The sequence below is a fragment of the Gavia stellata genome, chromosome Z, assembly GCF_030936135.1.
Source record: "Gavia stellata isolate bGavSte3 chromosome Z, bGavSte3.hap2, whole genome shotgun sequence".
NCBI classification, from domain to species: Eukaryota; Metazoa; Chordata; class Aves; order Gaviiformes; family Gaviidae; genus Gavia; species Gavia stellata.
Genome location: NC_082637.1, coordinates 88,710,494 through 88,775,200, shown reverse-complemented (window position 1 = coordinate 88,775,200; position 64,707 = coordinate 88,710,494). Strand labels below are relative to the sequence as shown.

The window sequence follows — 64,707 nt, the reverse complement described above, 5'->3', positions numbered from 1 at the left end:
GGGAGCCCTGGAAGGGTTTTGCATTCCCTCCCCGGGAGCCTGCGGGACTGGGGTGCCTGAGGGAGGATCGAGAGCCTGGGTCTGCTGGTCCTCCACACCCACATTCAGGTGACGGAGCCCTCCTTCCCCACCTGCGGGACTCCCCATCTCCACAAAAGGGTGCAGCCCTGCGCCCTCTCCTCCTGCCGGATCCTTCTGGCAGGCTCTCCCAAGGCCTGGCACCGCTCCGCCCAGCTCCCCACAGCACGGGAAGGGAGGGCCTGTGGGGCTGCAGCAGGAGCCCGGGGGCCAGCGGGCTGGGGAAGAGGCCAGGAGCGGGCAGTGGCAGCGGGGAGGGGAAGGGCCCGAGAGCCCGCAGGCCCTCAATGCTGAAGCGGCTGGGCAGCAACCCAGGGGAGGGAGAGAGGGCGGGCTGCCTGCCAGAGCTGAGACCGCAAAATGCTCCCGTGCCCTGGGACGGAGCTGGCTCCTGAGAGAAAAGGCACAGGAGAGAGCAGCTCCCAGAGAGAGGGGCAAAGTCGCTGGCGCAGGGCTGAGCCTTGCTGAATCCCCCTGCCTTGTGCCCAGGCTTCCCTCGCAGGGAGCCCAGAGGTACCGGCTACACGGGGGCACCAGGAAAGGGCGAGGAGTGCCGAGAGGTCGCCTGCACTGCAGGCCCCTTACCTCCAGCATCAAAGAGGGCATCAGGAACTGGCTCAGGCTGACAATCCTCCCCACAGCCCTCCGGCGCACAGTAACGTCCAGGGATGCCGTGAAGGGCAGCAGGACCTGACAAGGGAAAAGCTGCTGGTCTGCCTTGGGGAAACGACAGCGGCTCCCGGTGCCGCGGACCTGCCAAGCGCCTGGCGGCATTTACACGATGTGCCGCCAAGGCTTCCCCTGGACAGGAGGAAGGCCTGCAACGTGGTCTGGCCACCTCGTGACCTCGGGGACCGTTGCTGACAGCTGGTGACCTGCTGCAGTCAGAGAGGTAGCCGGCTCCCACCTCCCCAGCCCCCTCTGCCCCTTTCCACGTGCTCCTCCAAAAATGGCCGCACATCCCCTCTCCAGGAGGACAGGAACCTCCGGGGGGGCTGCACCAGGGAGGCTGGGCTACGGCCCATGGGGAGGCCAGAAGAAGAGAGCTTGAGGGCTAGGCTCCCCTTGCAGCCTGGCCACGTCCCAGCAGATCTCTGCCCTGCTGCGATCTGGGGACCAGAGCGTGAACGGGGTGGGTGGAGAGGGCAGTGGCTCAGCGGCACCGGCTGCCAGAGCAGGGCGCCTGGGAAGGACACTCAGACTCCTTCCACTGCTTTGGTTCCGGGCTGGGGCGTGCACGCTCCAGAAGGCCGCGCCTCTTTAGGGTAAGGCAGGGAAGAGAGCCCGTGAGCCCTGCTCTTGGCAAATGCCTGACCTGCAAGATTTTCTCCGCTGTCAGGATGCTGGACCTCGGCGAAGCACCACATATCAGCACCGCCAGCACGCTGTCCAGAGTTTGTGGGATCTGTAAGGGGATGCAGCAGGTGGCAGGCTTACCCTGGCCCTTCTTCCTTGCAGGAAGCTGGCCTGAATGCTTTCCTCCTGAGGATCTCAGCTGCCCACTGGTACCCGCGCGAGGCCTCAGGGTCTCCCTGGTCTTCCTTCTTCTCCTATTGTCTTCCAGCAGCCAAAGCCAGCTAGGAAAACATGCGCAGAGACTGACTGGCAGGGTCTCTGTAGCTCACCCCGCGCTTACCAGAGCATCGAGTGAAGCATGTAGGCTGTCCTTCTGCTCTGCTGGAGCAAGAGAGACGACGCTGCGGATGCAGGGGTGGAGGTGCTGGTCCAGCAGGCACTCCCTCTCTTTGCTGCAAGAAGAGAAGGTGCCGGTCAGACGCCGGGGCTTCCACATCCAGGAAAGTCACCGCAGACGTCGCAGCTGGCAGTCCCCAGGGCGGTACCCTGGTACGAGGTGCGGAAGGGATGCATGGAGGAATTTCCTCCCTCCCCTGTGCCACTGAGCCAGGGACAGAGGGCGGTCCCGGCCAGTGGAGCCCGAACCCCTTTCCCTCTCCTGCCTCTCCCTTCAGAGGAAAAGCCAAGAGGCACCGGGGAGCCCCGGAGCACCCTCTGCCCTCCATCTGGCCCACCGATGGGCCAAGCGCGAGGGAAAGCAGAGGCCTGAAGACAGTGCCGCCGGGGTCCTGCCAGGATAGGAGATGCCTGGTGCCATCAGGCCCACAGTGTGGGGAAGCCCTGGCCCGGCCAGGTCCGGGGCAGGTACCTCATTGCTGCGATAGCAAGCATGGCTTGCTGCCACATCACGGCGTCCATGCTGCAAGGCAACTCCTCTTGCTGTAGCACCTGGAGAGGGAGAGCACAGCCGGGTTGGGGCACGGGAGCTGACAGCGCCCAACACCAGTCTGCAGGGCGGGCAGAGCCCCCCTGCCCCCAGGCCAGCACTGGCACCCAGAGCGGCCCCATGGCAGGCAGGGCTGTTCCCACGGAGGCCTGTCTCACCCTCCCCCTGTGCCCAGACGCCCAAGCACTGTCCCTACCGCTGGGCCGGTGCTCGGCCAGCTTTCCCCCCTCCCTCAGTCCCGCTGGGGGTCCCCTCACCTCCATTTTCTCCACCAGCTCACATGCTGATCTCAGACTGGGCAGGTACCTGCCCTGCAGCCAGGCTCCACAGAGCGTGCGGATGGAGGCCAGAAACCTCAGCTTCGAGGCCTCTTCCTGACAGCCAGGGAGAAGAGAGACAGAGAGGGACGGTGAGGGGCAGAGGCACGGCCAGCAGGAGCTGGGGCTCAAGGGGCTGCAGCGATGGTGCAGGGGGCCGGGAGGGGAGCACCTCTGCACAGCCAGCAGCCCTCCAGGAGCCCGCGCGCAGGCAGCAGACACGGCAGCACCCGGCTGGGAGCCCCAGGCAGAGCCTTGCTGACAAAGCCTGCACTTACCCTTTTGGTGCTGTTGAGAAAGGCCAAGAAGCAGTCGTGGGCTTCCTTCTCCTCGCCCTCCAGCTGGCAGCTGGAGGCAGTCGCAGCTGCACCTGATTAAGAACAAGAGCAGGGAGAGCTGTAGGCAGGAGCAGGAGGTAGAGGGAAGAGAGGGGCCGTCTCTCCAGCCCTGCGCCTGCTGCCCGGCACACAGCAAGCCCGGGCCAGGGTGCCAATGCCCCGTCTGCCCCAGGATGCCGCTGGCAGCAGGGCGGGAAAGGTTCCAGCCCTGTGGCACCGCTGCCTCCCGCCAGCCCCGCTGCCTCTCCTTGCCCCGCTCTGTGCCCCGAGGCAGGAGGTGCTCCCCTGGGGTCCTGTCGATACCCACTCATGGCGGGGATGCTGGGGCTCTCGTCCTCCTCTGCATGTATGACGGGGCTGGCAGAGCCCAAGTCCTCGCTCTGCAGCTCGCGTTGCCTGGGGCTTTCTGACCGCTGATGGTCCTCAGCGGCCACACCAGGCGTCCCACACTCTGCTGCCCCGCGTGCATGCCTCCTGCGGGGGAAATTCTTCGCCAGCCTGCGGGAGAGAGGAAAGGGGTGAGGGTGGGGAGAGGGCAGCCCATGGCAAGCGGCCCCACCCTGGCGCTGCCTGGCCGGAGCAGGGAGGTGGTGGGGCGCAGAAGCTGGGCAGGGGCAGGGGGATCTCCTTCCTGCAGGATGCTCTTTTCCAGCGGGCAGTGCCCACCCACCCGCCTGGGCCCCAGTGCTGGTGCTGGTGCTGGTGCCTGCTCTCCGGCTCCCAGGCCCTTCCCGAAGGGCCCGCCTGCTGGACCCAGGTCCCCTGGGGTCCCTATGCTGCTGGCCCAGCCCCAGCCCCAGCCCCGCATTCTTACCTGGTGGGGACGGTGGATCTTACCTGGTGGGGACGGTGGAGCCTTGCGGAAACACCCTGGCCCTGGCGATGTGGCGTGCCAGGGCTCGCAGGAAAAGACATCCTCTGCGCACAGAGGCCGCTGCACGAGCCACAAGGCTCATGTCCTTTTCTCATGAGAGTCCTGGACACTGTGGGGCTGCCGCGCCGGTGCTGGGCACCCCTAGCTGCCACCAGGGTAGGTCACAAAGGGCCCTATTGTTACCCGGCACTCGGGCCGGGAGGGGCAGGGCATCCTGCCCCCCACTCTGACCCGGGCTCTCCCGGGGCTGTTGACCCGCCCCTGGCTCTGGCTCTTCCAGAACATCTCGAAACACAAGGTCAAAGTAAGTGAAAATAAAGACTGGCAAGACTGGAAAGAAGACGCTTTGTCACGAATGCACCCGGTATTTAGCACATTAAAGAGAAAACTGTCTCCACTAACTAACAACAATGATTAACGCAAGGACAAATCCTAGGACAGTAGAAGAGAGGGCCCAAACAGTGTCCTAAGGCTGACCTGCCTCATTATCATGTGAAAACCACACCTCCTAGCTAGAAAACACCCCTAACCCCAATAAGCCCCCTACTCTCCGGGCATGCGTAGGGAATTGAAAGAGAAGGCCAAGGACAGTGGTATGCAAAGGTATGTGAAAGGAAAAACGACCGACCGACTCCGTCCAACAGCACAGCAATTTAGGAAGTTTGAGGGCATTGCAGTGACAGCATTTTGGATGGATTGACAAAGGCAAGTTGCAAGGCCCAGTGTTCTAGACATGGAAGCAAAGCTGGATAAACCCCACATTTTGGCCTCTCTCAAATTTTACTACGCTGCGCGGTACAAAGAGAGTGCGTTTTCACACGCGAATTTCAAGCTAAAGACAGGCCTGGTAAAGCACACAAGATACTGGGACTGCACAAAACTTTGCGACAGGAGGTGGATAATTAACAGAACAAACCGCTGCTTCAAAGAACGCACAGTAGAAGGGAGGAGTTGAAGTTACTGTTTCGTAGGGCACTAAAATACAGAGCAACAAAGGGAGACAGCGAAGGATTAGTCAGAGACGAACTACCAGCTACCTGACCTGGGGCCGGGAGCGCTATGTGCTATTCCAGGCTGTGACCGTTGAGGCTAGTCACACAGCTTCTGAGAACAACTAGGCGATGCTATCCAGCGGTATGCGAGAGAGAAACCAAGTGAGCCGATCTGAACCGCACCACCCTTAAATACCCAGGGGCTGGGGGGGGGTCGCAAAACGGTAACCCAAAACCGTGCTACGTACCTCTGAGCCAATATATGCTTTGCCCTGAATCAGCTCTGGTGCTGCATAAGCTGGGCTTCCGCAGCATGTGTTCAGATGGTAATCGAGGCCACCCTAGAATAACACAGGAAACCGATCACACGGAAGCATTGGCTGTAACGCAGCTTAAGTCTTCTAGCAACGACATCCTAGAGGCCTCAGAGTCTTCGTTTTCCTCTGCTGTACGTCTGCGTTCACCTCGTGTTTTGCTTTGGTGTAATACACGGCTTCACTGGGCAAAAATTGTCTAAGACCATCAGTATCCTACAAACGTTCAGATCCCCAGCTGCTCGCTCATCTATTATCCTAGCAGTCTTTTCCGCGGCTCCTCCTCTGACAAGGGCTCGCGACTGCGAAGACAGGTGGAACTTGGGAAGAGGTGATCCAAGAGCTACTGGGCCTGAGGTTAGCTGGTTATGGATACCAATATTTAATGCAATACCTTCACGAAGATCCACTAAAAATACTTCCCTATTAAAACCATGTTATTACTTTGCCTGGGCTTTGTACAAAGCAGATCAGGACAAGATGACGTTACACCACCAAGACAATGGTCTAATCGTCTCGATGGCCTGCCAGATGCTCTGACTTGAGTCAAGTAAAACGATCCGAGGACAAGTAACTGTCTTGGGATCAGTAAGACCTTCTTCCCATTCAACTGTTTCTTAACAGCACCCACCTCGCATGTTACGCTGACAAATCGAAAGGGCTCCTAGAACCCAATTTTAAACTCGGCAAACAACTTGGTACAAGCACACAGAACCAGGGGATTTGCAAATGTAACTGGAATAAACTATTTGATTCAATCCACAATCTCCACACACATACAAATCTTTTGGAAAAAGACATACACCATTGAAACTTCTTAGGGAAAAATGCACACCAACATGCGCTTTAAAATATTACAGGCCTTTATATATGACAGTAGGTGCTATACATACAGGACGACCTCTGCCTTAGATTACGATAAAAGATGAAGCCTAAGAGGAGAAAACGATCTAACAGTCCAGTCATAACATGCAGTCAACCGCTCTCTCTCACACAGTTAAGGCCCTACCAAGTAATTAGCGATTGGATGACAACTACGCAAACAGCTTGAATTTAGGGTCTTTGGGCGAGTCTCTGCATTGCACTCTGAAGCCAAACATGCATTTTGTAGGTGCGTGCAGTAGCTGACGTAGCTCTGCTCTGTGAAAGCAACCGAGACACCTACCTTTGGCTTTGCACAGAGTCCAAAGTCTATCAGCTTCAAATGATGTTCCTTGTCAATTAGCAGATTTTCCTGGTGAAAGAGGAAGGGGTAAGGAATGCTTCTATAACCTAAGTATCCAAGGAACCACGTTTTCTTTCACCTTCTTTCTTCTTGTCATTAGCAGCTAGAATTTACCTAAAGCTCTCCTCTGGAGATTTTGACCGGTTGCTAATGAATATCCCCCACATTCCAGATGGGGAATACTAGTTCCTATCTGCTAGAGAAGGGCCTGGGGGGCCGGTGGGCGGGGGGGGCGCAGTGCTGACAGACAGCAAGCTGAACGTGAGGCAGCAGTCTGCTCTGGCCGAAAAGGCGGCCAGCAATACCACGGCCTGTATTAAAAGGAGCACAGCTAGTAGACTGAGAGAAGTTACTCTAGTCCTCTGTTCAGCACAGCTAGAATAATGCGTCTAGTTTCTGCCCCCCGAGCACAGCAAAGACATCAAACTGAAGGAAGCTCAGGGGGCTGGAGCGCTTGCTCGATGAGGAGAGGCTGAGGGCAAGACGTTTGTTCGGCCTCTAGACGAGAAGGCTTCGGTGGAGACCTCGTGGCAGCCTTTCAATACCTACACAGAGGCCATGAAGACAGAGCTAGTCTCTTCACAGGAGTGCATGGTGGGATAACGACGGACAACAGGCATCAAGAGACGTTCAGACTGGAGAGAAGAAAAAGCCTTTCTCCTCATAAGGACAGCAAAGAGCTGAACAGGTTGCCCAGAGAGATTCTGCTGCCTCATCCTTGGGGGAGAGGTCGAAGAGGTGACTGGATAAAGCTCCAAGAGGCTGGGTCTGACACGGCTTTGAGCAGGAGGTTCAAGCAGAAGCCTCTAGAAGCCACTTCCCATCCAAGCTGTCACATGGTCCTATGGCTCCATCAGCTCCCCAGCTACAAGTCGACTCCTTCCAAAAGGCACATACAACGCTTCGTTTGCGGAGACGTGCTTTGGAGACAAAGATTTCATGAGCTGTCTAGGGAAACGCCTGTGCACTAAGAATTTGCTTGTCTCAAGAGATGTCAGCATCTCTAAAAATGCAAATTTCTAATCCCTTCAAGGAGAAGTGGACTCAAGTCTTCCATTCCCTAAGCCTACGCTTAGACTCCTCAATGACAGCAAAGCCACAGGACGGGTCCGGTAGCATGCATCTCCCCCTACACCCTCTGTCTAGCCACCACGTGTTTCAACTATCGGTGTCGCTTTTTCCTTTGGGCGTGAAAACAGAACGGTTTGCGCAACAGAGTGGCACCATAAAGACTCTCTCCAGGTATAAAGGGGATAACAAAAACGCCTAAGCAACATTCAAAGGCAGATCCATGTCTCTGCTCCGCTCCCAGCTGGAACGTGCTGTTCTGCTTCTCCTTCAGAGGAAGCTCCTTCCTCAGATATAGCCACGTCCGGCTCAGCCGAGGAACGTAGCAGCGGATCGAAATAATGCTCTTTCACAAGACGTCAGATAAAGAGCTCGAAGCACAAGAGAATGGAGAAGGCGTAATTTACTCTGGCTCCCAGTGGAGACGTGAAAGTGGCTGTTCATGATTATTTATGCAAATCTGACTACTGTTCAGGCTTACTGGTTTGAGATCCCTGTGGGCATATCCCTGACTGTGAACATAAGCAATTGCTGAAACATTCTGCCGAAAAAACCCACGAGCTTCCTCTTCTGAAAGGCGGTCCTTAGAAATTATGTAATCAAACAGCTCTCCTCCAGGACAGTACTGCAGGAAGACAGGAAAAAGAGAATACGTTTAGAATACGGTGATGAAATCTAAGCAACAACGAGAGCACTGGAGAGCAGCTGGAGGACACTCTTCCATTCCCTCTGCTTCATCACTGCAGCGCCCAAGTGCCCCCACGTACGCCCTAGGTCAGCACTGCGGCAGACCAAACAAGCCGAGACGTCTGACGCGTTGCAACAGATACATCACACTAACGTCACGTATCATTGAGATAGATAACTTTTTAAGAATTGTTTCGTTTGAACTCTGCTATCATCTACCACTACAGCTAGAACCAGGAACCCTCGCCGTGGCAGAAACACCATTTCTTACCTCTAAGACCATGAAGATTTTCTGGGACGTCTCTATCACGTGATACAACTGGCAAATATGCTGGTGCCTTAAGTTCTTCATGGCATCAATTTCTATTTTAACACGAGGCAAGTCATCCTAAGAGACCGCAACAGCAAGCTATGAAATTGCCAACTACTTCAGACAGCCTGTACATCACAGTAAGCATCACACTATTGTGCCACACAGAATTTCGCGGCATCTGTATGACAATTCAACTGCTCAAATTCAACCCACCAACAGCTCTACCGTTACTTCTCTACGATTCTGGCACATTGATCAGCAAAACCCAGAGGGACAGATGTAAAAGAGCTAGCATTCTCATCAGCATTCTCTTTGAATTACTGTCATAATCTTTAACTTCCTCGACTTGAAAGCCACAGAATGTTGCCCTCTCACAGAATCACAGAATCACACAGAATCACTACGGTTGGAAAAGACCTGTAAGATCATCAAGTCCAACCTGGGGGGGGGAAAAAAAAAACAAACAAAAAAAAAAAACAACCACAAAAAAACAAACAAACAAAAAAACCCCAAAAAAACCCCCACAAACAACCCACGCAAGCCAACCACCACACAACAACAACAAGGCACAACACACCAAAAACCAACCCACCCAACACCACACAGCACCATGTCCATCAAGCTACATCCCACAATGCCACATCCACACGCTCCTTGAATACCTCCAGGGAGGGTGACTCTACCACCTCCCTGGGCAGCCTATTCCAATGTTTCACTACTCTCTCGGTAAAGAACTTTTTCCTAATATCTAGCCTGAACCTCCCCTGGCGCAACTTGAGGCCATTTCCTCTAGTCCTGTCACTAGTCACTTGGGAGAAGAGACCAACACCCACCTCTCTGCAACCCCCCTTTCAGGTAGTTGTAGAGAGCGATAAGGTCTCCCCTCAGCCGCCTCTTCTCCAGGCTAAACAACCCCAGCTCCCTCAGCCGCTCCTCATAAGACTTGTGTTCCAGACCCCTCACCAGCTTTGTCACCCTTCTCTGGACACGCTCCAGCACCTCAATGTCTTTCTTGTAGTGAGGGGCCCAAAACTGAACACAGCATTCGAGGTGCGGCCTCACCAGCGCCGAGTACAGAGGCATGATCACCTCCCTGCTCCTGCTGGCCACACCATTTCTGATACAAGCCAGGATGCCGTTGGCCTTCTTGGCCACCTGGGCACACTGCTGGCTCATATTCAGCCGGTTGTCAACCAGCACTCCCAGGTCCTTTTCCACTGGGCAGCTTTCCAGCCACTCGTCCCCAAGCCTGTAGCGTTGCCTGGGGTTGTTGTGGCGAAAGTGTAGAACCCGGCACTTGGCCTTATTGAACTTCATCCGGTTGGTGTCAGCCCATCGATCCAGCCTGTCCAGATCCCTCTGCAGAGCCTTCCTACCCTCAAGCAGATCAACACTCCCTCCCAACTTGGTGTCGTCTGCAAACTTGCTGAGGGTGCACTCTATCCCCTCATCCAGATCATCAATAAAGACATTAAACAAGACCGGTCCCAAAACTGAGCCCTGGGGGACTCCGCTTGTGACCGGCTGCCAGCTGGATTTCACCCCATTCACTACAACTCTCTGGGCTCGGCCATCCAGCCAGTTTTTTACCCAGCGAAGAGTGTACCTGTCTAAACCACAGGCCGCCAGCTTCTCTAGGAGAATGCTGTGGGGAACAGTGTCAAAGGCTTTGCTGAAGTCCAGGTAGACATCAACAGCCTTCCCCTCATCCACTAGGCGGGTCACCTGGTCAGAGAAGGAGCTCAGGTTGGTCAAGCAGGACCTGCCTTTCATGAACCCGTGCTGGCTTGGCCTGATCCCTTGGTTGTCCTGCACGTGTCCCGTGAGCGCCCTCAAGATGAGCCTCTCCATAACCTTCCCCGGCACCGAGGTCAGGCTGACAGGCCTGTAGTTCCCCGGATCCTCCTTCCGACCCTTCTTGTAGATGGGCGTCACATTGGCAAGCCTCCAGTCATCCGGGACCTCCCCCGTTGACCAGGACTGTTGATAAATGATGGAGAGCGGCTTGGCAAGCTCCTCCGCCAGCTCCCTCAGCACCCTTGGGTGGATGCTATCAGGCCCCATAGACTTATGAGTGTCCAGGTGGCATAGCAGGTCGTTAACTGCTTCCTCCTGGATCATGGGGAGCCTATTTTGCTCTCCATCCCTGTCATCCAGCTCAGGGAGACGGATACCCTGAGGATACCTGGTGTGGCTGTTAAAGACTGAGGCGAAGAAGGCATTAAGTACCTCAGCCTTTTCCTCATCCTTCATGACAATGTTCCCCGCCGCATCCAGTAGAGGATGGAGATCCTCCTTGGCCCCCTTTTTGTTGTTAATGTATTTATAGAAGCTTTTTTTGTTGTCCCTCACGACCGTGGCCAGGTTGAGCTCTAGCTGGGCTTTCGCCTTCCTAATTCCCTCCCTGCATGACCTAACGAGGTCCTTGTATTCTTCTTCACTTGCCTGCCCCTTTTTCCAGAGGTGGTAAGTTCTCTTTTTTTCCCCGAGCCTCAGCATAAGCTCCTTGTTCAGCCAGGCCGGCCGTCTTCCCCGCCGGCTCTTCTTACGGCACAGGGGCACTGCCTGCTCCTGCGCCTTCAAGATTTCCTTCTTGAAGAAGGTCCAGCCTTCCTGGGCCCCTTTGCCCTTCAGGACCGTCTCCCAAGGGACCCTCCCGACCAGTGTCCTGAACAGGGCAAAGTCTGCCCTCCGGAAGTCCATGGTAGCGGTATTGCTCACCCGCCTCCTTACTTGGCTAAATATTGCAAAATCTATCATTTCATGGTCGCTAAGCCCCAGACGGCCTCCGACCTTCACTTCTCCCACCAGACCCTCTCTGTTCGTAAACAGCAGGTCAAGCAGGGCACCTTCCCTTGTAGGCTCGCTTACCAGCTGCGTCAGGAAGTTATCTTCCACACACTCGAGGAACCTCTGGGACTGTTTCCTCTTAGCTGTGTTGTACTTCCAGCAGACATCCGGTAAGTTGAAGTCCCCCACAAGAGCAAGGGCTTGCGACTGCGAGACTTCTGCCAGTCGCTTGTAGAATGCTTCATCAGCTTCTACGCCCTGGTCGGGTGGTCTATAACAGACCCCCAGCAGGATATCCGGCTTGTTGGCCTTCCCCCTCATCCTTGCCCATAAGCATTCAACCCCGTCGTGACAATCATCCAGCTCTATACAATCAAAGCACTCCTTGACGTACAGAGCCACCCCACCGCCTCTCCTTCCTTGTCTGTCCCTCCTGAAGAGCTTATAGCCCTCCATCGCAGCACTCCAGCCATGCGAGTCGTCCCACCATGTTTCTGTGATGGCGACCACGTCATAGCTGCCCCGCCGCACGATGGCTTCCAGCTCCTCCTGTTTGCCGCCCATGCTGCGTGCATTGGAGTAGATGCACTTGAGCTGGGCTATCGGTCTTGCCCCCGACAATGGCATGTCACCCCTAGGCTCACCTCTGGGTAGCCTGGCTTCATCCTCTTCCCCCTTCGAGTCTAGTTTAAAGCCCTCCTGATGAGGTTTGCCAACTTACGGGCAAGGATTCTTTTCCCCCTTGGGGACAGCTGAACACCGTCTGCACTCAGCAGGCCCGGTGCCACGGAGACCACCCCATGGTCAAAGAATCCAAAATTCCTCTGGTGGCACCAGTCTCTGAGCCACGCGTTGACCATGTTTGCTTTCTTATTCCTTTCAGTGTTCCTCCCCGCCACTGAAGGGATTGCAGAAAACACCACCTGCGCACCCGATCCGTCAATCAGTCTCCCCAGCGCCTTAAAGTCCTTCTTCATCCCTTTCACGCTTCTTTGCTCAATCTCCTCGCTGCCAACCTGCAAAACTACCAGCGGGTAGTAATCGGTGGGCCGTACCAGACTGGGGAGTTTCCTTGTGACCTCTCTCACCCGGGCCCCAGGGAGGCAGCAGACTTCCCTGTGGGTCGGGTCAGGCCGGCATATTGGGCCCTCCGTTCCCCTCAGGAGGGAATCACCTACAACAACCACCCTCCTTTTTGCCTTGGTAGAGGTGGTTGTGATGCGTGGGGCAGGCTGTCTCGCCCTAGGCAGCCCCGCAGATGGACTTTCGTCCACGTCCTCGTTAGCCTGGCCCTCAAGTTCCACAAGGTTTGTGGTCTACTACTGAAATTCTTTCAAGGCTACAGCACCAGTCAACAGCCAACAAGACAAGCAGGCAGCATTTCGACATGTCGCACCCCTGTGTTCCCGAGACCTCCACAAGAACAGCAGAAGATGCTACCAACTTTTAAGTATTGTGGGAAGGCAGGATGCGGGCCCCTGGGGTGGTCCTGTGCAGGGCAGGATGCGGGCCCCTGGGGTGGTCCTGTGCAGCTGATGGATCAGAGCTTGTTCTGAGAGAGACAAAGACGGGCCTGTGGAAAATTACAAACGAAGCAATAAATAAGGGCTACGTGGCAAGGACTGGGCGTCCTTGAGAAGTGAGGATGTAGATAACAAGAAGTTATGATCAAAGTAGAAGGGAGTTATACAGCTGCTCAAACTGCAAGTAGAAGAACATAAACAAAAGTAACTGTTAGGCTCAAACTGCAAGTAGACGTATGTTTTAGGCTCAGCCAATTAGGATCTAACAAGTAGGTGCGTATTAGGTCTAACTGTATAAATATGTGTTGCTTGAATAATAAAGGTGGACTATGCTTTATCACTCATATTGAGTCGGACGCATCTGTTCCTTCAGCCGCGAACCGTCGGTCAACTCCTGGCTTCGGGAAACTCCCGACATCTTCGGGAAACTCCCGACAAAGTATCATTTGGCTTACCCCTAGAGCAAGTTTGTCCATGATTTTTATTGCAACTTTTTCACCAGGGAGAAGATGTCGTGCAAGTTTTACCTTTGCGAACCCACCTAGAATTCAAAAGAGACGTTTAAAGCTCAGCGTGACGACATGCTTCCTTGCCTATCATCTCGCAGTTACACCGGAGTATGTAGCACGCACCGTGTGCAATGTCTTCTTTAGAGGAAGAAGCAATCACTGCTACCGACTTCCAATGACGTTGTCAGAGCTCTGCCCCCCAAAATACACGCTCAAAACCTGACCTATAGATTCTGCAGTAACAGCTAATCTCTACTCAGGTGAATGCTAAAGTGTTAGACAGATCGCACACACCTCTGCGCATTCCCAGATTAAGCCTACCTGTTCCAATTGTTTCATGTAACTGGTAGTACTTGAGAATCTCCTCATAGCCACCTAGAGCCATTCTGAGAGGCACAGGGATCTCGCAAGTCTTCTCAGCCCTTGCAATGAGCAAGCGTAGCCAGCGTTCATGCTTTGCCACTCCGAGCAGACTCCACAAACCGAAAGCGCATTTGCTGCGGCTCTGGGGAAGCGGGGGTGGGGAGGGGGGGACGGGGTGCGCGACCTGCTTTTGTTACCAAGTGCTGCACACCTCGCAGTACAGTCACCAGACGAGTAAGTCTGAAGGCTGGCACAAAACGCTAGCATCTTTCACGGTCTCCTCGCTAACGCTTAGCAGCGAGAGCGGGCGACTGCTTTGCAGCAGCAGCAGCAGTAACGCCCCCACGACAGTTTCCTCCACAGGGCACCAACTCTCCATCATTTATCAACTGCCCTAGTTAACAGGGGAGGTCCCAGACGACTGGAGGCTTGCCAACGTGAACGCCCATCTACAAGAAGGGCCAGAAGGAGGATCTGGGGAACTACAGGCCTGTCAGCCTGACCTCGGTGCCGGGGAATATTATGGAGAGGTTCATCTTCACAGAATCACAGAATCAGTACGGTTGGAAAAGACCTGTAAGATCATCGAGTCCAACCTGGGGGGGGGGGGGGGGGGGAAACAAACCACAACACAACCACAAAACCGACGCCACACAACAACAATAACAAGCCACAACCCACCCAACACCACACAGCACCATGTCCATCAAGCTACATCCCACAATGCCACATCCACACGCTCCTTGAATACCTCCAGGGAGGGTGACTCTACCACCTCCCTGGGCAGCCTATTCCAGTGTTTCACCACTCTCTCAGTGAAGAACTTTTTCCTAATGTCTAGCCTGAACCTCCCCTGTCGCAACTTGAGGCCATTTCCTCTAGTCCTGTCACTAGTCACTTGGGAGAAGAGACCAACACCCACCTCTCTGCAACCCCCTTTCAGGTAGTTGTAGAGAGCGATAAGGTCTCCCCTCAGCCTCCTCTTCTCCAGGCTAAACAACCCCAGCTCGCTCAGCCGCTCCTCATAAGACTTGTGTTCCAGACCCCTCACCAGCTTCGTCGCCCTTCTCTGGACACGCTCCAGCACCTCAATGTCCTTCTTGTAGTGAGGGGCCCAAAACTGAACACAGTATTCGAGGTGCGGCCTCACCAGAGCCGAGTACAGAGGCATGATCACCTCCCTGCTCCTGCTGGCCACACCATTTCTGATGCAAGCCAGGATGCCGTTGGCCTTCTTGGCCACCTGGGCACACTGCTGGCTCATATTCAGCCGGCTGTCGATCAACACCCCCAGGTCCTTTTCTGCAGGGGAACTTTCCAGCCACTCATCCCCAAGCCTGTAGCGTTGCCTGGGGTTGTTGTGGCCGAAGTGTAGAACCCGGCACTTGGCCTTATTGAACTTCATCCGGTTGGCCTCAGCCCATCGATCCAGTCTGTCCAGATCCCTCTGCAGAGCCTTCCTGCCCTCAAGCAGATCAACACTCCCTCCCAACTTGGTGTCATCTGCAAACTTGCTGAGGGAGCACTCTATCCCCTCATCCAGATCATCAATGAAGATATTAAACAAGACCGGTCCCAAAACCGAGCCCTGGGGGACTCCGCTTGTGACCGGCCGCCAGCTGGATTTCACCCCATTCACCACAACCCTCTGGGCTCGGCCATCCAGCCAGTTTTTTACCCAGCGAAGAGTGTACCTGTCTAAACCACAGGCCGCCAGCTTCTCTAGGAGAATACTGTGGGGAACAGTGTCAAAGGCTTTGCTGAAGTCCAGGTATACAACATCAACAGCCTTCCCCTCATCCACTAGGCGGGTCACCTGGTCATAGAAGGAGATCAGGTTGGTCAAGCAGGACCTGCCTTTCATGAACCCGTGCTGGCTTGGCCTGATCCCTTGGGTAACCTGCACGTGTCCCGTGAGCGCCCTCAAGATGAGCCTCTCCATAACCTTCCCCGGCACCGAGGTCAGGCTGACAGGCCTGTAGTTCCCCGGATCCTCCTTCCGACCCTTCTTGTAGATGGGCGTCACGTTGGCAAGCCTCCAGTCATCCGGGACCTCCCCCGTTGACCAGGACTGTTGATAAATGATGGAGAGCGGCTTGGCAAGCTCCTCCGCCAGCTCCCTCAGCACCCTTGGGTGGATGCCATCAGGCCCCATAGACTTATGAGTGTCCAGGTGCCATAGCAGGTCGTTAACTGCTTCCTCCTGGATCATGGGGAGCCTATTTTGCCCTCCATCCCTGTCATCCAGCTCAGGGGGACGGATACCCTGAGGATACCCGGTGTGGCTGTTAAAGACTGAGGCAAAGAAGGCATTAAGTACCTCAGCCTTTTCCTCATCCTTCGTGACAAGGTTCCCCGCCGCATCCAGTAGAGGATGGAGATCCTCCTTGGCCCTCTTTTTGCTGTTAATGTATTTATAGAAGCTTTTTTTGTTGTCCCTCACGACCGTGGCCAGGTTGAGCTCTAGCTGGGCTTTCGCCTTCCTAATTCCCTCCCTGCATGACCTAACAAGGTCCTTGTACTCTTCTTCACTTGCCTGCCCCTTTTTCCAGAGGTGGTAAGTTCTCTTTTTTTCCCCAAGCCTCAGCATAAGCTCCTTGTTGAGCCAGGCCGGCCGTCTTCCCCGCCGGCTCTTCTTACGGCACAGGGGCACTGCCTGCTCCTGCGCCTTCAAGATTTCCTTCTTGAAGAACATCCATCCTTCCTGGGCCCCTTTGCCCTTCAGGACCGTCTCCCAAGGGACCCTCCCGACCAGTGTCCTGAACAGGGCAAAGTCTGCCCTCCGGAAGTCCATGGTAACGGTGTTGCTCACCCGCCTCCTTACTTGGCTAAATATTGAAAACTCTATCATATCATGGTCGCTAAGCCCAAGACGGCCTCCGACCTTCACTTCACCCACCAGACCCTCTCTGTTCGTAAACAGCAGGTCAAGCAGGGCACCTTCCCTTGTAGGCTCGCTTACCAGCTGCGTCAGGAAGTTATCTTCGACACACTCGAGGAACCTCCGGGACTGTTTCCTCTTAGCTGTGTTGTACTTCCAGCAGACATCCGGTAAGTTGAAGTCCCCCACAAGAGCAAGGGCTTGCGACTGCGAGACTTCTGCCAGTCGCTTGAAGAACACTTCATCAGCTTCTACGCCCTGGTCGGGTGGTCTATAACAGACCCCCAGCAGGATATCCGGCTTGTTGGCCTTCCCCCTCATCCTTGCCCATAAGCATTCAACCCCGTCGTGACAATCATCCAGCTCTATACAATCAAAGCACTCCTTGACGTACAGAGCCACCCCACCGCCTCTCCTTCCTTGCCTGTCCCTCCTGAAGAGCTTATAGCCCTCCATCGCAGCACTCCAGCCATGCGAGTCGTCCCACCATGTTTCTGTGATGGCGACCACGTCATAGCTGCCCCGCCGCACGATGGCTTCCAGCTCCTCCTGTTTGCCGCCCATGCTGCGTGCATTGGAGTAGATGCACTTGAGCTGGGCTATCGGTCTTGCCCCCGGCAATGGCATGCCATCCCTAGGCTCACCTCTGGGTAGCCTGGCTTCATCCCCTTCCCCCTTCGAGTCTAGTTTAAAGCCCTCCTGATGAGGTTTGCCAACTTACGGGCAAGGATTCTCTGCTTGACCAACCTGAGCTCCTTCTCTGACCAGGTGACCCGCCTGGTGGATGAGGGAAAGGCTGTGGATGTTGTCTACCTGGACTTCAGCAAAGCCTTCGACACTGTCTCCCACAGCATTCTCCTGGAGAAGCTGGCGACTCGTGGCTTAGACAGGTGCACTCTTTGCTGGGTAAAAAACTGGCTGGACGGCCGAGCCCAGAGAGTTGTGGTGAATGGAGCGAAATGCAGTTGGCGGCCGGTCACAAGCGGAGTCCCCCAGGGCTCAGTTTTGGGGCCGGTCTTGTTTAGTATCTTTGTCGATGATCTGGATGAGGGGACTGAGTGCTCCCTCAGCAAGTTTGCAGATGACACCAAGTTGGGCGGGAGTGTTGATCTGCTCGAGGGTCGGAAGGGTCTGCAGAGGGATCTGGACAGGCTGGATCCATGGGCCCAGGCCAGTAGTATGAGGTTCAACAAGGCCGAGTGCCGGGTCCTGCACTTTGGCCACAACAACCCCATGCAATGCCACAGGCTTGGGGACGAGTGGCTGGAAAGCTCCCCTGTCGACAAGGCCCTGGGGGTGCTGGTCCACAGCCGGCTGAACATGAGCCAGCAGTGTGCCCAGGTGGCCAACAAGGCCAACGGCATCCTGGCCTGTATCAGAAATGGTGTGGCCAGCAGGAGTAGGGAGGGGATTGTGCCCCTGTACTCGGCGCTGGTGAGGCCGCTCCTCGAATGCTGTGTTCAGGTTTGGGCCCCTCGCTCCAAGAAGGACACTGAGGTGCTGGAGCGTGTCCAGAGAAGGGCGACGAAGCTGGTGAGGGGCCTGGAGCACAAGTCTGATGAGGAGCGGCTGAGGGAGCTGGGGGTGTTCAGTCTGGAGAAGAGGAGGCTGAGGGGAGACCTCATCGCTCTCTACAGTTACCTGAAAGGGGGTTGTGGTGAGGTGGGTGTTGGCCCCTTCTCCCAAGTGACGAGTGACAGGACAAGAGGAAACGGCCTCAAGTTGCGCCAGGGGAGGTTCAGGCTGGCCACTAGGCAAAACTTCTTTCCTGAGGGAGTGGTGAGACACTGGAGCAAGCTGCCCAGGGAAGTGGTGGAGTCACCCTCACTGGAGGTGTTTAAGGAACGTGTGGACGAGGCACTGTGGGCCATGGTTTAATGGGCAAGGTGGGGTTAGCTGATGGTTGGACTTGATGACCTTAGAGGTCTTTTCCAACCTTAGCGATTCTGTGACTGAGACCCAAGAGGACGCCGCAGCGGCCTCCTCCCGCCGCGGGCTGCGCCTAGGCGGCAGCCCAGGGAAGGGGCGGCTCTGAGCGCTGCTCCCACGCCGACCGCAGCGCAGCTCTGCTGCAGACCCGTCCGGCGCCCGCGGCCAGGGCCGCGCCGGGCCGGGCCCGCCTGGGCGAGAGGCACCAAGGACGCCCGCGCCCTCCCCAGGGCCCTGCCGCCAGGGGACCAGCGAGGGGCCGCCCAGCCTCTGACGCTAACCGGCGCCGGGGGCCGCAGGCGCCGGAGGGTAGCACTCACCGGCGCGGCAGCCGCCTCCAGGCGCGGCCGTGGCCGTTGCCGTTGCCGTTCAAATCCCCCCGCCGCGGCGCCCGCCTCGGCCAGAAGGGCCAATCACGGCGCAGCGCTTACCCGGAACAGGCGGGGGCGCGCCGTGCATGACGGGATGGAGCTCGAGCCGGAGCCCGAGAGGGGGCCGGGGTAGCGGGCACGGCCGGGGCGGGGGGGCCTCGGCCTCGGCCGGTCCCGGTCCCGGTCCCGGCGGAGGCGGGAAGCAGCCCCCGCCCCCATCAGGGAAGCCCGCCGGCCGCGACAGCCGACGAGCACTAGCGTGGGGCCCGCGCCGCCCGGCCCGCCGCCCCGCACAAGATGGCCGCCCGGCCCGCCGCCCCGCACAAGATGGCCGCCCGGCCCGCCGCCCCGCACAAGATGGCCGCCCGGCCCGCCGCCCCGCCGAGACTACGCATGCTCCGCGGTCCCAGCCTCCCGTGACACCTGGCCCTTCCCGCCGCCAGGCCCGGCAGCCCCGCGCCGCCCTCCCCAGCGCTGCCCCCGCCCCGCGGCCGCCCTGCTCCGGGCACCCCGCGGCCCCGGCCCCGGCCCCCGCTCCACCTGCGAGCAGCCCGGGGCAGGTGAGGAAAGCGAACAGAAACGTAGGGTTTGCTCCGTGAAGGCTGGGATTGACGGTCTGCCTTGGCCGCGGCCGGCCGTTCCCCTGCCAGGCCTTCCACCTTTCGGCGTAGCAGGCGTTTCGGCCTAAAGCCGCAAGCAAAAAAAGGAAAAAAAGAAACCATGGGTGCAGCGCCTTATTTCTGCCAACTCTCTCTCCTTCGGACTCCTCCCAGACACGGTGAATCTTGCCCGAGTAGAGACAGCCCTACAGTGCCGAGCGAAAGGCTCAGAAAAAAAGGGAGGAGGACATTTCGGCGAGAGAGAAGGGAGCCGTTCCTTTTGGGCAAGACAAACGCTGCTTTATTTCATGGCAGATGTCTCTTCTAGACGGGGTGTCTTCTATTCTGCATCAGCCAATTGACAGCTCCTTGCGTCCCGATGAATAGAGTCACCTGTTAGGGAAACCACTGATTGATTTCAGTCCTGTATTTTCAGTCATTCCCTACGTGACTGTCACAGATTAAAGACACTGAAAGGGAGAGGCGAGGGTAGCTCGCTACTGGTACTGACTGGAAGGCGGCAGGGTGCCTTGGTGCTGAGGGAGGGTTGACTCTGGTAGGCCGCGAAGCTCCACACAGCCGCTCGCTTGCTTGGGTTGCGGAAGAGGAGAGTAAAAGCAAGCGACCAACCTGGTGAGTCAAGAGGAAAAACGTTGCATAAGCAAAGGAGAAGCAGAAGAAGAGAGAAAGAAAACGAACCAAAGTAAGCAATGCGAAGGCCAGAGGCAAGCACCTACCACCCCCCATGGGTAGACCTACACCCAACCAGTTGGCAAGCGAAAGCTGGCGAACCTCCCGAAACCCCCTCCCCACCCTTTTCCTTGCCGAGCAGGGCGTCATGCGGCATGGACTCTCTCTGTGGGTAGCTGGGGTCACCTGCCTGCTTGTGTCCCCTCCCAAGCTCTTGTGCACCCCCCCACCTAGTCCCCGGGGTGGCAGAGCGAGACACAGAGGCAGCCTTGAGGCTGTGCAAACGCTGTTCGGCTGCAGCCAAAACGTCCGTGTGTTGTCAGCACTGTTTTGGCCACAAGTCTAAACCCCAGGGCCCTAGGAGCTGCTACAAAGAGCTCTACCCCAGCCAGGCCCCGTGCACTTGGGAAACCAGACAACGGGGCTAACGACTTCTGAACAGCTCGCTTCTGCCATACGCCGCAGAGACGTGGGTGAACGTTGTCTAGTTGAGTGGGCAGTAATGCTCCTGGGGTGGAGCGACAGGCTCACCGCCTGTCAAGTGCTCATCAGGTTAGAGCATTACTAGTCTCAGCAGAAATGCCGAAACAGAACAGCGAAAGGAATGCAACCACGTTGCCCTGAGCTTCCAGCACAGTCCTAAATCCTGATAGACCTGAGCTTCCCAGTAATTTCAAAATAATTGAAAAGATGAAGCCGCGACGGGCTGCGACATGGCCGACTTCATACCTGGACACGGCTGTCGGGCTTGGTCCTCCAGAGAACCCCAGGGCCTCTCACAGCCCTCTCGGGGGCACGTGCGCGGCCAAGCAGCGCCACCGGACAGCCCCAGGGGCTCTCCTGGGCCTCGCAGGGCACCACGGAAGGCGCTACAGGGCCGCTGCAATTGCCTGGGGAGCAGCACGGCTACCCGGGGCTCCATGCGGTGCCCAGCAGAGCCCCTCCAGCTGTCTGCGGAACAGCGAGGCTCCACAGGGAGTGGGCCCCCCTGGGGCCCTTGTTGGGGCCCGGGGCACAGCGGGCGGTGCCAGTGTGCAGAGCACCCCGGGGTCAGCTCTGCATACAGCTCTGGCAGCCCAGCCAGCCATCTCCCGGGGCAGGGGTCCTCCCTCTCCTCCTCCATGCCCTTCGGAGCCGGTAGCACAGCGCTCGTGGGTGGAATCCGGAGGGAGGCTCTTCCACTGTAGCGCCCAGGATCATCAGGGTTTGAGTCGCCAGGGTAGAGACGGGGAGGCTGCTGTCATTCGCTTTGCCTTGCAGGGCTGGGACGGAAAGGAACAGAGCTGAGGTCAGAGCCCGGACCTGCAGGGACCTCAGGAGCCCCTCTGGCCAGGGCCGCCCCCACCCCCTCAGCTCTTCCCACAGCCAGGAGGGAGGCAGGGGTGCCAGCATCAGCCGGAAGATGCTGGCCACCGATGCCCCACATGCCCCTGAAATCTCTCTCTGCTCTGCCCACACCGGCCCTCACCTGTGCAGGGAGCAGAGCCCTCCCTGGCCGGGGCAGGGATCGGAGCTCCCCAGCCAGGGTCTTCCCTCCTCCCTCCCCGCCAGCCCCTGCAGACGCCCCACACTGCTCTCGCTCACCCCTGCAGATGACCTGGAGCTTCTCCTGGCACTCATCCCTCAGCTGCCGCCCGGCGAGCCCTAGGCACACACAGCCTGTCACAGATCCCGCTGGCCTGCCCGCCCCAGCAGCCCACCTCCCGCCCCCCCCAGGCCCGTGGCCCACACACCCTCCTCCCCTTGGGCAAGGCTGAGCCCAGGGCGGTCCCCTGAGCATGAAGCCAAGAAGACTGCCCGTGGGCGCCCGGCCCCGCATCGGGCAGGCAGGGCTCCGCAGCTGCCCGGTGGATTCGGCAGCAGCAGCCGTGGCTGGGGCTAAGTTGCCGCAGGGCAGGCAGCGACCCCCGGCGGGGTTACGAGGGGGTTGTGGCTCACCAGTGAACCTGATGGCTGCCTGGCACAAGGGCTCCTGTGGGCTCTGCAGGTATGGCAGGCTCTGGTGCAGGTACTCCTCTGTTCTGCTGCTGTCCTCCACGAGCTGGAGAGAGCAGAAGGGGACAGGCTTGGCACAGACCCCCTATGCCCAGGACTGGCCTCCCCTGCCTTTCCCTGCCCGGACACCCGCGACGCACAGTCAGCGGCTGTCTGGTGCTGGGGTTTGGAGGGAGCAGAGGGTAGGGTGCTCGCCGGGGTGCTGCGGTGCCACCCTGCTGCCAAGGCCCAGCTGGCCCGAGGCTCCGTCGGCACCCCTGGGCTCCAGGGGGAAGGGGAGCCTGGGTGCGGTGCAGGCAGGCAGCGCTGGGCTGCTGCGGTGGACAGGGGCACAGCTGCTAGCCCCACGCGCTGGGCATTGGGGGAGAGGGGCCCCTCCAGGCTGGGTGTGGGGCTTCGGGGCCATCCTTACCAGGCACTCGCCAACCCTCCATGTCTGCTCTGTCTCCAGCAGCTGCCTGAGCTGCCTCCGCCTCAGGAACGTGGCAGCTCCAAGGAGGGCTTCCCGAGAGGCCTGCAGAGCAGCAGAGAGTGGGAGATGGCACCGCCACCCAGGGGACAGGACCTGGGGTTCCCTGGGCAGAGCAGGGGGGCAGCAAGGGTTGGGGATCCAAACCCTGGCCTCAGACACCTGCAGGCACTGCTGGGAAGCCCCTGGGGGCTCCAGTGCTTAGGCCTCTGTGGCCACGCACTGCTGCTGAGCTCTGCTGGATCAGGCAGGGCAGGTGTAGGAAATGTCCCTGCCCACCTTCTCAGCTGCTGCCAGCTCTGCGGCTGCAGGCAGGAAGGGGCTCTGAGGCCTCCTCAGGGACTCTGGAGGTTGGGCCCCCATTGAGGCACGTTTAAAGGGCTTAGAAATCCCCACCTGAGCCACGCTGTCATCCTGGTCATGCAGGTGGAAGAACAGGGGCATCAGGCTCCTCTGCACGTCCTTCCTCATCTGCTCTTTGTGGGCACCGACTGCAACCTCCATCGCATCTCTGCAGAGGAGGATGGAGCGCCTTCGCACATAGCTGGACTCCTAGGAGGAGAGAAGGAAGAGGGGAGGACCTCAGTCCCGGCTCCTCCAAGGCCACGGTGAGGAGATGAATGCTTGTGGCTCTCCCTCTGCAGCGAGGAGAAGAACTCACGGGCCAGGGGCACGCACAGAGAGGAACACACCACCCCGGGCCACGCACGCGTGTGTCCCCCACCCCCCAGGCACGCTAACCAAGCCTCCGCTCTCCCGCCGCCTTACGTTTTCAAAGAGTGGCAGGAGCGTCTCGGGCAGCTGCAGAGCGATGGGGACAGCCGTCTGCCTCTCTGCCAGGCAGAGCATGTTGCTGAGGACAGTCAGGGCCCCTGTCCTGATGTCAGTGTCATCGTCCTGCAGTCGCTGCGTGACCTCCGGCAGCAGGCCTCGCAGAGTCCCTGCCTACGTGAAACACACGATTTCATTCTGGGACCCAATATCGAGGACCGCACCGGCAAAACCACTCTGCGTGTAGAGGGTGCGGTGCCGGTCGGGCTGAGATCTCGGGGCCTGGCCTGAAGTGCTCAGGGGCCACTGAGGAGGGCAGCAGGAGCAGTGGGCACCGTTCCCGCCGCTCCCGATTCCTGGCAAAGCCCGAGCAAGCCGCTGCATGCACCACCGCCTGCTGCCCAGCCCCAGGCAGATGCCCTCACTGTGCCCGGCTGCCCCTGCTCACCTTCTCGGGTCTCCCAGACAGCATGACGAGGCTTGTGACTGCCATCCTGCGCAGCACCAAGGTCTCGCTCTGCAGATGGAACTGGAGGACGTACAGGACATGGCTGCTGACATGCTCAAAGTCGGTGCACTCCAGGAGCTGAAACACACCCGGCAGCAGAGTGAGAGCCCGGCACAGCCAGCAGAGCTCCCGGACGGCTCGGGGCAAGGCACCAGGGCCGCTCACGGCCCAGGCGGGAGGCAGCAGCGCCTGCAGAGAGCCCTCGCCGCCTCCCCTCTGCCTCATGCATGCAGCCCAGCTTCCCCCTCCCACCCTCAGAGAGGCAGCGCTTGCCACCAGGCCCACCTCAACAAAGACAGTCATGGCGCCGACGTCCTGGCAGGCCTGTCTCTGGAGAAGGCCTATGACCGCCTGTTCACACACGGAGGAGCAGCAGAGCGGAACTTCACGCCGCAGCACCCTGGCAGGGGGAAGGCAGCATTGGCGGCACCGAGCTGGGCAGGCGAACCTCTCTGGGACCGCACTGCCAGACCCAGCCATTACCCCGCAGGCCAGGCCACGCGGGGAAAGGCTGCGTTTGTGCCTTGGGTTGGCTGCTCGCGCCCCACCGCCCACGAGGAAGGGCATCGTGCCGGGGGTCCTTCCTCTCCCTTCTGCTCAAGGGGAGAAATGCCAGGGGAGACAAGGACAACTGAGGAGGCTCTCACCTAGTCAGCACGGCAATAGCAGTGTGGTAGGTCTCGGGGCACATGAGCATGTCCCAGGCATCCTGCCTCTCGATGTCTTCAACCAGGGAGGCACCGCCCAGGCAATGGAACAGAGCTTGCATGGCGCTCACCGAGCTCCTGTACGCAGAGCAAAGCGCGGTCACACGTGGAGCCCCGGCCCCGGCTCTGGGCCCGGGGCAGAGACCAGGGAGCAGGGACAGAGCACCTGATGGTGCAGACTGGAGGACGCTTGGCCTTCCTGTGAGAGCTGCAGCAGCCCTGCTCTGGGCCCTTCAAGCTGAAGGAGACCTGGAAGACCACTGCCATGAAGAGCTCATTGAAAAGTAACTGCACACAGTGTTGGCTGGAGGGCACCAGGAAGATCTCGTGCATGGCACTGGCTACCTGCAGAAAACACCCAGGGACAACTTTCACTGCGGAGGTGTCCCTGCGGCACTGCCCGAGGCCGGGGGCTCAGGCGCTGCACTGAGGCAGATGTCAGGGCAGAGCCTGGCCCAGCTGCCTGGCCTGGAGCCCACCCGTGGGAGCTCTCAGGGCTCAGCTCCCATTTGTAGCATGGCACGCGAGCCTTCGCAGCCCAGAAAGAACAGCCCAGCCGGCCCTGTGGGCCCTGCCAGCTGCCCTGGGCTCCCCCTCCCCGGCCCCGCAGCCTGCTCTGGCCAGGCAGCCCCCCTGCCCCAGGCTTCCCGGCTGCCCAGCAGGCAGGAGGAGGTGGGGAGGGAGGACCACCACTGAGGAGAGCGGGGCCAGGCTGCCCACCTGTGTGCCACGGGGCCGAGCAGCACACGCTGCCCTGCCTGGCTGTGGCCCTGAGGCCTCTGGCCCAGGTGCCCCTGGGAGGGTCCGGGTTTGGGGGCAGGTGGAGAGGGGAGGAGGGACTGGAGAGGGATGTGCAGCCCCAGGCGAGGCGGGGGGGAGCAGGCTTCATCCAGACACTCACAGCCAGGAAACGGCAGCAGCTGCACTCTCCCTCGAAGCTGTGGTCCACAGTGCATTTCTGCTGGATCAGCAGCAGCGCCTTCAGCACGCCCTGCGTGACACGGGGCTCGGAGGCCAACATGCTCCACATGGCCCTGGCAGTGCTGCAGAGCCAGAGCACACTGTCAGTGGGGCCACCTCGGCCACCCCCGCTTCTGCACGGGCAGGCCACAGAGGTCCTGAGCTGCCCCCGAGGCTGACGGGCCACCTACCTGTCACAGCGTGGGGAAACCTGCAGCAGGCCAGCGGTTGCCTTCTGAGGGCACAAGTGGGCCACTTGCAGAAGGGTCCTCCTCAGGATGTCCCGGAGCGGCTCCTGGCTGACGCACACCAGCTGCGTATAGATGGTCCGCACGACCATGTCCACCTGGCGGAGGCAGTGGGGTGGATCGGGGTGGAGCACAGCCATGGCCCCAGCTGCCACCAAGAACTGTTTCCCTCCCTCCGTTGCTCTTTGCTGGCCTCAAAGGCCGCCCATCGGGTGCTCCCAAGCCCTGGACTCGGGGCATGCGCGCAGGGCAATCCCGCTGCACACAACCTACCTCGGTCAGCTCCGAGCGTGAGTCTCTCAAGACCGTCTCCAGCACGTTGGCAACCGGCTGGGTGTCAGAGACCCTTGGGTCCGCCACACTCCTCAAGACCGTGAGGATGAAGTCGCTCCTCTCGGTCTGGAGGAGGGAGCTCCCAAATACCTGAGGGAGAGAGGGAGGGAAGAGGTGTCGCACTGAGTGCCCTGGTGGCGGGGCACAGCTGAGCAGCGAGGGCAGCTCTGGAGTGAGAAACCTGGGGCAGCCCTGGCCCCCTGCCCCAGGACAAGTGCCGGCAGCAGGGGCTGGTCTGGGGTGATTGCAGCCATGGTGGGTGTGGAGAGGGAGCTGCCCTGTGGGCTGAAGGAGGGGCGCAGGGAGGACAGGGTCACGGTGCGCTGGCTCTGCCGGCAACCAGAGCTCGCCGGTGGCCAGGACAGCCGGAGCCACCACGCTGATGCCGGGTTAAAGCCTTTGGCTGCTCCCTGCAGAGAGGTGGTGGAACCCCGCTGCCTGATCGATGGGAGGCCATGCCATCCCCCCGATGGCTCATGCACTGGTTCAGCCGAGTCTCCTGCCAGCCCCACGGCCAAGACCCCCAGCAAGGGAGAGGCTCGTTACCATTGCCTTGTCAGCGGGCTCCATAGGCCAGAAGGGGCGACCGCCTTCCCACGCCACTGGTAGCTCTGGAGCCTCACGTGCTGCCTGGCAGCCTGGGCAGGAGGGAAAACACACTGTGAGCAGCAGGACCAACGGAGAGCTGGAGACAGCAAGCAACAGCATCATGGAGAGCTCTGTGCCTGGCTCTCTGTTCTGTGGGGAGCTGGAGATATGCCAGGGTAGCCCCAGCTCGCCCCCCTGTCTCTTACCGCGTCGCAGCAGAATGAAACTGTGGAAGGTACGCAGCGCCTCTGCAGCCCCGCAGCTGATCTCCTGGTCCTTCTCGGCGCAGGACAGGGTGAGGTGCCCCATCAGCTGCCCCAGGAATCGCAGAGGCTTCTCTTCAAAGAGGAAGGGCTTGCCTTCACTGAAGGGCAAGGTCTGTGGGAGAGAGGAAGGAGCCGTAGCAGCGCCAAGCTGCGGCAGATGGGACAGAAGCCCTAAGCCCCCAGAGCGGGCCCCGGGCCGAGTGCCATGTGAGGCAGAGCTCTTGGAGGGCTCTGCCCTGCGCTGCACCCCGTGGAGACCCGGCGGGCGGCAGCCGCATCAGGGCGAGGAGCGTGCTGCCTCTCTGTGAAGGGAGCCCTGGAAGGGTTTTGCATTCCCTCCCCGGGAGCCTGCGGGACTGGGGTGCCTGAGGGAGGATCGAGAGCCTGGGTCTGCTGGTCCTCCACACCCACGTTCAGGTGACGGAGCCCTCCTTCCCCACCTGCGGGACTCCCCATCTCCACAAAAGGGTGCAGCCCTGCGCCCTCTCCTCCTGCCGGATCCTTCTGGCAGGCTCTCCCAAGGCCTGGCACCGCTCCGCCCAGCTCCCCACAGCACGGGAAGGGAGGGCCTGTGGGGCTGCAGCAGGAGCCCGGGGGCCAGCGGGCTGGGGAAGAGGCCAGGAGCGGGCAGTGGCAGCGGGGAGGGGAAGGGCCCGAGAGCCCGCAGGCCCTCAATGCTGAAGCGGCTGGGCAGCAACCCAGGGGAGGGAGAGAGGGCGGGCTGCCTGCCAGAGCTGAGACCGCAAAATGCTCCCGTGCCCTGGGACGGAGCTGGCTCCTGAGAGAAAAGGCACAGGAGAGAGCAGCTCCCAGAGACGGGGGCAAAGTCGCTGGCGCAGGGCTGAGCCTTGCTGAATCCCCCTGCCTTGTGCCCAGGCTTCCCTCGCAGGGAGCCCAGAGGTACCGGCTACACGGGGGCACCAGGAAAGGGCGAGGAGTGCCGAGAGGTCGCCTGCACTGCAGGCCCCTTACCTCCAGCATCAAAGAGGGCATGAAGAACTTGCTCAGGCTGACAATCCTCCCCACAGCCCTCCGGCGCACAGTAACGTCCAGGGATGCCGTGAAGGGCAGCAGGACCTGACAAGGGAAAAGCTGCTGGTCTGCCTTGGGGAAACGACAGCGGCTCCCGGTGCCGCGGACCTGCCAAGCGCCTGGCGGCGTTTACGCGACGTGCCGCCAAGGCTTCCCCTGGACAGGAGGAAGGCCTGCAATGTGGTCTGGCCACCTCATGACCTCGGGGACCGTTGCTGACAGCTGGTGACCAGCTGCAGTCAGAGAGGTAGCCGGCTCCCACCTCCCCAGCCCCCTCTGCCCCTTTCCACGTGCTCCTCCAAAAATGGCCGCACATCCCCTCTCCAGGAGGACAGGAACCTCCGGGGGGGCTGCACCAGGGAGGCTGGGCTACGGCCCATGGGGAGGCCAGAAGAAGAGAGCTTGAGGGCTAGGCTCCCCTTGCAGCCTGGCCACGTCCCAGCAGATCTCTGCCCTGCTGCGATCTGGGGACCAGAGCGTGAACGGGGTGGGTGGAGAGGGCAGTGGCTCAGCGGCACCGGCTGCCAGAGCAGGGCGCCTGGGAAGGACACTCAGACTCCTTCCACTGCTTTGGTTCCGGGCTGGGGCGTGCACGCTCCAGAAGGCCGCGCCTCTTTAGGGTAAGGCAGGGAAGAGAGCCCGTGAGCCCTGCTCTTGGCAAATGCCTGACCTGCAAGATTTTCTCCGCTGTCAGGATGCCGGACCTCGGCGAAGCACCACGCATCAGCACCTCCAGCACGCTGTCCAGAGTTTGCAGGATCTGTAAAGAGATGCAGCAGGTGGCAGGCTTGCCCTGGCCCTTCTTCCTTGCAGGAAGCTGGCTTGAATGCTTTCCTCCTGAGGATCTCAGCTGCCCACTGGTGCCCAAGCAAGACCTCAGGGTCTCCCTGGTCATCCTTCTTCTCCTGTCGTCTTCCAGCAGCCAAAGCCAGCTAGGAAAACATGCGCAGAGACCGACTGGCAGGGTCTCTGTAGCTCACGCCGCGCTTACCAGAGCATCGAGTGAAGCATGTAGGCTGTCCTTCTGCTGTGCCAGAGCAAGAGAGACGACGCTGCGGATGCAGGGGTGGAGGTGCTGGTCCAGCAGGCACTCCCTCTCTTTGCTGCAAGAAGAGAAGGTGCCGGTCGGATGCGTGGAGGCATCTCCTCCCTCCCCTGTGCCACTGAGCCAGGGACAGAGGGCGGTCCTGGCCAGTGGAGCCCGAACCCCTTTCCGTCTCCTCCTTCTCCCTTCAGAGGAAAAGCCAAGAGGCACTGGGGAGCCCCGGAGAATCCTCTGCCCTCCATCTGGCCCACCAATCGGCCAAGCGCGAGGGAAAGCAGAGGCCCGAAGACAGTGCTGCTGGGGTCCTGCCAGGATAGGAGATGCCTGGTGCCATCAGGCCCACGCCGTGCGGAGGCCGTGGCCTGGCCAGGTCTGGGGCAGGTACCTCATTGCTGCGATAGCAAGCATGGCTTGCTGCCACATCACGGCGTCCATGCTGCAAGGCAACTCCTCTTGCTGTAGCACCTGGAGAGGGAGAGCACAGCCGGGTTGGGGCACGGGAGCTGACAGCGCCCAACACCAGTCTGCAGGGCGGGCAGAGCCCCGCTGCCCTCAGGCCAGCACTGGCACCCAGAGCGGCCCCATGGCAGGCAGGGCTGTTCCCACGGAGGCCTGTCTCACCCTCCCCCTGTGCCCAGACGCCCAAGCACTGTCCCTACCGCTGGGCCGGTGCTCGGCCAGCTTTCCCCCCTCCCTCAGCCCTGCTGGGGGTCCCCTCACCTCCATTTTCTCCACCAGCTCACATGCTGATCTCAGACTGGGCAGGTACCTGCCCTGCAGCCAGGCTCCGCAGAGCGTGCGGATGGAGGCCAGAAACCTCAGCTTCGAGGCCTCTTCCTGACAGCCAGGGAGAAGAGAGACAGAGAGGGACGGTGAGGGGCAGAGGCACGGCCAGCAGGAGCTGGGGCTCAAGGGGCTGCAGCGATGGTGCAGGGGGCCGGGAGGGGAGCACCTCTGCACAGCCAGCAGCCCTCCAGGAGCCCGCGCGCAGGCAGCAGACACGGCAGCACCCGGCTGGGAGCCCCAGGCAGAGCCTTGCTGACAAAGCCTGCACTTACCCTTTTGGTGCTGTTGAGAAAGGCCAAGAAGCAGTCGTGGGCTTCCTTCTCCTCGCCCTCCAGCTGGCAGCTGGAGGCAGTCGCAGCTGCACCTGATTAAGAACAAGAGCAGGGAGAGCTGTAGGCAGGAGCAGGAGGTAGAGGGAAGAGAGGGGCCGTCTCTCCAGCCCTGCGCCTGCTGCCCGGCACACAGCAAGCCCGGGCCAGGGTGCCAATGCCCCGTCTGCCCCAGGATGCCGCTGGCAGCAGGGCGGGAAAGGTTCCAGCCCTGTGGCACTGCTGCCTCTCGCCAGCCCCGCTGCCTCTCCTTGCCCCGCTCTGTGCCCCGAGGCAGGAGGTGCTCCCCTGGGGTCCTGTCGATACCCACTCATGGCGGGGATGCTGGGGCTCTCGTCCTCCTCCGCGTGTATGACGGGGCTGGCAGAGCCCAAGTCCTCGCTCTGCAGCCCACGTTGCCTGGGGCTTTCTGACCGCTGATGGTCCTCAGCGGCCACACCAGGCGTCCCACACTCTGCTGCCCCGCGTGCATGCCTCCTGCGGGGGAAATTCTTCGCCAGCCTGCGGGAGAGAGGAAAGGGGTGAGGGTGGGGAGAGGGCAGCCCATGGCAAGCGGCCCCACCCTGGCGCTGCCTGGCCGGAGCAGGGAGGTGGTGGGGCGCAGAAGCTGGGCAGGGGCAGGGGGATCTCCTTCCTGCAGGATGCTCTTTTCCAGCGGGCAGTGCCCACCCACCCGCCTGGGCCCCAGTGCTGGTGCTGGTGCTGGTGCCTGCTCTCCGGCTCCCAGGCCCTTCCCGAAGGGCCCGCCTGCTGGACCCAGGTCCCCTGGGGTCCCTATGCTGCTGGCCCAGCCCCAGCCCCAGCCCCGCATTCTTACCTGGTGGGGACGGTGGATCTTACCTGGTGGGGACGGTGGAGCCTTGCGGAAACACCCTGGCCCTGGCGATGTGGCGTGCCAGGGCTCGCAGGAAAAGACATCCTCTGCGCACAGAGGCCGCTGCACGAGCCACAAGGCTCATGTCCTTTTCTCATGAGAGTCCTGGACACTGTGGGGCTGCCGCGCCGGTGCTGGGCACCCCTAGCTGCCACCAGGGTAGGTCACAAAGGGCCCTATTGTTACCCGGCACTCGGGCCGGGAGGGGCAGGGCGTCCTGCCCCCCACTCTGACCCGGGCTCTCCCGGGGCTGTTGACCCGCCCCTGGCTCTGGCTCTTCCAGAACATCTCGAAACACAAGGTCAAAGTAAGTGAAAAAAAAGACTGGCAAGACTGGAAAGAAGACGCTTTGTCACGAATGCACCCGGTATTTAGCACATTAAAGAGAAAAACTGTCTCCACTAACTAACAACAATGATTAACGCAAGGACAAATCCTAGGACAGTAGAAGAGAGGGCCCAAACAGTGTCCTAAGGCTGACCTGCCTCATTATCATGTGAAAACCACACCTCCTAGCTAGAAAACACCCCCAACCCCAATAAGTCCCCTACTCTCCGGGCATGCGTAGGGAATTGAAAGAGAAGGCCAAGGACAGTGGTATGCAAAGGTATGTGAAAGGAAAAACGACCGACCGACTCCGTCCAACAGCACAGCAATTTAGGAAGTTTGAGGGCATCGCAGTGACAGCATTTTGGATGGATTGACAAAGGCAAGTTGCAAGGCCCAGTGTTCTAGACATGGAAGCAAAGCTGGATAAACCCCACATTTTGGCCTCTCTCAAATTTTACTACGCTGCGCGGTACAAAGAGAGTGCGTTTTCACACGCGAATTTCAAGCTAAAGACAGGCCTGGTAAAGCACACAAGATACTGGGACTGCACAAAACTTTGCGACAAGAGGTGGATAATTAACAGAACAAACCGCTGCTTCAAAGAACGCACAGTAGAAGGGAGGAGTTGAAGTTACTGTTTCGTAGGGCACTAAAATACAGAGCAACAAAGGGAGACAGCGAAGGATTAGTCAGAGACGAACTACCAGCTACCTGACCTGGGGCCGGGAGCGCTATGTGCTATTCCAGGCTGTGACCGTTGAGGCTAGTCACACAGCTTCTGAGAACAACTAGGCGATGCTATCCAGCGGTATGCGAGAGAGAAACCAAGTGAGCCGATCTGAACCGCACCACCCTTAAATACCCAGGGGCTGGGGGGGGGTCGCAAAACGGTAACCCAAAACCGTGCTACGCACCTCTGAGCCAATATATGCTTTGCCCTGAATCAGCTCTGGTGCTGCATAAGCTGGGCTTCCGCAGCATGTGTTCAGATGGTAATCGAGGCCACCCTAGAATAACACAGGAAACCGATCACACGGAAGCATTGGCTGTAACGCAGCTTAAGTCTTCTAGCAACGACATTCTAGAGGCCTCAGAGTCTTCGTTTTCCTCTGCTGTGCGTCTGCGTTCACCTCGTGTTTTGCTTTGGTGTAATACACGGCTTCACTGGGCAAAAATTGTCTAAGACCATCAGTATCCTACAAACGTTCAGATCCCCAGCTGCTCGCTCATCTATTATCCTAGCAGTCTTTTCCGCGGCTCCTCCTCTGACAAGGGCTCGCGACTGCGAAGACAGGTGGAACTTGGGAAGAGGTGATCCAAGAGCTACTGGGCCTGAGGTTAGCTGGTTATGGATACCAATATTTAATGCAATACCTTCACGAAGATCCACTAAAAATACTTCCCTATTAAAACCATGTTATTACTTTGCCTGGGCTTTGTACAAAGCAGATCAGGACAAGATGACGTTACACCACCAAGACAATGGTCTAATCGTCTCGATGGCCTGCCAGATGCTCTGACTTGAGTCAAGTAAAACGATCCGAGGACAAGTAACTGTCTTGGGATCAGTAAGACCTTCTTCCCATTCAACTGTTTCTTAACAGCACCCACCTCGCATGTTACGCTGACAAATCGAAAGGGCTCCTAGAACCCAATTTTAAACTTGGCAAACAACTTGGTACAAGCACACAGAACCAGGGGATTTGCAAATGTAACTGGAATAAACTATTTGATTCAATCCACAATCTCCACACACATACAAATCTTTTGGAAAAAGACATACACCATTGAAACTTCTTAGGGAAAAATGCACACCAACATGCGCTTTAAAATATTACAGGCCTTTATATATGACAGTAGGTGCTATACATACAGGACGACCTCTGCCTTAGATTACGATAAAAGATGAAGCCTAAGAGGAGAAAACGATCTAACAGTCCAGTCATAACATGCAGTCAACCGCTCTCTCTCACACAGTTAAGGCCCTACCAAGTAATTAGCGATTGGATGACAACTACGCAAACAGCTTGAATTTAGGGTCTTTGGGCGAGTCTCTGCATTGCACTCTGAAGCCAAACATGCATTTTGTAGGTGCGTGCAGTAGCTGACGTAGCTCTGCTCTGTGAAAGCAACCGAGACACCTACCTTTGGCTTTGCACAGAGTCCAAAGTCTATCAGCTTCAAATGATGTTCCTTGTCAATCAGCAGATTTTCCTGGTGAAAGAGGAAGGGGTAAGGAATGCTTCTATAACCTAAGTATCCAAGGAACCACGTTTTCTTTCACCTTCTTTCTTCTTGTCATTAGCAGCTAGAATTTACCTAAAGCTCTCCTCTGGAGATTTTGACCGGTTGCTAATGAATATCCCCCACATTCCAGATGGGGAATACTAGTTCCTATCTGCTAGAGAAGGGCCTGGGGGGCCGGTGGGCGGGGGGGGCGCGGTGCTGACAGACAGCAAGCTGAACGTGAGGCAGCAGTCTGCTCTGGCAGAAAAGGCGGCCAGCAATACCACGGCCTGTATTAAAAGGAGCACAGCTAGTAGACTGAGAGAAGTTACTCTAGTCCTCTGTTCAGCACAGCTAGAATAATGCGTCTAGTTTCTGCCCCCCGAGCACAGCAAAGACATCAAACTGAAGGAAGCTCAGGGGGCTGGAGCGCTTGCTCGATGAGGAGAGGCTGAGGGCAAGACGTTTGTTCGGCCTCTAGACGAGAAGGCTTCGGTGGAGACCTCGTGGCAGCCTTTCAATACCTACACAGAGGCCATGAAGACAGAGCTAGTCTCTTCACAGGAGTGCATGGTGGGATAACGACGGACAACAGGCATCAAGAGACGTTCAGACTGGAGAGAAGAAAAAGCCTTTCTCCTCATAAGGACAGCAAAGAGCTGAACAGGTTGCCCAGAGAGATTCTGCTGCCTCATCCTTGGGGGAGAGGTCGAAGAGGTGACTGGATAAAGCTCCAAGAAGCTGGGTCTGACACGGCTTTGAGCAGGAGGTTCAAGCAGAAGCCTCTAAAAGCCACTTCCCATCCAAGCTGTCACATGATCCTATGGCTCCATCAGCTCCCCAGCTACAAGTCGACTCCTTCCAAAAGGCACATACAACGCTTCGTTTGCGGAGACGTGCTTTGGAGACAAAGATTTCATGAGCTGTCTAGGGAAACGCCTGTGCACTAAGAATTTGCTTGTCTCAAGAGATGTCAGCATCTCTAAAAATGCAAATTTCTAATCCCTTCAAGGAGAAGTGGACTCAAGTCTTCCATTCCCTAAGCCTACGCTTAGACTCCTCAATGACAGCAAAGCCACAGGACGGGTCCGGTAGCATGCATCTCCCCCTACACCCTCTGTCTAGCCACCACGTGTTTCAACTATCGGTGTCGCTTTTTCCTTTGGGCGTGAAAACAGAACGGTTTGCGCAACAGAGTGGCACCATAAAGACTCTCTCCAGGTATAAAGGGGATAACAAAAACGCCTAAGCAACATTCAAAGGCAGATCCATGTCTCTGCTCCGCTCCCAGCTGGAACGTGCTGTTCTGCTTCTCCTTCAGAGGAAGCTCCTTCCTCAGATATAGCCACGTCCGGCTCAGCCGAGGAACGTAGCAGCGGATCGAAATAATGCTCTTTCACAAGACGTCAGATAAAGAGCTCGAAGCACAAGAGAATGGAGAAGGCGTAATTTACTCTGGCTCCCAGTGGAGACGTGAAAGTGGCTGTTCATGATTATTTATGCAAATCTGACTACTGTTCAGGCTTACTGGTTTGAGATCCCTGTGGGCATATCCCTGACTGTGAACATAAGCAATTGCTGAAACATTCTGCCGAAAAAACCCACGAGCTTCCTCTTCTGAAAGGCGGTCCTTAGAAATTATGTAATCAAACAGCTCTCCTCCAGGACAGTACTGCAGGAAGACAGGAAAAAGAGAATACGTTTAGAATACGGTGATGAAATCTAAGCAACAACGAGAGCACTGGAGAGCAGCTGGAGGACACTCTTCCATTCCCTCTGCTTCATCACTGCAGCGCCCAAGTGCCCCCACGTACGCCCTAGGTCAGCACTGCGGCAGACCAAACAAGCCGAGACGTCTGACGCGTTGCAACAGATACATCACACTAACGTCACGTATCATTGAGATAGATAACTTTTTAAGAATTGTTTCGTTTGAACTCTGCTATCATCTACCACTACAGCTAGAACCAGGAACCCTCGCCGTGGCAGAAACACCATTTCTTACCTCTAAGACCATGAAGATTTTCTGGGACGTCTCTATCACGTGATACAACTGGCAAATATGCTGGTGCCTTAAGTTCTTCATGGCATCAATTTCTATTTTAACACGAGGCAAGTCATCCTAAGAGACCGCAACAGCAAGCTATGAAATTGCCAACTACTTCAGACAGCCTGTACATCACAGTAAGCATCACACTATTGTGCCACACAGAATTTCGCGGCATCTGTATGACAATTCAACTGCTCAAATTCAACCCACTAACAGCTCTACCGTTACTTCTCTACGATTCTGGCACATTGATCAGCAAAACCCAGAGGGACAGATGTAAAAGAGCTAGCATTCTCATCAGCATTCTCTTTGAATTACTGTCATAATCTTTAACTTCCTCGACTTGAAAGCCACAGAATGTTGCCCTCTCACAGAATCACAGAATCACACAGAATCACTACGGTTGGAAAAGACCTGTAAGATCATCAAGTCCAACCTGGGGGGGGGGGAAAAAAAAAAAAAAAAAAAAAAACAACCACAAAAAAACAAACAAACAAAAAAACCCAAAAAAAACCCCCACAAACAACCCACGCAAGCCAACCACCACACAACAACAACAAGGCACAACACACCAAAAACCAACCCACCCAACACCACACAGCACCATGTCCATCAAGCTACATCCCACAATGCCACATCCACACGCTCCTTGAATACCTCCAGGGAGGGTGACTCTACCACCTCCCTGGGCAGCCTATTCCAGTGTTTCACCACTCTCTCGGTAAAGAACTTTTTCCTAATATCTAGCCTGAACCTCCCCTGGCGCAACTTGAGGCCATTTCCTCTAGTCCTGTCACTAGTCACTTGGGAGAAGAGACCAACACCCACCTCTCTGCAACCCCCCTTTCAGGTAGTTGTAGAGAGCGATAAGGTCTCCCCTCAGCCGCCTCTTCTCCAGGCTAAACAACCCCAGCTCCCTGAGCCGCTCCTCATAAGACTTGTGTTCCAGACCCCTCACCAGCTTTGTCACCCTTCTCTGGACACGCTCCAGCACCTCAATGTCTTTCTTGTAGTGAGGGGCCCAAAACTGAACACAGCATTCGAGGTGCGGCCTCACCAGCGCCGAGTACAGAGGCATGATCACCTCCCTGCTCCTGCTGGCCACACCATTTCTGATACAAGCCAGGATGCCGTTGGCCTTCTTGGCCACCTGGGCACACTGCTGGCTCATATTCAGCCGGTTGTCAACCAGCACTCCCAGGTCCTTTTCCACTGGGCAGCTTTCCAGCCACTCGTCCCCAAGCCTGTAGCGTTGCCTGGGGTTGTTGTGGCCAAAGTGTAGAACCCGGCACTTGGCCTTATTGAACTTCATCCGGTTGGTGTCAGCCCATCGATCCAGCCTGTCCAGATCCCTCTGCAGAGCCTTCCTACCCTCAAGCAGATCAACACTCCCTCCCAACTTGGTGTCGTCTGCAAACTTGCTGAGGGTGCACTCTATCCCCTCATCCAGATCATCAATGAAGACATTAAACAAGACCGGTCCCAAAACTGAGCCCTGGGGGACTCCGCTTGTGACCGGCCGCCAGCTGGATTTCACCCCATTCACTACAACTCTCTGGGCTCGGCCATCCAGCCAGTTTTTTACCCAGCGAAGAGTGTACCTGTCTAAACCACGGGCCGCCAGCTTCTCTAGGAGAATGCTGTGGGGAACAGTGTCAAAGGCTTTGCTGAAGTCCAGGTAGACATCAACAGCCTTCCCCTCATCCACTAGGCGGGTCACCTGGTCAGAGAAGGAGCTCAGGTTGGTCAAGCAGGACCTGCCTTTCATGAACCCGTGCTGGCTTGGCCTGATCCCTTGGTTGTCCTGCACGTGTCCCGTGAGCACCCTCAAGATGAGCCTCTCCATAACCTTCCCCGGCACCGAGGTCAGGCTGACAGGCCTGTAGTTCCCCGGATCCTCCTTCCGACCCTTCTTGTAGATGGGCGTCACATTGGCAAGCCTCCAGTCATCCGGGACCTCCCCCGTTGACCAGGACTGTTGATAAATGATGGAGAGCGGCTTGGCAAGCTCCTCCGCCAGCTCCCTCAGCACCCTTGGGTGGATGCTATCAGGCCCCATAGACTTATGAGTGTCCAGGTGGCATAGCAGGTCGTTAACTGCTTCCTCCTGGATCATGGGGAGCCTATTTTGCTCTCCATCCCTGTCATCCAGCTCAGGGAGACGGATACCCTGAGGATACCTGGTGTGGCTGTTAAAGACTGAGGCAAAGAAGGCATTAAGTACCTCAGCCTTTTCCTCATCCTTCATGACAATGTTCCCCGCCGCATCCAGTAGAGGATGGAGATCCTCCTTGGCCCCCTTTTTGTTGTTAATGTATTTATAGAAGCTTTTTTTGTTGTCCCTCACGACCGTGGCCAGGTTGAGCTCTAGCTGGGCTTTCGCCTTCCTAATTCCCTCCCTGCATGACCTAACGAGGTCCTTGTATTCTTCTTCACTTGCCTGCCCCTTTTTCCAGAGGTGGTAAGTTCTCTTTTTTTCCCCGAGCCTCAGCATAAGCTCCTTGTTCAGCCAGGCCGGCCGTCTTCCCCGCCGGCTCTTCTTACGGCACAGGGGCACTGCCTGCTCCTGCGCCTTCAAGATTTCCTTCTTGAAGAAGGTCCAGCCTTCCTGGGCCCCTTTGCCCTTCAGGACCGTCTCCCAAGGGACCCTCCCGACCAGTGTCCTGAACAGGGCAAAGTCTGCCCTCCGGAAGTCCATGGTAGCGGTATTGCTCACCCGCCTCCTTACTTGGCTAAATATTGCAAAATCTATCATTTCATGGTCGCTAAGCCCCAGACGGCCTCCGACCTTCACTTCTCCCACCAGACCCTCTCTGTTCGTAAACAGCAGGTCAAGCAGGGCACTTTCCCTTGTAGGCTCGCTTACCAGCTGCGTCAGGAAGTTATCTTCCACACACTCGAGGAACCTCTGGGACTGTTTCCTCTTAGCTGTGTTGTACTTCCAGCAGACATCCGGTAAGTTGAAGTCCCCCACAAGAGCAAGGGCTTGCGACTGCGAGACTTCTGCCAGTCGCTTGTAGAACGCTTCATCAGCTTCTACGCCCTGGTCGGGTGGTCTATAACAGACCCCCAGCAGGATATCCGGCTTGTTGGCCTTCCCCCTCATCCTTGCCCATAAGCATTCAACCCCGTCGTGACAATCATCCAGCTCTATACAATCAAAGCACTCCTTGACGTACAGAGCCACCCCACCGCCTCTCCTTCCTTGTCTGTCCCTCCTGAAGAGCTTATAGCCCTCCATCGCAGCACTCCAGCCATGCGAGTCGTCCCACCATGTTTCTGTGATGGCGACCACGTCATAGCTGCCCCGCCGCACGATGGCTTCCAGCTCCTCCTGTTTGCCGCCCATGCTGCGTGCATTGGAGTAGATGCACTTGAGCTGGGCTATCGGTCTTGCCCCCGACAATGGCATGTCACCCCTAGGCTCACCTCTGGGTAGCCTGGCTTCATCCCCTTCCCCCTTCGAGTCTAGTTTAAAGCCCTCCTGATGAGGTTTGCCAACTTACGGGCAAGGATTCTTTTCCCCCTTGGGGACAGCTGAACACCGTCTGCACTCAGCAGGCCCGGTGCCACGGAGACCACCCCATGGTCAAAGAATCCAAAATTCCTCTGGTGGCACCAGTCTCTGAGCCACGCGTTGACCATGTTTGCTTTCTTATTCCTTTCAGTGTTCCTCCCCGCCACTGAAGGGATTGCAGAAAACACCACCTGCGCACCCGATCCGTCAATCAGTCTCCCCAGCACCTTAAAGTCCTTCTTCATCCCTTTCACGCTTCTTTGCTCAATCTCCTCGCTGCCAACCTGCAAAACTACCAGCGGGTAGTAATCGGTGGGCCGTACCAGACTGGGGAGTTTCCTTGTGACCTCTCTCACCCGGGCCCCAGGGAGGCAGCAGACTTCCCTGTGGGTTGGGTCAGGCCGGCATATTGGGCCCTCCGTTCCCCTCAGGAGGGAATCACCTACAACAACCACCCTCCTTTTTGCCTTGGTAGAGGTGGTTGTGATGCGTGGGGCAGGCTGTCTCGCCCTAGGCAGCCCCGCAGATGGACTTTCGTCCACGTCCTCGTTAGCCTGGCCCTCAAGTTCCACAAGGTTTGTGGTCTACTACTGAAATTCTTTCAAGGCTACAGCACCAGTCAACAGCCAACAAGACAAGCAGGCAGCATTTCGACATGTCGCACCCCTGTGTTCCCGAGACCTCCACAAGAACAGCAGAAGATGCTACCAACTTTTAAGTATTGTGGGAAGGCAGGATGCGGGCCCCTGGGGTGGTCCTGTGCAGGGCAGGATGCGGGCCCCTGGGGTGGTCCTGTGCAGCTGATGGATCAGAGCTTGTTCTGAGAGAGACAAAGACGGGCCTGTGGAAAATTACAAACGAAGCAATAAATAAGGGCTACGTGGCAAGGACTGGGCGTCCTTGAGAAGTGAGGATGTAGATAACAAGAAGTTATGATCAAAGTAGAAGGGAGTTATACAGCTGCTCAAACTGCAAGTAGAAGAACATAAACAAAAGTAACTGTTAGGCTCAAACTGCAAGTAGACGTATGTTTTAGGCTCAGCCAATTAGGATCTAACAAGTAGGTGCGTATTAGGTCTAACTGTATAAATATGTGTTGCTTGAATAATAAAGGTGGACTATGCTTTATCACTCATATTGAGTCGGACGCATCTGTTCCTTCAGCCGCGAACCGTCGGTCAACTCCTGGCTTCGGGAAACTCCCGACATCTTCGGGAAACTCCCGACAAAGTATCATTTGGCTTACCCCTAGAGCAAGTTTGTCCATGATTTTTATTGCAACTTTTTCACCAGGGAGAAGATGTCATGCAAGTTTTACCTTTGCGAACCCACCTAGAATTCAAAAGAGACGTTTAAAGCTCAGCGTGACGACATGCTTCCTTGCCTATCATCTCGCAGTTACACCGGAGTATGTAGCACGCACCGTGTGCAATGTCTTCTTTAGAGGAAGAAGCAATCACTGCTACCGACTTCCAATGACGTTGTCAGAGCTCTGCCCCCCAAAATACACGCTCAAAACCTGACCTATAGATTCTGCAGTAACAGCTAATCTCTACTCAGGTGAATGCTAAAGTGTTAGACAGATCGCACACACCTCTGCGCATTCCCAGATTAAGCCTACCTGTTCCAATTGTTTCATGTAACTGGTAGCACTTGAGCATAGCCGCCTAGAGCCATTCTGAGAGGCACAGGGATCTCGCAAGTCTTCTCAGCCCTTGCAATGAGCAAGCGTAGCCAGCGTTCATGCTTTGCCACTCCGAGCAGACTCCACAAACCGAAAGCGCATTTGCTGCGGCTCTGGGGAAGCGGGGGTGGGGAGGGGGGGACGGGGTGCGCGACCTGCTTTTGTTACCAAGTGCTGCACACCTCGCAGTACAGTCACCAGACGAGTAAGTCTGAAGGCTGGCACAAAACGCTAGCATCTTTCACGGTCTCCTCGCTAACGCTTAGCAGCGAGAGCGGGCGACTGCTTTGCAGCAGCAGCAGCAGTAACGCCCCCACGACAGTTTCCTCCACAGGGCACCAACTCTCCATCATTTATCAACTGCCCTAGTTAACAGGGGAGGTCCCAGACGACTGGAGGCTTGCCAACGTGAACGCCCATCTACAAGAAGGGCCAGAAGGAGGATCTGGGGAACTACAGGCCTGTCAGCCTGACCTCGGTGCCGGGGAATATTATGGAGAGGTTCATCTTAAGGGCGCTCACAGGGCACGTGCAGGACAACCAAGGGATCAGGCCCAGCCAGCACGGGTTCATGAAAGGCAGGTCCTGCTTGACCAACCTGAGCTCCTTCTCTGACCAGGTGACCCGCCTGGTGGATGAGGGAAAGGCTGTGGATGTTGTCTACCTGGACTTCAGCAAAGCCTTCGACACTGTCTCCCACAGCATTCTCCTGGAGAAGCTGGCGACTCGTGGCTTAGACAGGTGCACTCTTTGCTGGGTAAAAAACTGGCTGGACGGCCGAGCCCAGAGAGTTGTGGTGAATGGAGCGAAATGCAGTTGGCGGCCGGTCACAAGCGGAGTCCCCCAGGGCTCAGTTTTGGGGCCGGTCTTGTTTAGTATCTTTGTCGATGATCTGGATGAGGGGACTGAGTGCTCCCTCAGCAAGTTTGCAGATGACACCAAGTTGGGCGGGAGTGTTGATCTGCTCGAGGGTCGGAAGGGTCTGCAGAGGGATCTGGACAGGCTGGATCCATGGGCCCAGGCCAGTAGTATGAGGTTCAACAAGGCCGAGTGCCGGGTCCTGCACTTTGGCCACAACAACCCCATGCAATGCCACAGGCTTGGGGACGAGTGGCTGGAAAGCTCCCCTGTCGACAAGGCCCTGGGGGTGCTGGTCCACAGCCGGCTGAACATGAGCCAGCAGTGTGCCCAGGTGGCCAACAAGGCCAACGGCATCCTGGCCTGTATCAGAAATGGTGTGGCCAGCAGGAGTAGGGAGGGGATTGTGCCCCTGTACTCGGCGCTGGTGAGGCCGCTCCTCGAATGCTGTGTTCAGGTTTGGGCCCCTCGCTCCAAGAAGGACACTGAGGTGCTGGAGCGTGTCCAGAGAAGGGCGACGAAGCTGGTGAGGGGCCTGGAGCACAAGTCTGATGAGGAGCGGCTGAGGGAGCTGGGGGTGTTCAGTCTGGAGAAGAGGAGGCTGAGGGGAGACCTCATCGCTCTCTACAGTTACCTGAAAGGGGGTTGTGGTGAGGTGGGTGTTGGCCCCTTCTCCCAAGTGACGAGTGACAGGACAAGAGGAAACGGCCTCAAGTTGCGCCAGGGGAGGTTCAGGCTGGCCACTAGGCAAAACTTCTTTCCTGAGGGAGTGGTGAGACACTGGAGCAAGCTGCCCAGGGAAGTGGTGGAGTCACCCTCACTGGAGGTGTTTAAGGAACGTGTGGACGAGGCACTGTGGGCCATGGTTTAATGGGCAAGGTGGGGTTAGCTGATGGTTGGACTTGATGACCTTAGAGGTCTTTTCCAACCTTAGCGATTCTGTGACTGAGACCCAAGAGGACGCCGCAGCGGCCTCCTCCCGCCGCGGGCTGCGCCTAGGCGGCAGCCCAGGGAAGGGGCGGCTCTGAGCGCTGCTCCCACGCCGACCGCAGCGCAGCTCTGCTGCAGACCCGTCCGGCGCCCGCGGCCAGGGCCGCGCCGGGCCGGGCCCGCCTGGGCGAGAGGCACCAAGGACGCCCGCGCCCTCCCCAGGGCCCTGCCGCCAGGGGACCAGCGAGGGGCCGCCCAGCCTCTGACGCTAACCGGCGCCGGGGGCCGCAGGCGCCGCAGGGTAGCACTCACCGGCGCGGCAGCCGCCTCCAGGCGCGGCCGTGGCCGTGGCCGTTGCCGTGGCCGTTCAAATCCCCCCGCCGCGGCGCCCGCCTCGGCCAGAAGGGCCAATCACGGCGCAGCGCTTACCCGGAACAGGCGGGGGCGCGCCGTGCATGACGGGATGGAGCTCGAGCCGGAGCCCGAGAGGGGGCCGGGGGAGCGGGCACGGCCGGGGCGGGGGGGCCTCGGCCTCGGCCTCGGCCGGTCCCGGTCCCGGTCCCGCCGGAGGCGGGAAGCAGCCCCCGCCCCCATCAGGGAAGCCCGCCGGCCGCGACAGCCGACGAGCACTAGCGTGGGGCCCGCGCCGCCCGGCCCGCCGCCCCGCACAAGATGGCCGCCCGGCCCGCCGCCCCGCACAAGATGGCCGCCCGGCCCGCCGCCCCGCCGAGACTACGCATGCTCCGCGGTCCCAGCCTCCCGTGACACCTGGCCCTTCCCGCCGCCAGGCCCGGCAGCCCCGCGCCGCCCTCCCCAGCGCTGCCCCCGCCCCGCGGCCGCCCTGCTCCGGGCACCCCGCGGCCCCGGCCCCGGCCCCCGCTCCACCTGCGAGCAGCCCGGGGCAGGTGAGGAAAGCGAACAGAAACGTAGGGTTTGCTCCGTGAAGGCTGGGATTGACGGTCTGCCTTGGCCGCGGCCGGCCGTTCCCCTGCCAGGCCTTCCACCTTTCGGCGTAGCAGGCGTTTCGGCCTAAAGCCGCAAGCAAAAAAAGGAAAAAAAGAAACCATGGGTGCAGCGCCTTATTTCTGCCAACTCTCTCTCCTTCGGACTCCTCCCAGACACGGTGAATCTTGCCCGAGTAAAGAGACAGCCCTACAGTGCCGAGCGAAAGGCTCAGAAAAAAAGGGAGGAGGACATTTCGGCGAGAGAGAAGGGAGCCGTTCCTTTTGGGCAAGACAAACGCTGCTTTATTTCATGGCAGATGTCTCTTCTAGACGGGGTGTCTTCTATTCTGCATCAGCCAATTGACAGCTCCTTGCGTCCCGATGAATAGAGTCACCTGTTAGGGAAACCACTGATTGATTTCAGTCCTGTATTTTCAGTCATTCCCTACGTGACTGTCACAGATTAAAGACACTGAAAGGGAGAGGCGAGGGTAGCTCGCTACTGGTACTGACTGGAAGGCGGCAGGGTGCCTTGGTGCTGAGGGAGGGTTGACTCTGGTAGGCCACGAAGCTCCACACAGCTGCTCGCTTGCTTGGGTTGCGGAAGAGGAGAGTAAAAGCAAGCGACCAACCTGGTGAGTCAAGAGGAAAAACGTTGCATAAGCAAAGGAGAAGCAGAAGAAGAGAGAAAGAAAACGAACCAAAGTAAGCAATGCGAAGGCCAGAGGCAAGCACCTACCACCCCCCATGGGTAGACCTACACCCAACCTGTTGGCAAGCGAAAGCTGGCGAACCTCCCGAAACCCCCTCCCCACCCTTTTCCTTGCCGAGCAGGGCGTCATGCGGCATGGACTCTCTCTGTGGGTAGCTGGGGTCACCTGCCTGCTTGTGTCCCCTCCCAAGCTCTTGTGCACCCCCCCACCTAGTCCCCGGGGTGGCAGAGCGAGACACAGAGGCAGCCTTGAGGCTGTGCAAACGCTGTTCGGCTGCAGCCAAAACGTCCGTGTGTTGTCAGCACTGTTTTGGCCACAAGTCTAAACCCCAGGGCCCTAGGAGCTGCTACAAAGAGCTCTACCCCAGCCAGGCCCCGTGCACTTGGGAAACCAGGCAACGGGGCTAACGACTTCTGAACAGCTCGCTTCTGCCATACGCCGCAGAGACGTGGGTGAACGTTGTCTAGTTGAGTGGGCAGTAATGCTCCTGGGGTGGAGCGACAGGCTCACCGCCTTTCAAGTGCTCATCAGGTTAGAGCATTACTAGTCTCAGCAGAAATGCCAAAACAGAACAGCGAAAGGAATGCAACCACGTTGCCCTGAGCTTCCAGCACAGTCCTAAATCCTGATAGACCTGAGCTTCCCAGTAATTTCAAAATAATTGAAAAGATGAAGCCATGACGGGCTGCGACATGGCCGACTTCATACCTGGACACGGCTGCCGCGCTTGGTCCTCCAGGGAACCCCAGGGCCTCTCACAGCCCTCTCGGGGGCACGTGCGCGGCCAAGCAGCGCCACCGGACAGCCCCAGGGGCTCTCCTGGGCCTCGCAGGGCACCACGGAAGGCGCTACAGGGCCGCTGCAATTGCCTGGGGAGCAGCACGGCTACCCGGGGCTCCATGCGGTGCCCAGCAGAGCCCCTCCAGCTGTCTGCGGAACAGCGAGGCTCCACAGGGAGTGGGCCCCCCTGGGGCCCTTGTTGGGGCCCGGGGCACAGCGGGCGGTGCCAGTGTGCAGAGCACCCCGGGGTCAGCTCTGCATACAGCTCTGGCAGCCCAGCCAGCCGTCTCCCGGGGCAGGGGTCCTCCCTCTCCTCCTCCATGCCCTTCGGAGCCGGTAGCACAGCGCTCGTGGGTGGAATCTGGAGGGAGGCTCTTCCACTGTAGCGCCCAGGATCATCAGTGTTTGAGTCGCCAGGGTAGAGACGGGGAGGCTGCTGTCATTCGCTTTGCCTTGCAGGGCTGGGACGGAAAGGAACAGAGCTGAGGTCAGAGCCCGGACCTGCAGGGACCTCAGGAGCACCTCTGGCCAGGGCCGCCCCCACCCCCTCAGCTCTTCCCACAGCCAGGAGGGAGGCAGGGGTGCCGGCATCAGCCGGAAGATGCTGGCCACCGATGCCCCACATGCCCCTGAAATCTCTCTCTGCTCTGCCCACACCGGCCCTCACCTGTGCAGGGAGCAGAGCCCTCCCTGGCCGGGGCAGGGATCGGAGCTCCCCAGCCAGGGTCTTTCCTCCTCCCTCCCCGCCAGCCCCTGCAGACGCCCCACACTGCTCTCGCTCACCCCTGCAGATGACCTGGAGCTTCTCCTGGCACTCATCCCTCAGCTGCCGCCCGGCGAGCCCTAGGCACACACAGCCTGTCACAGATCCCGCTGGCCTGCCCGCCCCAGCAGCCCACCTCCCGCCCCCCCCAGGCCCGTGGCCCACACACCCTCCTCCCCTTGGGCAAGGCTGAGCCCAGGGCGGTCCCCTGAGCATGAAGCCAAGAAGACTGCCCGTGGGCGCCCGGCCCCGCATCGGGCAGGCAGGTCCCTGCCACGGGGCACGCAGGGACCCCCGGCGGGGTTGTGGCTCACCAATGAACCTGATGGCTGCCTGGCACAAGGGCTCCTGTGGGCTCTGCAGGTATGGCAGGCTCTGGTGCAGGTACTCCTCCGTTCTGCTGCTGTCCTCCACGAGCTGGAGAGAGCAGAAGGGGACAGGCTTGGCACAGACCCCCTATGCCCAGGACTGGCCTCCCCTGCCTTTCCCTGCCCGGACACCCGCGACGCACAGTCAGCGGCTGTCTGGTGCTGGGGTTTGGAGGGAGCAGAGGGCAGGGTGCTCGCCGGGGTGCTGCGGTGCCACCCTGCTGCCAAGGCCCAGCTGGCCCGGGGCTCCGTCGGCACCCCTGGGCTCCAGGGGGAAGGGGAGCCTGGGTGCGGTGCAGGCAGGCAGCGCTGGGCTGCTGCGGTGGACAGGGGCACAGCTGCTAGCCCCACGCGCTGGGCATTGGGGGAGAGGGGCCCCTCCAGGCTGGGTGTGGGGCTTCGGGGCCATCCTTACCAGGCACTCGCCAACCCTCCATGTCTGCTCTGTCTCCAGCAGCTGCCTGAGCTGCCTCTGCCTCAGGAACGTGGCAGCTCCAAGGAGGGCTTCCCGAGAGGCCTGCAGAGCAGCAGAGAGTGGGAGATGGCACCGCCACCCAGGGGACAGGACCTGGAGTTCCCTGGGCAGAGCAGGGGGGCAGCAAGGGTTGGGGATCCAAACCCTGGCCTCAGACACCTGCAGGCACTGCTGGGAAGCCCCTGGGGGCTCCAGTGCTTAGGCCTCTGTGGCCACGCACTGCTGCTGAGCTCTGCTGGATCAGGCAGGGCAGGTGTAGGAAATGTCCCTGCCCACCTTCTCAGCTGCTGCCAGCTCTGCGGCTGCAGGCAGGAAGGGGCTCTGAGGCCTCCTCAGGGACTCTGGAGGTTGGGCCCCCACTGAGGCACATTCAAAGGGCTTAGAAATCCCCACCTGAGCCACGCTGTCATCCTGGTCATGCAGGTGAAAGAACAGGGGCATCAGGCTCCTCTGCACGTCCTTCCTCATCTGCTCTTTGTGGGCACCGACTGCAACCTCCATCGCATCTCTGCAGAGGAGGATGGAGCGCCTTCGCACGTAGCTGGACTCCTAGGAGGAGAGAAGGAAGAGGGGAGGACCTCAGTCCTGGCTCCTCCAAGGCCACGGTGAGGAGATGAATGCTTGTGGCTCTCCCTCTGCAGCAAGGAGAAGAACTCACGGGCCAGGGGCACGCACAGAGAGGAACACACCACCCCGGGCCACACACGCGTGTGTCCCCCACCCCGCAGGCACGCTAACCAAGCCTCCGCTCTCCCGCCGCCTTACGTTTTCAAAGAGTGGCAGGAGCGTCTCGGGCAGCTGCAGAGCGATAGGGACAGCCGTCTGCCTCTCTGCCAGGCAGAGCATGTTGCTGAGGACAGTCAGGGCCCCTGTCCTGATGTCAGTGTCATCGTCCTGCAGTCGCTGCGTGACCTCCGGCAGCAGGCCTCGCAGAGTCCCTGCCTACGTGAAACACACGATTTCATTCTGGGACCCAATATCGAGGACCGCGCTGGCAAAACCACTCTGCGTGTAGAGGGTGCAGTGCCGGTCGGGCTGAGATCTCGGGGCCTGGCCTGAAGTGCTCAGGGGCCACTGAGGAGGGCAGCAGGAGCAGTAGGCACCGTTCCCGCCACTCCCGATTCCTGGCAAAGCCCGAGCAAGCCGCTGCATGCACCACCGCCTGCTGCCCAGCCCCAGGCAGATGCCCTCACTGTGCCCGGCTGCCCCTGCTCACCTTCTCAGGTCTCCCAGACAGCATGACGAGGCTTGTGACTGCCATCCTGCGCAGCACCAAGGTCTCGCTCTGCAGATGGAACTGGAGGACGTACAGGACATGGCTGCTGACATGCTCAAAGTCGGTGCACTCCAGGAGCTGAAACACACCCGGCAGCAGAGTGAGAGCCCGGCACAGCCAGCAGAGCTCCCGGACGGCTCGGGGCAAGGCACCAGGGCCGCTCACGGCCCAGGCGGGAGGCAGCAGCGCCTGCAGAGAGCCCTCGCCGCCTCCCCTCTGCCTCATGCATGCAGCCCAGCTTCCCCCTCCCACCCTCAGAGAGGCAGCGCTTGCCACCAGGCCCACCTCAACAAAGACAGTCATGGCGCCGACGTCCTGGCAGGCCTGTCTCTGGAGAAGGCCTATGACCGCCTGTTCACACACGGAAGAGCAGCAGAGCGGTGCTTCACGCCGCAGCACCCTGGCAGGGGGAAGGCAGCATTGGCGGCACCGAGCTGGGCAGGCGAACCTCTCTGGGACCGCACTGCCAGACCCAGCCATTACCCTGCAGGCCAGGCCATGCAGGGAAAGGCTGCGTTTGCGCCTTGGGTTGGCTGCTCGTGCCCCACTGCCCACGAGGAAGGGCAACGTGCCGGGGGTCCTTCCTCTCCCTTCTGCTCAAGGGGAGAAATGCCAGGGGAGACAAGGACAACTGAGGAGGCTCTCACCTAGTCAGCACGGCAATACCAGTGTGGTAGGTCTCGGGGCACATGAGCATGTCCCAGGCATCCTGCCTCTCGATGTCTTCAACCAGGGAGGCACCGCCCAGGCAATGGAACAGAGCTTGCATGGCGCTCACCGAGCTCCTGTACGCAGAGCAAAGCGCGGTCACACGTGGAGCCCCGGCCCCGGCTCTGGGCCCGGGGCAGAGACCAGGGAGCAGGGACAGAGCACCTGAGGGGGCAGACTGGAGGACGCTTGGCCTTCCTGTGAGAGCTGCAGCAGCCCTGCTCTGGGCCCTTCAAGCTGAAGGAGACCTGGAAGACCACTGCCATGAAGAGCTCGCTGAAAAGTAACAGCACGCAGTGTCGGCTGGAGGGCACCAGGAAGATCTCGTGCATGGCACTGGCTACCTGCAGAAAACACCCAGGGACAACTTTCACTGCGGAGGTGTCCCTGCGGCACTGCCCGAGGCTGGGGGCTCAGGCGCTGCGCTGAGGCAGATGTCAGGGCAGAGCTTGGCCCAGCTGCCTGGCCTGGAGCCCACCTGTGGGAGCTCTCAGGGCTCAGCTCCCATTTGTAGCATGGCACGCGAGCCTTCGCAGCCCAGAGAGAACAGCCCAGCTGGCCCTGTGGGCCCTGCCAGCTGCCCTGGGCTCCCCCTCCCCGGCCCCGCAGCCTGCTCTGGCCAGGCAGCCCCCCTGCCCCAGGCTTCCTGGCTGCTGAGCAGGCAGGAGGAGGTGGGGAGGGAGGACCACCACTGAGGAGAGCGGGGCCAGGCTGCCCGCCTTTGTGCCACGGGGCCGAGCAGCACACGCTGCCCTGCCTGGCTGTGGCCCTGAGGCCTCTGGCCCAGGTGCCCCTGGGAAGGTCCAGGTTTGGGGGCAGGTGAAGAGGGGAGGAGGGACTGGAGAGGGATGTGCAGCCCCAGGCGGGGTGGGGGGGAGCGGCAGGGCAGAGCAGGCCTCATGCAGACACTCACAGCCAGGAAACGGCAGCAGCTGCACTCTCCCTCGAAGCTGTGGTCCATGGTGCATTTCTGCTGGATCAGCAGCAGTGCCTTCAGCACGTCCTGCGCGACACAGGGCTCGGAGGCCAACATGCTCCACATGGCCCTGGCAGTGCTGCAGAGCCAGAGCACACTGTCAGTGGGGCCACCTCGGCCACCCCCGCTTCTGCACGGGCAGGCCACAGAGGTCCTGAGCTGCCCCCGAGGCTGACGGGCCACCTACCTGTCACAGCGTGGGGAAACCTGCAGCAGGCCAGCGGTTGCCTTCTGAGGGTACAAGTGGGCCACTTGCAGAAGGGTCCTCCTCAGGATGTCCCGGAGCGGCTCCTGGCTGACGCACACCAGCTGCGTATAGATGGTCCGCATGACCACATCCACCTGGCGGAGGCAGCGGGGTGGATCGGGGTGGAGCACAGCCATGGCCCCAGCCGCCACCAAGAACTGTTTCCCTCCCTCCGTTGCTCTTTGCTGGCCTCAAAGGCCGCCCATCGGGTGCTCCCAAGCCCTGGACTCAGGGCATGCGCACAGGGCAATCCCGCTGCACACAACCTACCTCGGTCAGCTCCGAGCGTGAGTCTCTCAAGACCGTCTCCAGCACGTTGGCAACCGGCTGGGTGTCAGAGACCCTTCGGTCCGCCACACTCCTCAAGACTGTGAGGATGAAGTCGCTCCTCTCAGTCTCGCAGAGGAAGGTCCCAAGTCCCTGAGGGAGAGAGGGAGGGAAGAGGTGTCGCACTGAGTGCCCTGGTGGCGGGGCACAGCTGAGCAGCGAGGGCAGCTCTGGAGTGAGAAACCTGGGGCAGCCCTGGCCCCCTGCCCCAGGACAAGTGCCGGCAGCAGGGGCTGGTCTGGGGTGATTGCAGCCATGGCGGGTGTGGAGAGGGAGCTGTCCTGTGGGCTGAAGGAGGGGCGCAGGGAGGACAGGGTCACGGTGCGCTGGCTCTGCCGGCAACCAGAGCTCGCCGGTGGCCAGGACAGCCGGAGCCGCCACGCTGACGCCGGGTTAAAGCCTTTGGCTGCTCCCTGCAGAGAGGTGGTGGGACCCCGCTGCCTGATCGACGGGAGGCCGTGCCATCCCCCCGATGGCTCATGCACTGGTTCAGCCGAGTCTCCTGCCAGCCCCACGGTCATGACCCCCAGCAAGGGAGAGGCTCGTTACCATTGCCTTGTCAGCGGGCTCCATGGGCTGGAAGAGGTGACGACTTTCCCATTCCACTTGTAGCTCTGGAGCCACATATGCTGCCTGGCAGGCTGGGCAGGAGGGAAAACACACCATGAGCGGCAGGACCAACGGAGAGCTGGAGACAGCAAGCAAGGGCATCACGGAGAGCTCTGTGCCTGGCTCTCCGTTCTGTGGGGAGCTGGAGACGTGCCAGGGTGGCAGTGGGCCCACTTCCAGGGGGAGGAGGGGAAACGGCCTCTTAGGCTGCAGAAGGGCAGGAGAGTTCCACCTGGCTTTCGGCTCAGGAGGAGGAGAGAAGCCCTGGGATGCTGCTGCTACAGGCTTTCCAGCCCAAGGGTTCTTGGGACAGGCCCCAAGTCGCCGTTCCAAGGTGGGCTGCGTGGGCCCTGGGGTTGGCGCAGCACAGCTGCTCCCCTGCTCCAGCCTCGCAGGAGTTTGCTGCTCCTTCGTTTAGCAGAGGACTGGAGCCGAGGCGGTGCGACGCCTCGCCTAGGCCCTCATGGCTACCAGGCCCCAGCCCGCCCCCCTGTCTCTTACCGCGTCGCAGCAGAATGAAACTGTGGAAGGTACGCAGCGCCTCTGCAGCCCCGCAGCTGATCTCCTGGTCCTCCTCGGCACAGGCCAAGGTGAGGTGCCCCATCAGCTGCCCCAGGAATCGCAGAGGCTTCTCTTCAAAGAGGAAGGGCTTGCCTTCACTGAAGGGCAAGGTCTGTGGGAGAGAGGAAGGAGCCGTAGCAGCGCCAAGCTGCAGCAGATGGGACAGAAGCCCTAAGCCCCCAGAGCGGGCCCCGGGCCGAGTGCCATGTGAGGCAGAGCTTTTGGAGGGCTCTGCCCTGCGCTGCACCCCGTGGAGACCCGGCGGGCGGCAGCCGCATCAGGGCGAGGAGCGTGCTGCCTCTCTGTGAAGGGAGCCCTGGAAGGGTTTTGCATTCCCTCCCCGGGAGCCTGCGGGACTGGGGTGCCTGAGGGAGGATCGAGAGCCTGGGTCTGCTGGTCCTCCACACCCACGTTCAGGTGACGGAGCCCTCCTTCCCCACCTGCGGGACTCCCCATCTCCACAAAAGGGTGCAGCCCTGCGCCCTCTCCTCCTGCCGGATCCTTCTGGCAGGCTCTCCCAAGGCCTGGCACCGCTCCGCCCAGCTCCCCACAGCACGGGAAGGGAGGGCCTGTGGGGCTGCAGCAGGAGCCCGGGGGCCAGCGGGCTGGGGAAGAGGCCAGGAGCGGGCAGTGGCAGCGGGGAGGGGAAGGGCCCGAGAGCCCGCAGGCCCTCAATGCTGAAGCGGCTGGGCAGCAACCCAGGGGAGGGAGAGAGGGCGGGCTGCCTGCCAGAGCTGAGACCGCAAAATGCTCCCGTGCCCTGGGACGGAGCTGGCTCCTGAGAGAAAAGGCACAGGAGAGAGCAGCTCCCAGAGACGGGGGCAAAGTCGCTGGCGCAGGGCTGAGCCTTGCTGAATCCCCCTGCCTTGTGCCCAGGCTTCCCTCGCAGGGAGCCCAGAGGTACCGGCTACACGGGGGCACCAGGAAAGGGCGAGGAGTGCCGAGAGGTCGCCTGCACTGCAGGCCCCTTACCTCCAGCATCAAAGAGGGCATCAGGAACTGGCTCAGGCTGACAATCCTCCCCACAGCCCTCCGGCGCACAGTAACGTCCAGGGATGCCGTGAAGGGCAGCAGGACCTGACAAGGGAAAAGCTGCTGGTCTGCCTTGGGGAAACGACAGCGGCTCCCGGTGCCGCGGCCCTGCCAAGCGCCTGGCGGCGTTTACGCGACGTGCCGCCAAGGCTTCCCCTGGACAGGAGGAAGGCCTGCAACGTGGTCTGGCCACCTCGTGACCTCGGGGACCGTTGCTGACAGCTAGTGACCTGCTGCAGTCAGAGAGGTAGCCGGCTCCCACCTCCCCAGCCCCCTCTGCCCCTTTCCACGTGCTCCTCCAAAAATGGCCGCACATCCCCTCTCCAGGAGGACAGGAACCTCCGGGGGGGCTGCACCAGGGAGGCTGGGCTACGGCCCATGGGGAGGCCAGAAGAAGAGAGCTTGAGGGCTAGGCTCCCCTTGCAGCCTGGCCACGTCCCAGCAGATCTCTGCCCTGCTGCGATCTGGGGACCAGAGCGTGAACGGGGTGGGTGGAGAGGGCAGTGGCTCAGCGGCACCGGCTGCCAGAGCAGGGCGCCTGGGAAGGACACTCAGACTCCTTCCACTGCTTTGGTTCCGGGCTGGGGCGTGCACGCTCCAGAAGGCCGCGCCTCTTTAGGGTAAGGCAGGGAAGAGAGCCCGTGAGCCCTGCTCTTGGCAAATGCCTGACCTGCAAGATTTTCTCCGCTGTCAGGATGCTGGACCTCGGCGAACCACCACACATCAGCACCGCCAGCACGCTGTCCAGAGTTTGTGGGATCTGTAAGGGGATGCAGCAGGTGGCAGGCTTGCCCTGGCCCTTCTTCCTTGCAGGAAGCTGGCTTGAATGCTTTCCTCTTGAGGATCTCAGCTGCCCACTGGTGCCCGGGTGAGGCCTCAGGGTCTCCCTGGTCTTCCTTCTTCTCCTATTGTCTTCCAGCAGCCAAAGCCAGCTAGGAAAACGTGCACAGGGACTGACTGGCAGGGTCTCTGTAGCTCACCCCGCGCTTACCAGAGCATCGAGTGAAGCATGTAGGCTGTCCTTCTGCTCTGCTGGAGCAAGAGAGACGACGCTGCGGATGCAGGGGTGGAGGTGCTGGTCCAGCAGGCACTCCCTCTCTTTGCTGCAAGAAGAGAAGGTGCCGGTCAGACGCCGGGGCTTCCACATCCAGGAAAGTCACCGCAGACGTCGCAGCTGACAGTCCCCAGGGCGGTACCCTGGTACAAGGTGCGGAAGGGATGCGTGGAGGAATTTCCTCCCTCCCCTGTGCCACTGAGCCAGGGACAGAGGGCGGTCCCGGCCAGTGGAGCCCGAACCCCTTTCTGTCTCCTCCTTCTCCCTTCAGAGGAAAAGCCAAGAGGCACTGGGGAGCCCCGGAGCACCCTCTGCCCTCCATCTGGCTCACCGATGGGCCAAGCGCGAGGGAGAGAGGAGGGAGAGCAGAGGTCCGAAGACAGTGCCGCCGGGGTCCTGCCAGGATAGGAGATGCCTGGTGCCATCAGGCCCACAGTGTGGGGAAGCCCTGGCCCGGCCAGGTCCGGGGCAGGTACCTCATTGCTGCAATAGCAAGCATGGCTTGCTGCCACATCACGGTGTCCATGCTGCAAGGCAACTCCTCTTGCTGTAGCACCTGGAGAGGGAGAGCACAGCCGGGTTGGGGCACGGGAGCTGACAGCGCCCAACACCAGTCTGCAGGGCGGGCAGAGCCCCCCTGCCCCCAGGCCAGCACTGCCACCCAGAGCGGCCCCATGGCAGGCAGGGCTGTTCCCACGGAGGCCTGTCTCACCCTCCCCCTGTGCCCAGACGCCCAAGCACTGTCCCTACCGCTGGGCCGGTGCTCGGCCAGCTTTCCCCCCTCCCTCAGCCCCACTGGGGGTCCCCTCACCTCCATTTTCTCCACCAGCTCACATGCTGATCTCAGACTGGGCAGGTACCTGCCCTGCAGCCAGGCTCCGCAGAGCGTGCGGATGGAGGCCAGAAACCTCAGCTTCGAGGCCTCTTCCTGACAGCCAGGGAGAAGAGAGACAGAGAGGGACGGTGAGGGGCAGAGGCACGGCCAGCAGGAGCTGGGGCTCAAGGGGCTGCAGCGATGGTGCAGGGGGCCGGGAGGGGAGCACCTCTGCACAGCCAGCAGCCCTCCAGGAGCCCGCGCGCAGGCAGCAGACACGGCAGCACCCGGCTGGGAGCCCCAGGCAGAGCCTTGCTGACAAAGCCTGCACTTACCCTTTTGGTGCTGTTGAGAAAGGCCAAGAAGCAGTCGTGGGCTTCCTTCTCCTCGCCCTCCAGCTGGCAGCTGGAGGCAGTCGCAGCTGCACCTGATTAAGAACAGGAGCAGGGAGAGCTGTAGGCAGGAGCAGGAGGTAGAGGGAAGAGAGGGGCCGTCTCTCCAGCCCTGCGCCTGCTGCCCGGCACACAGCAAGCCCGGGCCAGGGTGCCAATGTCCCGTCTGCCCCAGGATGCCGCTGGCAGCAGGGCGGGAAAGGTTCCAGCCCTGTGGCACCGCTGCCTCCCGCCAGCCCCGCTGCCTCTCCTTGCCCCGCTCTGTGCCCCGAGGCAGGAGGTGCTCCCCTGGGGTCCTGTCGATACCCACTCATGGCGGGGATGCTGGGGCTCTCGTCCTCCTCCGCGTGTATGACGGGGCTGGCAGAGCCCAAGTCCTCGCTCTGCAGCCCGCGTTGCCTGGGGCTTTCTGACCGCTGATGGTCCTCAGCGGCCACACCAGGCGTCCCACACTCTGCTGCCCCGCGTGCATGCCTCCTGCGGGGGAAATTCTTCGCCAACCTGCGGGAGAGAGGAAAGGGGTGAGGGTGGGGAGAGGGCAGCCCACGGCAAGCGGCCCCACCCTGGCGCTGCCTGGCCGGAGCAGGGAGGTGGTGGGGCGCAGAAGCTGGGCAGGGGCAGGGGGATCTCCTTCCTGCAGGATGCTCTTTTCCAGCAGGCAGTGCCCACCCACCCGCCTGGGCCCCAGTGCTGGTGCTGGTGCTGGTGCCTGCTCTCCGGCTCCCAGGCCCTTCCCGAAGGGCCCGCCTGCTGGACCCAGGTCCCCTGGGGTCCCTATGCTGCTGGCCCAGCCCCAGCCCCGCATTCTTACCTGGTGGGGACGGTGGAGCCTTGCGGAAACACCCTGGCCCTGGCGATGTGGCGTGCCAGGGCTCGCAGGAAAAGACATCCTCTGCGCACAGAGGCCGCTGCACGAGCCACAAGGCTCATGTCCTTTTCTCATGAGAGTCCTGGACACTGTGGGGCTGCCGCGCCGGTGCTGGGCACCCCTAGCTGCCACCAGGGTAGGTCACAAAGGGCCCTATTGTTACCCGGCACTCGGGCCGGGAGGGGCAGGGCGTCCTGCCCCCCACTCTGACCCGGGCTCTCCCGGGGCTGTTGACCCGCCCCTGGCTCTGGCTCTTCCAGAACATCTCGAAACACAAGGTCAAAGTAAGTGAAAAAAAAGACTGGCAAGACTGGAAAGAAGACGCTTTGTCACGAATGCACCCGGTATTTAGCACATTAAAGAGAAAAACTGTCTCCACTAACTAACAACAATGATTAACGCAAGGACAAATCCTAGGACAGTAGAAGAGAGGGCCCAAACAGTGTCCTAAGGCTGACCTGCCTCATTATCATGTGAAAACCACACCTCCTAGCTAGAAAACACCCCCAACCCCAATAAGTCCCCTACTCTCCGGGCATGCGTAGGGAATTGAAAGAGAAGGCCAAGGACAGTGGTATGCAAAGGTATGTGAAAGGAAAAACGACCGACCGACTCCGTCCAACAGCACAGCAATTTAGGAAGTTTGAGGGCATCGCAGTGACAGCATTTTGGATGGATTGACAAAGGCAAGTTGCAAGGCCCAGTGTTCTAGACATGGAAGCAAAGCTGGATAAACCCCACATTTTGGCCTCTCTCAAATTTTACTACGCTGCGCGGTACAAAGAGAGTGCGTTTTCACACGCGAATTTCAAGCTAAAGACAGGCCTGGTAAAGCACACAAGATACTGGGACTGCACAAAACTTTGCGACAAGAGGTGGATAATTAACAGAACAAACCGCTGCTTCAAAGAACGCACAGTAGAAGGGAGGAGTTGAAGTTACTGTTTCGTAGGGCACTAAAATACAGAGCAACAAAGGGAGACAGCGAAGGATTAGTCAGAGACGAACTACCAGCTACCTGACCTGGGGCCGGGAGCGCTATGTGCTATTCCAGGCTGTGACCGTTGAGGCTAGTCACACAGCTTCTGAGAACAACTAGGCGATGCTATCCAGCGGTATGCGAGAGAGAAACCAAGTGAGCCGATCTGAACCGCACCACCCTTAAATACCCAGGGGCTGGGGGGGGGTCGCAAAACGGTAACCCAAAACCGTGCTACGCACCTCTGAGCCAATATATGCTTTGCCCTGAATCAGCTCTGGTGCTGCATAAGCTGGGCTTCCGCAGCATGTGTTCAGATGGTAATCGAGGCCACCCTAGAATAACACAGGAAACCGATCACACGGAAGCATTGGCTGTAACGCAGCTTAAGTCTTCTAGCAACGACATTCTAGAGGCCTCAGAGTCTTCGTTTTCCTCTGCTGTGCGTCTGCGTTCACCTCGTGTTTTGCTTTGGTGTAATACACGGCTTCACTGGGCAAAAATTGTCTAAGACCATCAGTATCCTACAAACGTTCAGATCCCCAGCTGCTCGCTCATCTATTATCCTAGCAGTCTTTTCCACGGCTCCTCCTCTGACAAGGGCTCGCGACTGCGAAGACAGATGGAAACTGGGAAGAGGTGATCCAAGAGCTACTGGGCCTGAGGCTAGCTGGTTATGGATACCAATATTTAATGCAATACCTTCACGAAGATCCACTAAAAATACTTCCCTATTAAAACCATGTTATTACTTTGCCTGGGCTTTGTGCAAAGCAGATCAGGACCAGATGACGTTACACCACCAAGACAATGGTCTAATCGTCTCGATGGCCTGCCAGATGCTCTGACTTGAGTCAAGTAAAACGATCCGAGGACAAGTAACTGTCTTGGGATCAGTAAGACCTTCTTCCCATTCAAATGTTTCTTAACAGCACCCACCTCACATGTTACGCTGACAAATCGAAAGGGCTCCTAGAACCCAATTTTAAACTCAGCAAACAACTCGGTACAAGCACACGGAACCAGGGGATTTGTAAATGTAACTGGAATAAACTATTTGATTCGATCCACAATCTCCACACACATACCAATCTTTTGGAAAAAGACATACACCATTGAAACTTCTTAGGGAAAAATGCACACCAACATGCGCTTTAAAATATTACAGGCCTTTATATGTGACAGTAGGTGCTATACATACAGGACGACCTCTGCCTTAGATTACGATAAAAGATGAAGCCTAAGAGGAGAAAACGATCTAACAGTCCAGTCATAACATGCAGTCAACCGCTCTCTCTCACACAGTTAAGGCCCTACCAAGTAATTAGCGATTGGATGACAACTACGCAAACAGCTTGAATTTAGGGTCTTTGGGCGAGTCTCTGCATTGCACTCTGAAGCCAAACATGCATTTTGTAGATGTGTGCAGTAGCTGACGTAGCTCTGCTCTGTGAAAGCAACCGAGACACCTACCTTTGGCTTTGCACAGAGTCCAAAGTCTATCAGCTTCAAATGATGTTCCTTGTCAATCAGCAGATTTTCCTGGCGAAAGAGAAAGAGGTAAGGAATGCTTCTATAACCTAAGTATCCAAGGAACCACGTTTTCTTTAACCTTCTTTCTTCTCGTCATTAGCAGCTAGAATTTACCTAAAGCTCTCCTCTGGAGATTTTGACCGGTTGCTAATGAATATCCCCCACATTCCAGATGGGGAATACTAGTTCCTATCTGCTAGAGAAGGGCCTGGGGGGCCGGTGGGCGGGGGGGGCGCGGTGCTGACAGACAGCAAGCTGAACGTGAGGCAGCAGTCTGCTCTGGCAGAAAAGGCGGCCAGCAATACCACGGCCTGTATTAAAAGGAGCACAGCTAGTAGACTGGGAGAAGTTACTCTAGTCCTCTGTTCAGCACAGCTAGAATAATGCGTCTAGTTTCTGCCCCCCGAGCACAGCAAAGACATCAAACTGAAGGAAGCTCAGGGGGCTGGAGCGCTTGCTCGATGAGGAGAGGCTGAGGGCAAGACGTTTGTTCGGCCTCTAGACGAGAAGGCTTCGGTGGAGACCTCGTGGCAGCCTTTCAATACCTACACAGAGGCCATGAAGACAGAGCTAGTCTCTTCACAGGAGTGCATGGTGGGATAACGACGGACAACAGGCATCAAGAGACGTTCAGACTGGAGAGAAGAAAAAGCCTTTCTCCTCATAAGGACAGCAAAGAGCTGAACAGGTTGCCCAGAGAGATTCTGCTGCCTCATCCTTGGGGGAGAGGTCGAAGAGGTGACTGGATAAAGCTCCAAGAAGCTGGGTCTGACACGGCTTTGAGCAGGAGGTTCAAGCAGAAGCCTCTAGAAGCCACTTCCCATCCAAGCTGTCACATGGTCCTATGGCTCCATCAGCTCCCCAGCTACAAGTCGACTCCTTCCAAAAGGCACATACAACGCTTCGTTTGTGGAGACGTGCTTTGGAGACAAAGATTTCATGAGCTGTCTAGGGAAACGCCTGTGCACTAAGAATTTGCTTGTCTCAAGAGATGTCAGCATCTCTAAAAATGCAAATTTCTAATCCCTTCAAGGAGAAGTGGACTCAAGTCTTCCATTCCCTAAGCCTACGCTTAGACTCCTCAATGACAGCAAAGCCACAGGACAGGTCCGGTAGCTATCATCTACCACTACAGCTAGAACCAGGAACCCTCGCCGTGGCAGAAACACCATTTCTTACCTCTAAGACCGTGAAGATTTTCTGGGACGTCTCTATCACGTGATACAACTGGCAAATATGCTGGTGCCTTAAGTTCTTCATGGCATCAATTTCTATTTTAACACGAGGCAAGTCATCCTAAGAGACCGCAACAGCAAGCTATGAAATTGCCAACTACTTCAGACAGCCTGTACATCACAGTAAGCATCACACTATTGTGCCACACAGAATTTCGCGGCATCTGTATGACAATTCAACTGCTCAAATTCAACCCACCAACAGCTCTACCGTTACTTCTCTACGATTCTGGCACATTGATCAGCAAAACCCAGAGGGACAGATGTAAAAGAGCTAGCATTCTCATCAGCATTCTCTTTGAATTACTGTCATAATCTTTAACTTCCTCGACTTGAAAGCCACAGAATGTTGCCCTCTCAAGGTTTGTGGTCTACTGCTGAAATTCTTTCAAGGCTACAGCACCAGTCAACAGCCAACAAGACAAGCAGGCAGCATTTCGACATGTCACACCCCTGTGTTCCCGAGACCTCCACAAGAACAGCAGAAGATGCCACCAACTTTTAAGTATCATTTGGCTTACCCCTAGAGCAAGTTTGTCCATGATTTTTATTGCAACTTTTTCACCAGGGAGAAGATGTCGTGCAAGTTTTACCTTTGCGAACCCACCTAGAATTCAAAAAAGAGACGTTTAAAGCTCAGCGTGACGACATGCTTCCTTGCCTATCATCTCGCAGTTACACCGGAGTATGTAGCACGCACCGTGTGCAATGTCTTCTTTAGAGGAAGAAGCAATCACTGCTACCGACTTCCAATGACGTTGTCAGAGCTCTGCCCCCCAAAATACACGCTCAAAACCTGACCTATAGATTCTGCAGTAACAGCTAACCTCTACTCAGGTGAATGCTAAAGTGTTAGACAGATCGCACACACCTCTGCGCATTCCCAGATTAAGCCTACCTGTTCCAATTGTTTCATGTAACTGGTAGTACTTGAGAATCTCCTCATAGCCACCTAGAGCCATTCTGAGAGGCACAGGGATCTCGCAAGTCTTCTCAGCCCCTGCAATGAGCAAGCATAGCCAGCGTTCATGCTTTGCCACTCCGAGCAGACTCCTAGAAACGGAAAGCGCATTTGCTGCGGCTCCGGGGAAGCGGGGGTGGGGAGGGGGGGACGGGGTGCGCGACCTGCTTTTGTTACCAAGTGCTGCACACCTCGCAGTACAGTCACCAGACGAGTAAGTCTGAAGGCTGGCACAAAACGCTAGCATCTTTCACGGTCTCCTCGCTAACGCTTAGCAGCGAGAGCGGGTGACTGCTTTGCAGCAGCAGCAGTAACGCCCCCACGACAGTTTCCTCCACAGGGCACCAACTCTCCATCATTTATCAACTGCCCTAGTTAACAGGGGAGGTCCCGGACGACTGGAGGCTTGCCAACGTGACGCCCATCTACAAGAAGGGCCGGAAGGAGGATCTGGGGAACTACAGGCCTGTCAGCCTGACCTCGGTGCCGGGGAAGATTATGGAGAGGTTCATCTTGAGGGCGCTCACAGGGCACGTGCAGGACAACCAAGGGATCAGGCCCAGCCAGCACGGGTTCATGAAAGGCAGGTCCTGCTTGACCAACCTGATCTCCTTCTCTGACCAGGTGACCCGCCTGGTGGATAAGGGAAAGGCTGTGGATGTTGTCTACCTGGACTTCAGCAAAGCCTTCGACACTGTCTCCCACAGCATTCTCCTGGAGAAGCTGGCGACTCGTGGCTTAGACAGGTGCACTCTTTGCTGGGTAAAAAACTGGCTGGACGGCCGAGCCCAGAGAGTTGTGGTGAATGGAGCGAAATGCAGTTGGCGGCCGGTCACAAGCGGAGTCCCCCAGGGCTCAGTTTTGGGGCCGGTCTTGTTTAGTATCTTTGTCGATGATCTGGATGAGGGGACTGAGTGCTCCCTCAGAAGTTTGCAGAGGACACCAAGTTGGGCGGGAGTGTTGATCTGCTGGAGGGCAGGAAGGCTCTGCAGAGGGATCTGGACAGGCTGGATCCATGGGCCCAGGCCAGTAGTATGAGGTTCAACAAGGCCGAGTGCCGGGTCCTGCACTTTGGCCACAACAACCCCATGCAATGCCACAGGCTTGGGGAGGAGTGGCTGGAAAGCTGCCCTGTCGACAAGGCCCTGGGGGTGCTGGTCGACAGCCGGCTGAATATGAGCCAGCAGTGTGCCCAGGTGGCCAAGAAGGCCAACGGCATCCTGGCCTGTATCAGAAAGAGTGTGGCCAGCAGGAGCAGGGAGGGGATCGTGCCCCTGTACTCGGCGCTGGTGAGGCCGCACCTCGAATGCTGTGTTCAGTTTTGGGCCCCTCACTCCAAGAAGGACACTGAGGTGCCGGAGCATGTCCAGAGAAGGGCGACGGAGCTGGTGAGGGGCCTGGAGCACAAGTCTGATGAGGAGCGGCTGAGGGAGCTGGGGGTGTTCAGTCTGGAGAAGAGGAGGCTGAGGGGAGACCTCATCGCCCGCTGCAACTACCTGAAAGGGGGTTGTGGTGAGGTGGGTGTTGGTCTCTTCTCCCAAGTGACTAGTGACAGGACGAGAGGAAATGGCTGCAACTTGTGCCAGGGGAGGTTTAGGCTGGATATTAGGAAACAGTTCTTCACTGCAAGGGTTGTCAAAGACTGGAACAAGCTGCCCAGGGAGGTGGTTGTGTCTCCATCCCTGGAGGTATTCAAAAGATGTGTGGATGAGGCACTTAGGGACATGGTTTAGTGGTGAACTTAGCAGGGTTAGGTTTATGGTTGGTCTAAAGGTCTTTTCCAACCTAAACGATTCTATTTTATTCTATAGTTCTTCCTTCTCAATTAAAAAATGAAACAAGGTGGTAAGGTATTTTAGGAGGTCATGTTTTCCTGTTTCCGTTATTTTTGTTACAGTTTTGCTCATTTTTTCCTAACAATATGTATATTAAAAAGCTTGTTTGTGAGATAATCATCACAGAATAGATAGATCAGGTGCTCTTGAATACCAGTGAAGCCTGACTGGGGTGAACAAGAAGGTTGTGGCAGACACCCCTCCATCTCCTTCCCTGTCTCCAGGCCCCTCGTTATGGCAGCAGATCACTCTCTCCTCTTGCGAGGGGCCGGTGTCACTGCTGGCTGGGGTTGGGCCACCGTGGTCTCTCTCTGCCGCTCCTTGTTCCTCGCTGTTCTCTTCCACAGATCCTCCCTCCATGCCCATTCCTACTGCTCCAGCACGGGCCCAGTGTGGGCCATGTCCCTCAGAGTGTTCCCAGCACTGACACAGAGCCTCTGAAGACAGCACTGAATCTTGTAGCTGCAAGCGTGCCTAGCTAGAACTCCTCTTCAAACAAGTAGCTATGTTACAAAAGGAGCTCAACAGGCAGTGCAGTATCTGGGAACGTGAGCGGGAGGTCGATATGTGGCATTGCACGCTGTCCCAGGCTGAGCAACAGCCCTGCCTTAAGGCTGTGCAAGGGGAAGTTTAGCCTGAATTCAACCTTGAGCTGTCTGACTCAAGCTCCTGGGGTGGGAAACGAAGAGTGTGTGAGTAACAGGATGGATCCAGGAGAAGCTGACCATGCAAAGTTGATCCAACCATCCACCTGCATGAGAACCAGTGCCCCCAGAAAAGCACATGAAGTATTCATAACTGGGGATTCCTTACTGAGAGGCACGGAAGCACCCATTTGCCATCCAGGCAATTTCTCTCGAGGGGTTTGCTGCCTACCAGGAGTTTGCATTTGTGATGTTACTGAGAGGCTGCCGAGCCTGGTGAACCCTATGGATTATCGTCCGCTCTTACTGTTCCATGTAGGGCCCAATGATCCTGCTGATACCTGTACCAATTCAGGCAGTCAGGCAGTTAGAGCAATTACTCAATAGATGTAATCAAGACAAAAGGGAAGTCTTTGTAACTTGGAAATAGAATAGTTGTAAGATAGGGAGCTCCGAAGTAATCTCACTTTAGACAGCTTGGCCTTGGAAGAACAGATGCACAGAACCATAAAAATAAGAAAGTTGCAAGATAAGTACCAAACCAGCCTTGAAGGACATGGTATACGTGATTCCAGGACTGAGCTTGCACAGAAATAGAGGTCAGCTGGCGAACAGAGTGAAGAAGAGTACGAGCCTTCATCTGAAGACTCCCAATGACCAGCCGGAGGCACCAACAAGCATGCGCAAAGGACATTAGCATATGTTAATAAGTTCTTGGAAATAAGATGAATATGTATAACAATTCTGGGAAATCAAATGCATATGTATGTAATAGGCCAATATAAGCTACAAACTAACCCTGTTTAGGTATGCATGCCTGGTGGAATTATCCCCTGTGCATCCAGCCCTGCAAAAACATACAAACAAGTGTTAGAGAGTTCTTTTATGCCCGACTTTTCCGGTAACACTGTGATGAGGCAACTTAGAACAAAAAATGACTGTATGTCCCTTGGAGCAACATTAAAGTGATCTGGAGCACAGGTGGTGTTTTCATCTATCCTCCCAATCAAAGGAAGGGGTTTAGGAAGGCGGAGATGAACTGAAAAGGCTAATGCCTGGCTGCACGGCCGATGCCATACTCAAGGTTTTGGCTTCTCTGGTAATGGACCTACCTTTGAGAAACTGGGTCTTTTGGGAGCTGATGGGATTCACGTGGCCAGGTGGGGCAAGGGGGTCTTGGCCAACAAGCTGGCCAGACCTGTAAAGAGAGCTTTAAACTAGATTTAGCAGGGGAAGGGGATGGAGTTCTGACCAACAGAGCAGAGCCAGGGGCTGCTAATGTATTAGGAGCCAGCAAACACCTGTGAAATGCCCCCAAGGAATTAGGGCGCATTCCTCTAAAAAGGTGACATGGCCGCCAGCCCAGCAGAAGTGCCTCTCTACGGATGCATGCAGCCTGAGTAACAAACAGGAGGAGGTGGAACCAATGGTGCAGATAACGAGCTATGATCTAATCACTGTCACTGCCACATGGTGAGATGAATCACACCACTGGAGTGCTGCAATCAATGGCTACAAACAGTTCAGAAAGGACAGGCAAGGGAGAAGGGGTGGCAAGGTTGCCCTCTAGGTAAAAAAAATGATTGACTGCACAGAGCTACCTTTGGAAAAGAGCGATGAACAGATTGAGAGCTTATGGGTAAAAATTAGGGGCCAAGGCAACAAAGGAAACCTCGTGGCTGGTGTTTACCACAGGCTGCCTGATGAAGGGGAGCCTGCTGACGAAGCATTCCTACTTCAGCTACAGGAAGCGTGACGCTCACAGGCTCTGATCCTTCCGGGGGGCTTCAGGCTCCCTGACATCTGCTGTAAAAGCAGCACAGCAAGCTCTAAGCGGTCCAGGAGTCTCTTGGAGAGTAATAAGGGTAATTTCCTCAGCCAGGTGATAAGACAGCCTGACCGGAGGAGAAGCGTTACTGGACCTGTTGCTTACCAGCACAGCTGAACTCATTAGGGATGTCAAGATCGGCTGCAGGGATCATGCCCTGGTGGAATCCACAATCT

General features: G+C 58.2%; 2 protein-coding genes across 2 annotated transcripts; both read right to left on the bottom strand.

Annotated features, from left to right (window-relative positions):
• Positions 1–3,398: 3,398 nt before the first annotated feature.
• LOC132320743 (maternal embryonic leucine zipper kinase-like) lies at positions 3,399–13,678 on the bottom strand. Its single transcript, XM_059834052.1, has 7 exons — positions 13,592–13,678; positions 13,217–13,302; positions 8,407–8,523; positions 7,930–8,073; positions 6,321–6,389; positions 5,090–5,182; positions 3,399–3,473 (listed from the first exon to the last, which is right to left on the bottom strand). The coding sequence occupies exons 1-7, from the start codon at positions 13,653–13,655 to the stop codon at positions 3,399–3,401; spliced, it is 648 nt and encodes a 215-aa protein (XP_059690035.1). The 5' UTR covers positions 13,656–13,678.
• A 15,680-nt stretch (positions 13,679–29,358) lies between these two features.
• Positions 29,359–40,798, bottom strand: LOC132320742 (serine/threonine-protein kinase tricornered-like). Its single transcript, XM_059834051.1, is given in 11 exon segments — positions 29,359–29,490; positions 29,746–29,862; positions 30,084–30,175; positions 30,451–30,641; positions 30,958–30,980; positions 32,259–32,351; positions 33,490–33,558; positions 35,099–35,242; positions 35,576–35,692; positions 40,384–40,469; positions 40,759–40,798. Coding segments are annotated over 11 exon segments (1,104 nt in total).
• Positions 40,799–64,707: the final 23,909 nt, after the last annotated feature.

Bases quoted from the DNA above. Each gene is read 5' to 3' on its own strand.
- LOC132320743 (XM_059834052.1), bottom strand. From the start codon at position 13,655: ATGGCTCTAGGTGGCTATGAGGAGATTCTCAAGTACTACCAGTTACAT. The intron at 13,303-13,591 runs GTAGGCTTAATC...TTTGAATTCTAG, and splicing joins ACATGAAACAATTGGAACAG to GTGGGTTCGCAAAGGTAAAA. The intron at 3,474-5,089 runs GTACGTAGCACG...TCTCTCCCGCAG, and splicing joins AAGCATATATTGGCTCAGAG to GCTGGCGAAGAATTTCCCCC.